This window comes from Salvelinus namaycush, chromosome 3, assembly GCF_016432855.1.
Source record: "Salvelinus namaycush isolate Seneca chromosome 3, SaNama_1.0, whole genome shotgun sequence".
NCBI classification, from domain to species: Eukaryota; Metazoa; Chordata; class Actinopteri; order Salmoniformes; family Salmonidae; genus Salvelinus; species Salvelinus namaycush.
Window position 1 is genome coordinate 65,077,325 of NC_052309.1, and position 72,089 is coordinate 65,149,413.

General features: G+C 43.3%; 1 protein-coding gene across 1 annotated transcript; it reads right to left on the reverse strand.

The window, feature by feature from the left end:
* Window positions 1–5,022: 5,022 nt before the first annotated feature.
* On the reverse strand, window positions 5,023–20,828 carry LOC120034932 (chromobox protein homolog 1-like). Its single transcript, XM_038981637.1, has 6 exons — window positions 20,640–20,828; window positions 18,348–18,506; window positions 9,225–9,399; window positions 5,526–5,709; window positions 5,307–5,401; window positions 5,023–5,184 (listed from the first exon to the last, which is right to left on the reverse strand). The coding sequence occupies exons 2-6, from the start codon at window positions 18,454–18,456 to the stop codon at window positions 5,040–5,042; spliced, it is 708 nt and encodes a 235-aa protein (XP_038837565.1). The 5' UTR covers window positions 18,457–18,506; window positions 20,640–20,828; the 3' UTR covers window positions 5,023–5,039.
* Window positions 20,829–72,089: the final 51,261 nt, after the last annotated feature.

The following is a 72,089-nucleotide window of genomic DNA, read 5'->3' on the forward strand; positions in this document are numbered from 1 at the left end:
TTCACCCACAGGACTGCCGTTGACTGGATGTTTTTTGTTTGTCGCACCATTCTCGGTAAACCCTAGACACTGCTGTGTGTGAAAAGCTCTGGAGGGTGGGAGTTTGAGATACTGGATCTGGTGAGCCTGGCACCGACGATCATACCACGCTCAGGTCACTCGTTGCCCATTCTAACGTTCAATCAAATAGTAACTGAATGCCTCGATGCCAATCTGCCAGCTTTACAAAGCAAGCCTCAGCCACAAGACTCACTGTCTGTAGGAGTGATCCATTTTCATGAACAGGGTGGTGTACCTGTTCATCCTGTTATAAATTGACCGGTGAGTGTATACCCAAGTAAAAAGGACAGGGGAGCCTGGTTGAGAACAAAAGGGAACCAAAAGATTTGCTCCAGTCTAAAAACTGAACACAAGTTACCATTAACTGGTGCATTATGGCTGTCAGTGAAGAAGTTGGATAGTGCTTTTAGTAAAGCCTTAGTTACCCACACAGCTATCTGTGGTTCTCAGGGGATGTGACTACATGACATGATGCAGACAATGGTACAATGATATTCAGGAAATAGACTGGTTTAAAGTACCTGAATATAATATTTACTCAGGCCGTGCCAACAATATTGTGTTAATGATATGGTTGTGGACTTTTATTTGTAACAAGTTGAAATTGAATGCCTTATCACCGGTATCATACTGGAATATAACTTAATGCTGCATAAAATATCGCAGCATTTTCATAAATGTTAAAAAGTCAAATGTATGAAATGCCACTACAAGTACTGTGATTGTGGCTTCACACTACTTTTATGCTTTGTCAAGTGTCCAATATCATCAACAGAAAAGTATAAAAAACAATTTAAAACCCTGAATTGAGTGCTTTATGGTATTATTGGTTATAAAAGAACAATATTTTGTTTTAGGAGGTTCTCACCTCATTCTGTTTCCTACTTTTGAGTACTTGCTGGCAACCAAGGGATATTACTTTTGGGTGAATAAAACATTTTCAACATACATCTTTTTGATCCCTTTTGCCTTGACGATTGAGTGATATTACTAATAATACTTATACGTACTAAAGAATTACAAGTTAACTTGTTTCATCAAATTATATGAAACACCATTGTTAACAAAAAAGATTTATTGTCCAAAAACATTTAAACAAGTAAAAGTAACCACTGCAAATGGTGACATTGATTGAAAGCAAGAAACATGCAACGAGATGCATCTTCAGTAGACACGAGAAAGAGTCAAAGACAAAATAACTAAAAAGGTTACATATGAGCCTCTTGTCTAGGATATACTGTATATATAGAAATCTTCCAGTCTAGTATATTAGAAAAGATATACAGCCCTCTTAGACTTGTAATGTTAAAATGAGCAGTAAAATGCCAATGCAAAATCAATCCAAGGCAACAGGCTCTATACCAGGGCTGTAAAACCCCTGGTACTGGTGGTTGTCTTCAGTACCTCAACATTTAAAATGTTAGTCACGATTAATCAGTTAAATCGATTAACACTTTCATTCAAGCTATTGTTAGCTGTGATTAATCGATTAAATCAATTACTTAATTTAGGATTTTTTTTAAAAAATGGAGGAATATTCAGACGCAGTAGAGCAGTGAACAATTCTGCAATTAAGCCAGCGGTAGCAAAGCCCCACAAACCAAACTTGAATATAATCCACCCACCTCTGTGAGGGTGTCAGATGTTTAATATAACCCGCTCACCTCTGTGAGGGTGTCAGATGTTTAATTGGCAGCTCATTTTAATATAACAGGTCCAGACTCGGCGAGTATTAACATCAGAGCTCAAAGGTAAAGTCTGAAAGTAGAATTAGCTTAGTTGGAGAGGTCGTCGTGATCTGGTCTTGCCATTTCTTGGGCAGGAGGCCCATAATCTTTTTGTCAGTTGTGTGAGATGGATAAGTTGCTAGATTGATCTATATTCACATGGCTGTCAACACCTTGAATATATTTACTTTACACTATAAACAGATCACCATAAAACCGTTGTATTTACTTTGAGTCACAATATAGACTATACCTAGGGACCAGTCTTTATTTAAAACAGGGGTTTAGTAAAACAGAAGCATGTGCATAGACCAGGGCATTCCAACCCTGTTCCTGGAGAGCTACTCTCCAGTAGGTTCTCTTCAACCCGTTTTTAATTTACCTGATTCAGCTTATCAACCAGCTAATTATTAGAATCAGGTGCACTAGATTAGAGTTGGAGCAAAAATATAAAGGACTGTAGCTCTCCAGGTACAGGGTTGGAGAGCCCTGGCATAGACACTACATTTACCTCTGTGTATACCTCTTGGGAGAGAATTGACACTTGAATTACTGGCTTATGTTGGTTGCATTGCAAGAAAACACTTTTTTTTGTCCATCCCTCATCTTCACAACCACAGCCAACCATAGGCCTTGACTGGGCCCAACCCTTCCCACCCCCTTAATCCAAATCCATGTATTTACAGTGCAGTTTGATGGCAATACCAAACCTTCTAAAAGCCCCAATCACCTCAAGGAAGCCTGTGAATGGTGAGCATGTACTGCACATGGGAAGAGCTCGACAAGAAAGCGGGACAGACTATGTGGACGTTATAGTAAATCAAGCTTTCCACCAAAGATGAATCTGAGTGAAAGCCCATCTTTCGCATCTTCGTCTGTAGCTTCTTACTTATTGCCGGTTTTCTGAGGGTATGTTATCTGACAGGAAAGTGGATCACACCAATCAAGTTTTATTAGCCATGGGTACGAGCTTACAAACAACTCAGGTTACATAGGTCATACTGGTGCTCTACAACAAAGTGAGTTGCTCCATACCAGGGTTTCTGTTGGCTAGTAATAGCTGGCTTTTGGCCGATTAAAAAAAAAAGGTGAAAAGCCGATAAATAAAATTGCTGCCGGCCAATTTTCTGCGAGAAAAAAAAAAATCCCTTAGGAAAAAAATGCCTTTTCACCTATTCATTGATGGAAATACCAGTCGATGCAAATACATCTGACCGGTCAAGATTATCGGTATATAGGTTAATTTGCTGTTTGTGTATTTTCGTTAGTCTTTATGCATCTTATCACATGCACACAGCATACAGATGCAGATCATAATTTGAGTGGAAAATCTGTCAGAACGGAGGAGCTGCTGGTACAGCTTCTCAAACAGCGTGTTCCTTGCTGCTGGAGTCAAACGTGCTTTTACAAGCCCAATCATTGCACAACTAAATGCAATCGTGTGTTAAAATAAGATGAGGCCATCATTAAAAATAGCTACTATTTTATTTATTAACTGGCAATTGAAGCGCCCTTATTTTAAGTGCCTAGGCAACGATATGCAGGCTTCAGCGCATCACACACCACTTAGCAATGAAATGGAGGCAGTATGCGTTTAAAAAAACATTCATTGTTTGAAACCTGAATGTTTTACTTCATATTATGGAGGCATGTCTTCCCTCGCTTCAAAGTAGCCTAGCCAACATCCGACCGTAGAAACGTAAAGGCAATTGTTTTAGAGTTCCATATGCCATTGAAACCAGCAGCCTATTTCTCTCATGTTCTAGTGGTTGTCAAAGGCACAATCCTAGTCATATTAGCAACCCATGCTAGTTGTTGCATCTTTAGATTAAGAGGGGAGATCAAATGGATATTTTCATCTCATGAAACCACTCGCATGTGCATTGCGCATTTCACAAGTGTTTTCTTGCCAATTGCATTACGGAACAAACATTCGCGAAGGGTGAAGAAATAATAGTTTATCAACATTTTAAGCTAAACGTTCTGATCGGTAGCATCAGCCTCATTGCTTTAACGTTTCTGTTTTGTTTTACGTAGCCTAGGCCTACTGGCTGTATGAATTTGGGAGTCCGTTTGGAGTAGACCATTTCTTTATCGCACAGAACGACAAGCTGACCAATAAATAGGTTTATTGTTCCACTATGGGGGATAGTAGACTGACATAGGCAGGTGATTTTGCTGTTCGTTACTCGTCTTGTTGGCTGAGGAAAAGTACATGTGGACAGTTGTTCTAACATCTTCAAAGTGCGCATTGGAATACGGTAGGGACGCACGCCGTTGTATCCTCGATTTGCATGTTCTTTTTAGATGAATTACCATAATGTAAAAGTCATTTCTGTCATACGGAGCACCATGGCTGTACGCCCTAATCAGGTCACGCACACAATGTATATGGGTCGGGAAAATGTCTCAAATGTCCGGTAAATTAAAATGCTGCCAGTCAAATGTCCAGCACCACATTTTCCTGACGGAAACCCTGCTCCACACCATTGTTCACAACTCTATACACCTATGCGTAACACTTAAAGACCAGAATCTAGGTTAACTCCAGTCTGAACAGCCAAAACACTTCTTAGATCGCTCTCATAACCAAATAAAACCACAACTATTTACACATTATATGATAATGATATGGCAAGGGAGGGCAGGTGCCAACACTTAAAACAGAGTTTCTGGAAAAAGTCAAAAGAGAAACAAAAAGCACTGCAAGTTGCTCGATGAGGGATGTGTCGGTACAAGATAATGTTCTGACTAGAAATCAACTTCGACATTTCACGCAGGAAAACTGGAAATTAAGATTGGCTATTTCAACTGAATTAGCTGAGAACGTTTGCTGGATCATGTTTTGGAATCTGACCCTTCTATTTTGTAAACTCAGCTGCTGTAGTGATACCTCGCTCACTCAAAAGTGTATCATCTCGACAAAAGCTTTTCTGAGGCGAAGCTACAGTAAGAGGAGCTGGTGATTTTAAAGCAATTCAGTGCTCAGGGACTGAAAACTACATATCCCATGGTCCTAGCTGGTGAGGCCTGATAAAGTGATCTTGAGACTTACGAGTTCTATTTACCCATGCCCCCCAACCCACCTCCTTGACAAGTCTTCCCATCATCCCTACCCATCTGTCAACCTCTGAGTTTCAACAGTCCAGGTTTGCAGAATGAAGTTTTTGAAACAAATCAGCTTCTCTGTCCCTCCCCACCACTCTAAACCCCACCCTCTGTACCCCCTTCCCCTTCATCCTGGACCTGTGGCTAGTTCTTATCATCCTTCTTCTCTTCCTCCTCGGTGGGGTAGGAGTGCCATGTCAGACGCTCCTCGTAGAAGGATATGACCACCTGTGGACATTTAATGTTTGCCTCCTTGGCCGGCACCAGGTCCGCCTCATCACTGTTCTTCCTGTGGAGACAGAATTTAAGGGTGAAGCCACTTTAACCAGTTTTATGTCCCACAAACATTTTCCACTCTCCCAGTAATGTATAGCGAAAAGTGTCAAAATCCCAATGCTGCCCAGAACTCACCATTTCATGAGGAACATCAGCTCTCCACTGGAGTCTGTGGCTCCAATGATCCGTTCGGGGTCAAGTCCACGAGCAAAGCCTCTGGGCTTCTCTGCCTGGAAGAATGATAGATAAGGAGAGTGAAGAAGAGAAGGGGGAATAGGTTCAGTACAGGACTACGTTCACGGTCTATAGTATCAGGCATGTTCTTTAATATTGAAGCGAAGTATAGGCTCTCACCTCATCTTTCCTCTTCTTGGGCCTGCCTTCTTCACCCCCTGCCTCTGTATCAGACTCACCAGCTTTCCTCTTGCCACCAGACTCTTTCTTGTAACTTTCTTTTTTGTTATGATGATTCTGCATGTACTCAGCAATCAGGTCAGGGCAATCCAGGTTGTCCTGCGGTTCCCATGTATTGTCCTCACTGTGGTAAACAAATAGTGTAAAAAAGGTCCATTTATACCTGGGCTACAACCATCAGATTCCATTTCAACCCCCCCCCAGAACCAACTCATCGAAAATGCCCCAGCCCATGGCCCAACTAACAATTGAGGTCAGTCCGATGTTATAATACCGCATGAAAAAAGGGGCAGGGCCCAGGGTGGCAGGACTACCACCGCAACACTGGAAGACGAAGTAGTAAAACAGACCGATGCCAAATATACAGCAGCTGAAGACCAACCAAGCAAGTCACTGTGTCACCATGGACCAGAAAAAGATGGAAGTGTTTGAGATGGCTATTGACTTTTGTAGAACGATGAGAGCAACCAACAAGAGCAAAAACAACCAACCAAAAGGAAAGGAGATTAGGTAGCAGGCTTTGGCTTATGCAGTGCCAAGCCCAAAGAGTAGGGTCCTATAAAAATCTACGATATGGAGAACCCGGACAGAATCCAGACATTAAAATGGAATTCAACATTCAAACATGTATTGAACTTAGGACATCAACTAAATGTATTGTATTTATTGGAAAATGTATTTACCCAAGATTATAATAAAGACCTGAACAAATAGCATAAGGGATTCATATTTTCCTTTAACTTAGAACAGGCAACGGTGCGGGAAAGCCCCTGTGTGCGCGCGTTTGTCTACCACAAAGCCATTAGCGATGATGTGAATTACAACCGTCTTCTGGTAGATGGAAAGGCTTTCCCAAAAACCTTCTCATTGAAATGTTAACTGCAAAAGTAGTCTATGCCTACCTGGCAGAATTATATTATTATTTGCATGAATCCAGCAGTGATTTGTTTAACAAATCTGAAATAATGTGTGCTATAGGTCTCTTGCTGGTGCCAGACTGCACACTTGAATTTAAAGGGTATCTACACCCAAAAATGTAAATGTCTTAGATTTTTCCCAGACCTCAAAAGTGGTCTCCTGGTATGGTTTAAGCATTGTTGTGTACATACAACATCCAATTTTGTTGTTGTTTTATATTTTAAAAAAGTATTTTCGGAGCGAAAAATTGAAGAAAAAAACAGGGAAAATATAAAACGGAATTAGCTAAAGATTTTTTATTTTTATTTTTTATTTTTAGAAGGCCCTAAAGGAGCCTATGCAAACTTGTGTAGCGAGCTGGAGTTGGATGATGTAGCCCAGCTCCATAATCTTTCCCAGCTGGTGGAGTTGGTGGCCCCTCTAATCGGGAAGCAAGACACTCATTTCAAAGACAGCATCTCTGCGATTCCTGGCAACTGGCGAGCGATAGCTGTCCTAATGTTTAAATGTTTGATGTTGATATTAGATAGGCATCGTGACAAAGAGACAACTATGAAGACAAGTAAAAACTAGCCAGCTGACTTTGTATGCTCATTTGCTAACCACACAAAACATGTAAACAATACATTAGCTAGCATTATTTAAAATGTTTCTTGCAGCTATATATCAAATGTTTGGAGTTGGCTAGCATGTGGGCATACATAGCCAGCTGGCTTCATGGTTGTCTTTTTCTCACGATGCCCATATAATGTTCTGAGCTGTGTATCTGTTAGCTAGTTAAGTTTGCAGCTAGCTGGGTTGACTTGTTGTCTTGGTTTTTAACCCTTATTTGGTAATCAGTGTCTTTGTGCAGGTGAGACCTACAAGAGCCTGTCCTTCCAATTTTGTATTGGGCCTGCAACCGTCTCTAAAATCATTCCAGAGACTTGCAATGCCATTTATAAGGTGTTGAAATACCAATATCTGAAAGTAAGTTTTGGCTGAGGGGAATTCCTGTGTAATTCATTATGCATGAGGTTGTAGTCCTTTAATATTTATGTGATATAGTCCTGGGGACCCAAAAATGTTAACCCCTTTGATTCCAACTTTATTTACATAAGTATTCAGACCCTTTGCTATGAAACTTAAATTGAGCTCAGGTGCATCCTGTTTCCATTTATCATCCTGGAGATGTTACTACAACTTGATTGGAGTCCACCGGTGGTAAATTCAATTGATTGGGCATGATTTGGAAAGGCACACACACCTGTCTATATAAAAAAAGTCCCACAGTTGACAGTGCATGTCAGAGCAAAAACCAAGACATGAGGTCGAAGGAATTGTGCTTAGAGCTCCAGAGACCGGATTGTGTCGAGGCACAGATCTGGTGAAGGGTATCAAAAAAAATCTGCAGCATTGAAGGTTCTCAAGAACACAGTGGCCTCCATCATTCTTAAAATGGAAGAAGTTTGGAACCACAAAGACTCTTCCTAGAGCTGGCCGCCTAGCCAAACTGAGCCATCGGGGGAGAAGGACCTTGGTCAGGGAGGTGACCAAGAGAACCCAATGGTCACTCTGACAGAGCTCTAGAGTTACTCTGTGGAGATGGGAGAATTTTCCAGAAGGACAACCATCTCTGCAGCACTCCACCAATCAGACCTTTATGGTAGAGTGGCCAGATGGAAGCCACTCTGCAATAAAAGACTTGGCAAACTCCCAAGCTGGCTGTCATAAGGCAACTAAAGACTCAGACCATGAGAAACAAGATCCTCTGGTCTGATGAAACCAAGATTGAACTTTTTGGCCTGAATGCCAAGCGTCACATCTGGAGGAAACCTGGCACAATCCCTACGGTGAAGCATGGTGGTGGCAGCATCATGCTGTGGGGATGTTTATCAGCGGCAGGGACTGGGAGACTAGTCAGGATCGAGGTAAAGATGAACGGAGCAAAGTACAGAGAAATTCTTGATAAACCTGCTACAGAGTGATCAGGACCTCAGACTGGAGTGAAGGTTCACCTTCCAACAGGACAACAACCCTAAGCACACAGCGAAAACAACACAGGAGTGGCTTCTGAATGTCCTTGAGTGGCCCAGCAGGAGCTCGGACTTGAACTCAATCTAACATCTCTGGAGAGACTTGAAAATAGCTGTGCAGCAACGCTTACCATCCAACCTGACAGAGCTTGAGAGGATCTGCAGGGAGGAATGGGAGACACTCACCAAATACAGGTGTGCCAAGCTTGTAGTGTCATACCCAAGAAGACTCAAGGCTGTAATTGCAGCCAAAGGTCTGAATACTTAAGTAAATGTGATATCCGTTTTTTATTTTGTATACATTTAAAAAAAACGTGTTTTTGCTTCGTCAATTTTAGAACAAGGCTGTAAAGTAACAAAACGTGGAAAAGGGGGTCTGAATACGTTCCCGAACGCACTGTACTTGCCAACCGCTGACAAGTGTTCCACACGACCACTTGTCTCAAGCCAGAGACAGTGGAGACCATTGTTGACCTTGCACAACATGCTCTGTGAGGAAAACGGCAACCAATATGCCCAACCTGTTGAGGGCCCAGGGGGTATGACAAATCCTGTTGCATGGTGACAAGACCCCCAGCTACACTACCCCATGGGTACCAATAAAGAGAAGCAAAATTATAAATCAATAAATGTATACAGGATTGTATGTAATGTATGCCAATATAATTTATGTGACTAGCATTACAAGCATTAAATCTTCACTCACTCTGAGAAGCCTTTCCATTTGAGCAGAAACTCAACGCGTCCCTTTACCACCCGTCGGTCCAGCACCTTCTCCACCACGTATTCCTCCTCCTCTTCCTCTACCACCTCTTCCACCTTCTTCTTGGTCTGCTTCTTGCCTGCTGTTGCCACCAACTTGACCTCTTCCTTGGGCGGCTCTGGTGAAGGGGTAGAGTGCAGAACAGTTTGGTTAGACTTCATAGACTTTGTTCACAGCTATAAGTCCCAATGATTATGGGCACACTTCACTATGGTCAGGTTGAGTCAGATTACACAGATTGGAGTCATCCCAAAAACATTTGTTGGACTTGCTTTGCCAATCAAAATACAAATTGTGTCTTTTCTGCAATTAAGCAGCAGTGCCAGCATGGCAACTACAGGGATGCAAACTAACGAGGGCCCAAAAAGGTAACACGTTTTTTTTTTTACATTGAAACATGAAACAAACAAAAAACCCTGCTAGGAGGAAATGCAGGTTTTAACTAATTAAACAAACAACATGATCTACATGATCAGTCTCTGTGCGTAGAATAAAGTGGTTAATGTGAATATAACTCACAGCAAAAAAAAATTATAGAAAGCAATCCAATGTTATTTGTTGCCTAGACTTTACTGCAAATGACACGAAAATCGTGAGAAAAAAACAATACACTAATATTGCAGTTAGCCATGACAGCCTTTATAATAGAACGCTTGTGACCACACACCTAAATACTGCACTTTGGAAAAAAACATCTTAAAGTAGAACTAGAATGAAACAGGCATTCTATTTTTGCTCTATTATAGTGGCCAATATAGACGCCGATCAAGTGCGCAAGGCTACATGTGTGCAAAAATAACGTTCACTAAGTTAAAAATATATATTATCCCCCCTCACACGTTACTGTCAAGTTCAACACAACAAAAACAATATATTTGGGCTACATTGCACATGATAAACTTTCCACATGTGGACACCTGTCCTACAATATGCCAGAAAAAGTGAGAAAGAGGTAAAGTGTGTGGTGTTCCTTTCACCTCTATAGTGGCATCCAGCTTAAACCAGGCCCAGCTACACTTGATCCCTGAATCCACTTGTTTAACGAGCAATGCCTCACTTTCACCTAATTCTCTCATTCTGAAAATTAACCACATACTGTAGAGGGAAAACATTCGTTAACAGATAGTGGTTAGTTCGTTAGCTAGTTAACATTTCACAGATTACCAGGGTCCAGTAAGCAACTTTAACACATTATAACTTGAGGAACGGCAAGGAGTCGTAAACCAGTTAATACTATAGCGAATTAGTTAGGTTACTAATGTTAGCTCATCTGATGTTGCTGACTTTATTAGCCAGCTCATTTTCACACATTAAACTCAATTATTTGATCAGTTAACTTGGCTAATGTGGCTCAACATTTCTCAGTCAAGCTAACGGAGAATTTGATCCAGCTAGCAAGGTACTTAACGCTTGTTCCACCCCACTTTCTCCCTCACCTCAAACTTTCCAAATGCCAGTTGTTTTTCGGTTAATGTAAACTCACTCACTTTTGTACATCGCCTTGGTCCGTACAATTGACCTTATTTTAGCGCCCCAAAAACGTAATACTTCCAGATCAACTGTAATGTCAATACCATTGTAAAGCACAATTTCTCCCCTGTCCAACAAAATTAATGACATGACCTCCACGCTGCCCGTTTCTGCATAATTCAAGAAGGCAATGAGCTCCTTCGGGTCTTTTTAAAAATGGCGGGTGGGGAAGCGAAACTAATGCGTGATAGTGAGAAGGAGAGGAGATGTGTGGAAAAACTAGCTTTTTTTCACTCGATCTGTCCAACTTATCGCCTCTAAAATGTAAATAAAACACTATAAAGAGTTTATATAATGTGTCATTACATACCTATTTGAAGGTTTGTGTTGAATTTGTGTCGGTTTTTAGGGCGGTGCTAAAGTGATCTTCAGAAGTAAACAGTCATGATCGCTTACAGTGATGACGCAAAAAATGACTAGGTATCCCCCTTACCCCTGTCCATTTCTTGTTTTTAAACGATGAGAGAAGTGCTACACCTGGTGGAGAGAGATTGTAAGACAGAAATAGTTGCTTTATGCGTGCTGTACGTTACGGCATGACACGTCATGATGTAACGGAGGGTCAATTTTTTCTATTTTTCTCCAATACTATAGAGCGATTACCATGTCGATCAACGCTTGAATAGAAACGTAGTTCACACCCCAGATTATGAAGTCAACACAGTCGCTACAGTTCCATTAGTTTTCTTTGTAGCCTCGTTTGAATGTCGCGGTTATGGACATTTGTACGGAATGGGGTGAGTTTACGTTACAGGTTACAGCTCATGAAGTACGCTTCTTCACCTTCTCACCCCCGTCTCCGTGGTCAGGCTGCTCACCTAACGTTACCTCTTCATTATCGTTCAGGGGACGAGCTGCTGTAACTGCCTTTTTACTCTATGCTGTCTTTCCAGATCGCGCACTGATGTTGTAACTAGCAAATTGGTTGTCTCTGCAGTCGCTTGCTGCGCTGCATTCTGTTATGTAAACCATTGGCTGAGCCTTTGATACAGCCAGTATTGCTCCAAACGCACATCACTCGTAGGCTTACAGCCAGTAGTGATCCAACCCCCCCCTTTCGCCGAAAGGTGACTAGTTTGCGTCCCTGCAAACTTCGTACCTTTTTATTATCAACCCTGTTTGCCAACCCGTTCTTCATTACAGTTCATGGAATTGTAGAGGACTATCTGATGTAGGCTTCAGTGTGCCTCAAGATCTCTGGCTCTGAATCACTAACATCTGACTGATCCACTTTCAATTGGGTTTTTGTAACTCTGTAAATATAACCAAATCATGGCAATGGGTTTCTGTATTCAAAGAGAGATCCTCCAACTGACCCTCGTAGATTTGTTTTTAGAGGGAGTTAAATTAGTTTGGTATGCTCCTGGGGTAGTTTTAAGGTGTCCGGTATGGGGACTTGACCCAAGGATTTAACATTTCAAGGACATATAGTTAGACATACAGGTTGGACAAAGGATAAGAAAAAAAAAACAATGAAAGGTTTCAGTCACTTTATTTGGATAGACCATCTGTAGATGCTCCACAGATTCTATCAACAAACTGTTCATCTGTTGATAAGCAACTGCATGCTAAGGTTAGGTTTAGAATAAGGGTTAGGGTAAAGGTTAAGGTTAGGCTTAGCAGATAATTCGTTTAAATGTTACTGATAGAGCATCTACAGATAGTCTGTAGTAGAGGTCGACCGATTAATCGGAATGGCCGATTAATTAGGGCCGATTTCAAGTTTTCATAACAATCGGTATTTTTGGACACCGATTTGCCGATTTAACTAGGCAAGTCAGGTAAGAACACATTATTTTCAATGACGGCCTTGGAACGGTGGGTTAACTGCCTTGATCAGGGGCAGAACGACAGATTTGTACCTTGTCAGCTCGGGGATTCGTTTTTGCAACCTTCCGGTTACTAGTCCAATGCTCTAACCACCTGCCTTACATTGCACTCCATGAGGAGCCTGCGTGGCAGGCTGACTACCTGTTACGCGAGGGCAGCAAGAAGCCAAGGTAAGTTGCTAGCTAGCATTAAACTTATCTTATGAAAAACAATCAATCTTAACATAATCACTAGTTAACTACACATGGTTGATGATATTACTAGTTTATCTAGCGTGTCCTGCGTTGCATATAAATCGATGCAGTGCCTGTTAATTTCTCATCGAATCACAGCCTACTTTGACAAACGGGTGATGATTTAACAAGTGCATTTGCGAAAAAAGCACTGTCGTTGCACCAATGTACCTAACCATAAACATCCAAGCCTTTCTTTTAAATCAATACACAAGTATATATTTTTAAACCTGCATATTTAGTTAATATTGCCTGCTAACATTAATTTCTTATAACTAGGGAAATTGTGTCACCTCTTTTGTGTTCCGTGCAAGCAGTCAGGGTATATGCAGCAGTTTGGGCCACCTGGCTCATTGCGAACTGTGTGAAGTCCATTTATTCCTAACAAAGGCCGTAATTAATTTGCCAGATTGGTACATAATTATGACATAACATTGAAGGTTGTGCAATGTACCAGCAATATTTAGACTTTGGGTTGCCACCCGTTAGATAAAATACGTAACGGTTCCGTATTTCACTGAAAGAATAAACGTTTTTGTATTCGAAATGATAGTTTCCGGATTCGACCATATTAATGACCAAAGGCTCGTATTTCTGTGTGTTATTATGTTATAATTAAGTCTATGATTTGATAGAGCAGTCTGACTGAGCGATGGTAGGCAGCAGCATGCTCGTAAGCATTCATTCAAACAGCACTTTCGTGCGTTTTGCCAGCAGCTCTACGCAATTCTTCAAGCTTTGCGCTGTTTATGACTTCAAGCCTATCAACTCCCGAGATTAGGCCGGTGTAACCGATGTGAAATGGCTAGCTAGTTAGCGGGGTGCGCACTAATAGCGTTTCAAACATCACTCGCTCTGAGACTTGGAGTGGTTGTTCCCCTTGCTCTGCATGGGTAACGCTGCTTCGAGGGTGGCTGTTGTCGATGTGTTCCTGGTTCAAGCCCAGGTAGGGGCGAGGAGAGGGACGGAAGCTATACTGTTACACTGGCAATACTAAAGTGTCTATAAGAACATCCAATAGTCAAAGGTATATGAAATACAAATTGTATAGAGAGAAATAGTCCTGTAATTTCTATAATAACTACAACCTAAAACTTCTCACCTGGGAATATTTAAGACGCATGTTAAAAGGAACCACTCTATGTTCTCATATTCTGAGCAAGGAACTTAAACGTTAGCTTTTTTACATGGCACATATTGCACTTTTACTTTCTTCTCCAACAACATGTTTCATTATTTATTTGAGGCTAAATTGATATTATTGATGTATTATATTAAGTTAAAATAAGTGTTCATTCAGTATTGTTGTAATTGTCATTATTACAAATCAAAAATAAATGTAAAACATTTTTTAAATTATTATTATTTTTTAATCAGCCGATTAATCGGTATCAGCTTTTTTGGTCCTCCAATAATCGGTATCGGCGTTGAAAAATCATAATCGGTCGACCTCTAGTCTGTAGTCTATCCCAAAAAAGAGTAACCAAGGTTTCTGAAACTATGGTCCACCTCTAGCTTGGACCATAACATTAAAGAGCTGGACTGCACCCTTGAAAAAGTAAATGGCACAACGTAAACTTAGCAAAAAAAGAAACGTCCCTTGTTCAGGACCCTGTCTTTCAAAGATAATTTGTAAAAATTCAAATAACTTCACAGATCTTCATTGTAAAGGGTTTAAACACTCTTTCCCATGCTTGTTCAACAAACCACAAATAATTAATGAACATGCACCTGTGGAACGGTGGTTAAGACACTAACAGCTTACAGACGGTAGGCAATTAAGGTCACAGTTATGAAAACTTGGGACACTATAGAAGCATTTCTACTGACTCTGAAAAACACCAAAATAACGATGTCCCTGCTCATCCGTGTGAACGTGCCTTAGGCATGCTACAAGGAGGCATGAGGACTGCAGATGTGGCCAGGGCAATAAATTGCAATGGCCATACAGTGAGACGCATAAGACAGCGCTACAGGGAGACAGGATGGACAGCTGATCGTCCTCGCAGTGGCAGATCACGTGTAACGACACCTGCACAGGATCGGTACATCCGAACATCACACCTGCGGGACAGGTACAGGATGGCAACAACAACTGCCCGAGTTACACCAGGAATGCACAATCCCTCCATCAGTGCTCAGACTGTCTGCAATAGGCTGAGAGAGGCTGGACTGAGGGCTTGTAGGCCTGTTGTAAAGGCAGGTCCTCACCAGACATCACCGGCAACAACGTCGCCCATGGGCACAAACCCACCGTCGCTGGACCAGACAGGACTGGCAAAAAGTGCTCTTCACTGACGAGTCGCGGTTTTGTCTCACCGGGGGTGATGGTCGGATTCACGTTTATCGCCGAAGGATGGAGCGTTACACCGAGGCCTGTACTCTGGAGCGGGATCGAGGTGGAGGGTCTGTCATGGTCTGGGGCGGTGTGTCACAGGATCATCAGACTGGGCTTGTTGTCATTGCAGGCAATCGTAACGCTATGCGTTACAGGGAAGACATCCTCCTCCCTCATGTGGTACCCTTCCTGCAGGCTCATCCCGACATGAGCCTCCAGCGTGACAATGCCACCAGCCATACTGCTCATTCTGTGCGTGATTTCCTGCAAGACAGGAATGTCAGTGTTCTGCCATGGCCAGCGAAGAGCCCGGATCTCAATCCCATTAAGCACGTTTGGGACCTGTTGGATCGGAGGGTGAGGGGTAGGGCCATTCCCCCCAGAAGTGTCCGGGAACTTGCAGATGCCTTGGTGGAAGAGTGGGGTAACATCTCACAGCAAGAACTGGCAAATCTGGTGCAGTCCATGAGGAGGAGATGCACTGCAGTACTTAATGCAGCTGGTGGCCACACCAGATACTGACTGTTACTTTTGATCTCAGTTGTTGAATCTTGTTATGTTCATACAAATATTTACACATGTTAAGTTTGCTGAAAATAAACGCAGTTAACAGCGAGGACGTTTTTTTTGTTGCTGAGTTTATATGATTCATGGATATCTGAAATCTGAGGACAGACGAGATCGTGTAAAGGATGATGATCAAAGCAAACAGTAACAGATGAGTGCATAGTTGACAAATGTGTGTGGAGGGTGGACACAATGCAGTACATATTAGGCTTGGGCGCTATACCGTATACCGGGGTATTAGTAAAAAGCTACGGAATGGTTTTTCAATACCATTTAAGCTAGTGATGCACCGATATTACATTATTTATTACAAAATAACCCTAATTTATAAGACAGTTCTTATTTGATTAATGGTAGTCGGACCCATCTATGTGAAGCTAGCCACAATAAGGATTAGCCACAATAGTGGACTTTGTGGTTTGCCTTCAAAATAAAAGTATGATATTGACAGTGATGCAAATGCATACAATTAGTAGAATTATGCCATAATTGAATAGATCATGCTAAACGAGGTTGGAATGTTGTTATATAAAAACAAAAAGACAATTTGTTAATTTGACAAATCTGTTGAAATCACACAATGTATTATACTTTAGAATGGCATTGGGGGCATACTTATTTCACTGTACAGCCTTACCTATGGATTGTGGATCAATGACATGAGGTATCAGTCTACTCAGTGACACCGAGAGAGCATTAGCATCGTAGTTCTTATTGCAGGACTCTGAAAAAACTGAATTGAGCCACATTCCTGGTCAACCTATGTGTATTGAACACTATTCCAGAGGAAAAACAATACTGTGTGGATGTCTTGGAGTCTGATAACTGAGGAGGACGTTGGGAAAAAATATATTGGGTATTGAGTAGCCGGTTACCCCATTTCATTGATCCCCAATTCTTAAGTAAAGCTGTACAGTGCAGTATGAATGTCAATACACACAATAGGTTGACTGGGGAGGTGATTTCACACAGTCACAGTCACGCAATAAGAGCTACAACGCTAATATTTGCGTAAACCCTTCACAGTTGTGTTGTGTGGGTGTCAGCGAGTACACTGATATTTCAGTGCTTCACATTCCAACCTTGTTTAACATTATCTAGTCTAAATATGGCATGAATCCACCAACTGTAACCATCTGCATCACTTTCAAATAGGTACTTTTACTTTGAAGGCAAACGGCAAATTCCACCATTGTGCCTAATCCTTATTGTGGCTAACTTTACAACACATAACCCGGTTAGGTCGAGCCTCACTAGCCAGTTGAAGCTAGCTGGCTGCTTATAACATTAGCTTTGGGCAACAGGGTTAAGCAGCTGGCAAGCTATTATTTATTTTCATGAACTGAAGTTCAATTTCAATAAGCGAACAACAATACTTACTCACAAGGATGCTGTGTTGCAGGTTCTGCGCAAAATTCTACGTGGCGTCATTACGTCATGTACCTACGTTATATAAATATGCACGTTAGCTTTGACATCAGTTTTTCACATCGGTATTGAACTAGACATTGGGCCGATACCGATGTCTATTTTAGCTAATATCAGCCGATTCCGATATGTTCACCGATATAATCGTGCATCCCTAACTTAAACTATTTATTTGAAAATGTTTTAATACATTTTAATATTTGTAGCTACTTAAGTAAACACCGGCAGCCAACTCGTGCTCATGGTTCTCACAGAGGAAGTGAAATGAGACTTCTATGACTTTGCTCATGATGCGCAATGCAAATTAAATGCAACCACACCCTTAGCGCATCGGACACGAAACACCAATACAAATGGAACAGCACAACAAAATATATAACAAGTTCCTTGAATTTTCTTTCGTGGGTGCATTTTCAATATAGGATATTGTGGTTTCTAGCTGCACCAATCAAAGCAGTGGAGTGTGTTGTGAAGCAATGGGAAAGTTCGTCTTGCCGCAGGTGGGCAGAGAATTCTTCTTAGGACCAATGGAATGGTCAAAAAAGAGCAAACCCCGCACACCTGGGGCACCGTGCCTTGCAAAACGAATTCACCCAAAACTTTAGTGGTGAAAACCATTCATCTTGGGGCGACAGGGGAATCAGGGTTCCAAAATGTTTTAGTTTTTTTTTACAGACTAGCTAAAAAAAATAAGTGAAACTTCACAAATTCTCCAATAGATGATGATAATTTGCTGGTAAAAATGTGGAGGTGCAAAAACAACAACTAACTTTGCAGGTTTATCTTATTATTAAACTAGCTAGTTGATTGTAACATTCAAATAAAACCCAGCCCTGAAAAAAAATTGTAGACTGAAAAGTATTAGCACGTCATCTCATAGGGGAAAACACACAGCAATGACACGGAAAATAGTTACCACTTCGGATTTACCACTTCAAGCCCAAATATATCATACATTGACTAAGGCGATCAACTTACATCCTTGTGCAACATCACGGGTAAGCTATGGGCATTGTCTTTTACCCCCCCCCCCCCCCAAACAAAATTTGAATTTCCACTTGTGTGCGTTTAAGTTCGGCCGAAGCTGGCCAGTCCAACACCCAACCCTATGGCATTCATAAAACAGAAACAATGGATTACCGTTTGCATTAGTAGAAAGTTGATCTACACCTTCAGTGGTAACACCAGTAGTAACACTGGGGATCACATCGCTAGGGGCTTCTGTAGCGGTAGCAGTAGGCTCACTCATTTTCAGACTGGGAGAAGGCAGTGGAACCAGTGGGTTCCTTGTCAACAGAGCTAAACAGGGTGAGAAGGGGGGGGGGGGGGGGTCATGGATCAGAGGCATAAGGGAGAAATCACAGTAGGAAGTAGAGACTGGCATTGGTAATAAGAACACACGGTATCGTCTCTCACAGTCAATCGACTACTAACGTGTAATGCATGCATACCACTACAGCCCAGATTGAAACATCTGTCTCATTGTTCTATCGGATGTATAAATGTGAAGCATCCAGCTGGCATTTCCGCTCACCACCAAATATGGTGATGAGAGGAAGACCAGTGGTCGGCAGTGGGAGAAGATGGAGCGAGATGGATTTTGGCAGTCATCCTGCTAATTTTCTCATCTATAAAACATTTGATCTCAATAGAGTTGTGACCAAAACTACAATCTGTTACAAACAGAATGGACTAAGTTATGTAAACTTTATCCTTTGCTAGGCTCTCCCTAACAGAAATATGTAAATACGTGCTAGAAAGCGCCAATAAGATCTCGCTAGCTCATGCTTGGCTCTACCAAACTCCTTGCTTGTTCTGCCTACTATGATTCATTTGTGCCTATTGGAAAACAGGCTGTGGTCTATCTTGGGTCAGTTATTTAAAAATCAAAATCTTTGACTACAGTTCCTACTACGTGGTCAGTACTAAAACAATGGAGCGGCGATATGTTTCTATTAAAAGAGCTGGCATGCATTGATTGTACTGCAAGTCTGCAACTAATGCAAACAAATACATAGAGAAACACATTTGACGAGAATCACTCTCGGTTTGTCATCACTATTTCCAGACATATTTATGACTACAGTCTAAATGATGGTACACTGTTGGTGTGATTCCCAGAGGAGAGCCCTAGGAGTTGGTACCTGTCTCGAATACATGATCTAGGCAGGGGGTAGGGACTACACGAGTTATTGAACATTCCATTGGGCTGTAGCCTTGATGTGGTGTCGACTAATGCACACCTACCAATATCGTAGGAAAGTTTAAAATGTCAGAAGCACAATCATTTCAATCAGACCAGCAATCATGCAGTCATACACATAATATTACATGAGATTCAGCAGGTGAAGGGGTCAAGCTTCGAATCTGGACATCAATGCACAGTAATGCCACATACAGTCGAATCAACTAAAGCACACAATCACTACAACCCACTGGCTGAAAACAACATGGTGAGAACAAGAATGTCTGGAGGGAAAAAAAGGGGGGGGGCACACACATCCTGGTTCTTATCCTATAGAATACATAACACCAAGAAAACGCGTACCCCCACCCCCTCTTAACTGAACATTCGGGTAAGCTGGGGTAAAACATCACTATCATACAAACACTGACAACGCAAATGTGTTAAAAACATAATTAAATAGGACATCGTTTTTCAGTGTCATCATATATTTTGTAGGCTAAACAACGCATTTGAGTGGCAGCTTTGATGTGCATTTAAAAATGTAAGTAATTTCAAGAAGGTGATGATTTCTGATTCCATTGCCCTATTTGGGTAGAATTGAGTTTAGGTGCACGCTGCAGTTCGCTGGTGGCTATAACGTTCTTAACAGACAATGCCAATAAATGATGCAAATTTAACCACTTGTAAATCGATGCAAATATATTTGTATCATAAGCAGTCCTTTCTTTGCAACAGCACGTTTCCTCTCTTTTATGAGTAGCCAATTCGATGAGGCACATTCCTGCTTGAAAGAATGCAATGAAATGTAGCAACCTAATCGTTTTCCTACATCAATAATAACGGGCAATCAACACAGTGCAACAAAATAACAACATGGTCAAATACACGTTAACTGTAAAGGGCTACACACAATTGCAATTTATTAACCAACCCGTTCCCTCGGCCGTTTCACATTGTGGTGCTAGGTTTTTTTTCCCCCAGAGCTCTCGAGACGGAATGACTAGTCGTCCATGTTGACCTGAATCATAGCACGAGCAATCTACACGAACTCGCGCGAAAACAATGCAATTGAATACTCAAAACAGAATCCGCATGCAACAATGTAGCAAGATGCACATTGCAGGGTCAATATATTGGCCTATTGAAATGTGCTTATCACGCATTGTGCATAATAGAAGGTTAACGCCGGGGATGAGAAAACCGCTAAAGAGCAGAAGGCTATGGTGAAGTAACTAGCCACTTACCTTTACAGAGAATTGACTCGAATGAATGAATGGTCGGAAATGTAGTAAATGTTATTAAATGGATACCAATGGTTTATCTAAACAATTTTAGTGCTTATCTTATATAAATATCAGCTTGTAAAATCTATTTTAAAAAATACTCTCTTCTCATTTAAGCGTAAAGCTACAGACAAAAGCCATCCAGTGCCTCCTTCGTACCCGCCAACTCCGGCCAAGCGTGGCTACGCAGCGTGTTATTGTATGGCACCATGGGAGATGCAGTCTTTAAACATTTTATTTTTCTATCTTTCTTTTCTCGATTATAAACATATTATTCAGAGATGTTTGATGATCTTCATTTTCAATGTTTAGCTATTGGTCCAGCATGTCAATGGGTAGAGCAATTACTTTACTTTCAATGTCTTGTACTTGGTTCTATTCTCTAGAATTGCAGGATTGATTGATGAATTTACCATAAAAAAGTCACATTTTAGAAAGCAGTAGTAATTCAATAACCTATGACACCAACAGTTGTGGAAGCCTGAACACGTCTCCCCCCACCTTGCTCTCCATGTTTCTCTCTCTATTCCTGTTGGCTGGTTAGCTTTCACTGACTTCAGCCAGTGAAAAGCGACTGGCAGACTTTCTCTTCTCCATCTCCATTGCCAGATTTATTTTTAACTGACTGCACCAACATTTATATCATACATATTCTGAAGGTATAGCATCTTCGATATCCCGACTGACAAACTGCTGTATGTGAAAACACTCAGACCTCTGATGAAGATGTCACCCATGAGAGGTGCCATCTTCACCCTCTCTGTGTCCTTTGGGATATCATTAGAAGCCATCCTGTTAATTGTTTGATTAATTATAATACTTAACAGTCAATAGCCCAGACAAACAGTGCTTCCAGAGATAGACAACAAAATGTGCACTCATTATGTTTTCATGTAAATCAGAAGGAACAGATGAAAAAACACAGAATTAATGTGTAAATGATTTAGAGCTGGGCAGTGATGCATACTAACAAAATATCAGTAAAAGCTTGCATTACCTGCACACGCACTAGTCAAAGTTTTGTTAAAAACAAGACTACACTGCTGCAGAGCTTGGTCTTGCGGCTGACACTGTATCCAACGTGTATGTGTGTGTGTGTTTGTGTGAATGATGATGATATGTGTGATCTTATTATTATTTTTATTATTATTTGTATCTGGAATGCACAAACAAAAGCCATTAAACAGGATCTCTTCTGCATGCTCTTCCACATCTACAGTATGTGATCTTGTCAACACACATAGGGTCATATCCTCTTTGTTCCTTTGACACACAAAAAAAGAGCTGTACTTTTGGAATGGAAATGCAAATGCCTCTTCATATCAATCAATCACATTTATTTATATAGCCCTTTGTACATCAGCTGATATCTCAAAGTGCTGTACAGAAACCCAGCCTAAAACCCCAAACAGCAAGCAATGCAGGTGTAGAAGCACGGTGGCTACGAAAAACTCCCTAGAAAGGCCAAAACCTAGGAAGAAACCTAGAGAGGAACCAGGCTATGAGGGGTGGCCAGTCCTCTTCTGGCTGTGCCGGGTGGAGATTATAGCAGAACATGGCCAAGATGTTCAAATGTTCATAAATGACCAGCATGGTCAAATAATAATAATCACAGTTGTTGTCGAGAGTGCAGCAAGTCAGCACCTCAGGAGTAAATGTCAGTTGGCTTTTCATAGCCGATCATTAAGAGTATCTCTACCGCTCCTGCGGTCTCTAGAGAGTTGAAAACAGCAGGTCTGGGACAGGTAGCACGTCCGGTGAACAGGTCAGGGTTCCATAGCCGCAGGCAGAACAGTTGAAACTGGAGCAGCAGCACGGCCAGGTGGACTGGGGACAGCAAGGAGTCATCATGCCAGGTAGTCCTGACGCATGGTCCTAGGGCTCAGGTCCTCTGAGAGAGAGGGAGAAAGAGAGAATTAGAGAGAGCATACTTAAATTCACACAGGACACCGGATAAGACAGGAGAAGTACTCCAGATATAACAAACTGACCCTAGCCCCCCGACACATAAACTACTGCAGTATAAATACTGGAGGCTGAGACAGGAGGGGTCAGGAGACACTGTGGCCCCATCCGATGATACCCCCGGACAGGGCCAAACAGGAAGGATATAACCCCACCCACTTTGCCAAGGCACAGCCCCCACACCACTAGAGGGATATCTTCAACCACCAACTTACCATCCTGAGACAAGGCCGAGTATAGCCCACAAAGATCTCCGCCACGGCACAAACCAAGGGGGGGCGCCAACCCAGACAGGAAGATCACGTCAGTGACTCAACCCACTCAAGTGACGCACCCCTCCTAGGGACGGCATGAAAGAGCACCAGTAAGCCAGTGACTCAGCCCCTGTAATAGGGTTAGAGGCAGAGAATCCCAGTGGAGAGAGTGGAACCGGCCAGGCAGAGACAGCAAGGGCGGTTCGTTGCTCTTTCCGTTCACCTTCACACTCCTGGGCCAGACTACACTCAATCATATGACCCACTGAAGAGATAAGTCTTCAGTAAAGACTTAAAGGTTGAGACCGAGTCTGCGTCTCTCACATGGGTAGGCAGACCATTCCATAAAAATGGAGATCTATAGGAGAAAGCCCTGCCTCCAGCTGTTTGCTTAGAAATTCTAGGGACAATTAGGCCTGCGTCTTGTGACCGTAGCGTACGTGTAGGTATGTACGGCAGGACCAAATCGGAAAGATAGGTAGGAGCTAGCCCATGTAACGCTTTGTAGGTTAACAGTAAAACCTTGAAATCAGCCCTTGCCTTAACAGGAAGCCAGTGTAGGGAGGCTAGCACTGGAGTAATATGATCAAATATTTTGGTTCTAGTCAGGATTCTAGCAGCCATATTTAGCACTAACTGAAGTTTATTTAGTGCTTTATCCGGTTAGCCGGAAAGTAGAGCATTGCAGTAGTCTAACCTAGAAGTAACAAAAACATGGATTAATTTTTCTGCATCATTTTTGGACAGAAAATCTCAGATTTTTGCAATGTTACGTAGATGGAAAAAAAGCTGTCCTTGAAACAGTCTTGATATGTTCGTCAAAAGAGAGATCAGGGTCCAGAGTAACGCCGAGGTCCTTCACAGTTTTATTTGAGACGACTTTACAACCATCAAGATTAATTTTCAGATTCAACAGAAGATCTCTTTGTTTCTTGGGACCTAGAACAAGCATCTCTGTTTTGTCCGAGTTTAAAAGTAGAAAGTTTTCCCATCAAAACCATGAATTGAATCAATTGGATAGGATTAAAATAGAGGAAAAGGGATTAACTCATAGGTCTATATGAGCAGGTGTCAGGTTTTGGCCAGGACTATTCAGGTTTTAGTCACTAGATGTCCCCATTACGCCTTTTTGAACCTTTTGTTTTTTCCCTTCTAGTTATTGTTTTCACCTGTGCCTCATTTTCTTGTAGGTATTTAAACCATTAGTGTCCCTCAGTTCTTTTCTCTGTGTTTGTATGTTAGCACCCAGCCCCAGCCATGCTGTGAACATATTTCTCTTGTTGGATTTTCCAGAGGTTCTCTGGTTTTGTTCTTGTTTATTTTTTGATTAGTCTTTTGAGGTTAGTTTTTTTCCCTGCTGTTCTTACCACTTTGTGGATTTTCTTTGTATTTTGGAGGATATCCATTTTTTCTCTTGGCTTTACTTTTGACGTTGTGGATTTATATTTTTGCCTGAAGATCTTTTACCTTGATTAAACCACCGTCTCTAGTACTGCTGTGTCTGCCTCATCTTCTGGGTTCTGCCGACTATTAGTGACTGTTTCTCACACCGGGTCCTGACAGCAGGTGGACAGTATAATGTATATTTGTTTATGTAGATCCCTAATTGATTTGACTGTGTGGCGAAGCGTTAAGGGTCAGGCAGGATGACAAGTGGTGTGATAATGTCCCCTGTCTCCTGAGGCTAGGTAACGCATGTGTTCTTCAAATGCATGAATACATCCCACACACACACGCGCATGTATGCACATACACACGCATGCAAACACACATATTCCCCCTCCAAACACACACTGCACCCCTACCCCCTTTTGCATGTACACAAACACATGCACACATATGGTGTCTGCATTAGAAGTATGAGTAAGTGGGTAGAGGAAGGAAATGCAGAGGGGGAGAGGAGGGAGATGGGTAGAGGGAGGAGGACAAACAACACGTTCAGCTTCATTAGCGAATAGCAACCCCTTTTAACAGGAAGCCCATTATTCACCCAGGACCCCAAGTCAATTACAAGTAGGAAGGAGGTGACTTTGGTGGGAACTTTCAACAAACCCTAACTCTCATGGTATATGAAGAAAGAAAACTCATATATATCGATTATACAGTGGCCAAAGAACTGCTCCGATTGTCTGGTCCAAGTCCTTAGTCTATATAGCTGATGATTGTGTTTTAGTTAGTGTTGACAATTTTTATATTCAAATGTAAGTTGTACTCACAAATCAGCATGTTGCTGCCACTTGCCACAATGTTCTGTTGAAAACAGTAAAGAAAACAGCAATCTCAGTTCACGAGGACAAGGAAAAGTTTAAGATCTTACTGAAGGAGGAGAGGATAACCGAGGTTGAGAGGGGTGAAGTCTACCTCAGGAGGATGAAAGCGGGTATAGAGAGAGATGGGGTGAAGGGAGAGGTGGGGAATGAGGGAGGGGGATAAGGGGTGATAGGGTCTCTCTCAGGTAATGTTGAGGAAAGAAACCTGATTGGGTTTTAGCAGAGAACAAAAGAGGAGAGCACACAGAATTCATCTTGTGTCTGCAGCATGATAGGTCTAATTACCCCATTACTCACTAGGACCAGTGGCCCTGTGTATGAGAGAGAGAGAGAGAGAGTGAGAGAGAGGGGTGGGGGGGAGTGAGAGAGAGAGAGACAAAGAGGGGTAGATATAGAGAAACAGAGTAATAGAAAAAGAGAGAGTCCGATGAAGAGAGAAAAATAAAGAGGGAGAAAGTAATGTGTTGTCGAAAAAAGTGTCTACAAATCTACATACAGTGATAACAGCACGAGATCAACCTATCAAGAGATGATGTGCTGCCATTGGAATGACTATTATAATTAAGCAGTAAGGCCCGGGGGGGGGGGTGAAATATGACCAATATACCACAGCTAAGTTCTTATGCGCTAAGTGGAGTGCCTGGATACTTCAAGATAAGAAAAATATATAATTTTTAAATATTGAAATAGCAACACGAGGAATAACTACACAGTGAATAATGAATAATGATTAACAATAACGAGTAAAAATAACATTGCTAATACAGGGAGTACCGAGTCGATGTGCAGGGGTAGCGACACCATACATGCATATTCGCAAATTAAACTTGAGAGCTTGCGAGTGTAAACCTTGAGCGACCACAACTGCATTTCTGCATGCAGTAAATTAATAACAGAGCAGAGATTTTTGTTCGCCTGAAGAAATACCTACTTCATGTCAAGACTCAGAAAGGACTGCGTCCCTACACGGATGTCTTTTCTCCCTCTCACACCAATTTTCCAGTTTGCTCTCCAAAATAAATGTTGCTTTCGCAACTGCTTATTATAATTTTATAACAGGGAAATTCTAGCCAATGAACATAGCCTGTAGCGGTCTACTGAAATAATGGACCATAGAGATAAAAAGAGTCAGTGAAAGGTGAATGATAGCTGACAATAATAAAGAGGTAAATTCAATAGTTTTTCAATAGAGGTCCTAGCTAATCAACTATGATATCAATATTGAAATTGAAGTAAGTAGTTATTTGGTCTTATTAAAGTTATTAAAGCAGGCTATTGATGAGGCAAGCTAGTTAAACGTTAGCTAACTAATGTTAAAGCTAACGTTTAACCATGTGGTTTAGTTTAATAGACCGTCTCTGGTTAAACTAAGCGCATTGTACCTAAATTGAGGAGGTGTTTAATAAAATAGAAGGACATGGAACACCATGACTGGGTGGCAGAAGAGGGGTGAGAGGCAGGGCAAGGTGAGAACCGACAAGGGAAGAGGGCTCCCGAGTGGCGCAGCGGCATCTCAGTGCTTGATGCATCACTACAGACACCCTGGTTCGAATCCAGTCTGTATCACAACCGGCCGTGATTGGGAGTCCCATATGGAGGCGCACAATTGGCCCAGCGTCTTCCGGGTTTGGACGGTGTAGAAAAAAACATTTTTTTTTAAAAGAGCAGTGATTGAGGAGGGGGAGCCAAGAGAGGTCAGGCTCTTAAACAAATAACAGTCATTATTGTAAACGGCTAACCGCATAATTTGATCTACAATCTGATTGAAATAAAGATGAAAGATTTGTATAACTTTCACTCTGTCAGTTTTTGTGCAGTTACAGTAAATGAGAATGACCTTAAACCATGTTTCTCACTCCGTCCTTCTTTCCACGCAGGTCCACTGTCACCAAAATGTAGTGGTGAAGTTGTTCTCAGTTGACAGAGACAGGAGATACAGGAGTCCATTCTGTTCCAAGTAGGTTACCTTGGCTCTCCTCTATGCACAGCACTCTGGAGACTTCCTGCAGGTAACCATGACATCCACCAATCACCCCCTTAACTTAGTCATCAGTGGTACTGTGACTTCCTCACATTTCTTTGACGCTGTATGAAGGCATTGTGGATAAGACATTTGTCATGTAGAGGGGATGATGACCAGCTGCTGTCTGTTGGTTAGAAAGATGGTTATATAATGAATGTAAGTGATAATCATTGCTAAACGAAAGCTCTCCACAAGGTGGGTTGGGCATGAAATGGCAGCAGGCTGTTCAATACTGAGCCATGCTGACTGACAAGTGGTGTGGATTGGTACAAGGAAATTCCACAGTTACAGAGTATTTGTATTTGTATTTATTATGGACCCCACTCTTCCTGGGGTCCAGCAAAATGAAGGCAGTTTATACAATTTTAAAAACATTACAATACATTTACAGATTTCACAACACACTGTGTGCCCTCAGGCCCTAACTCCACCACTACCACATATCTACAGTACAAAATCCATGTTATCGTGTATGTATGCATGTGTCTGTGCCTAGGTTTGTGTTGCTTCACAGTCCTCGCTGCTCCATAAGGTGTATTTTCATCAGTTTTTCAAAAAAAATCTAATTTTACTGATTGCATCAGTTACTTGATGTGGAATAGAGGTCCATATAGTCATGGCTCTATGTAGTACTGTGCGCCTCCCATAGTCTGTTCTGGACTTGGGGACTGTGAAGAGACCTCTTGTGGCATGTCTTGTGTGGTATGGATGGGTGTCTGAGCTGTACGCCAGTAGTTTAGACAGACAGCTTGGTGCATTCAACATGTCAATACCTCTCATAAATACAAGTAGTGATGAAGTCAATCTCTCTTCCACCTTCAGCCAGGAGAGATTGACATGCACATTATGAATATTAGCTCTCTGTGTACATCAAAGGGCTAGCCGTGCTGCCCTGTTCTGAGCCAATTGTAGTTTTCCTAAGTCCCTTTTTGTGGCACCTGACCACACAACTGAACAGTAGTCCAGGTGTGACAAAACTAGGGCCTGTAGGACCTGCCTTGTTGATAGTGCTGTTGAGAAGGTAAAGCAGCACTTTATGGACAGACTTTTCCCCATCTTAGCTACTGTTGTATCAATATGTTTTGATCATGACAGTTTACAGTCCAGGGTTATTCCAAGCAGTTTAGTCACGTCAACTTGCTCAATTTCCACATAATTTATTACAGGATTTAGTAGAGGTTTAGTGTTTAGTGAATGATTTGTCCCAAATACAATGCTTTTAGTTTTAGAAATATTTCGGACTAACTTTGTCCTTGCCACCCACTCTGAAACTAACTGCTACTCTTTGTTAACTGTTGCAGTCATTTCAGTTGCTGTAGTAGCTAGAGGTCGACCGATTATGATTTTTAACTCCGATACCGATTATTGGATGACCAAAAAAAGCCGATACCGATTAATCGGCCGATTTTTATGTATACTTGTAATAATGACAATTACAACCATACTGAATGAACAATGAACCCTTATATTTTAACTTAATATAATATATAAATATAATCTATTTAGTCTCAAATAAATAATGAAACATGTTCAATTTGGTTTAAATAATGCAAAAACACAGTGTTGGAGAAGAAAGTAAAAGTGCAATATGTGCCATGTAAAAAAGCTAACGTTCAAGTTCCTTGCTCAGAACATGAGAACATATGAAAGCTGGTGGTTCCTTTTAACATGAGTCTTCAATATTCCCAGTTAATTAAGAAGTTTTAGGTTGTAGTTATTATAGGATTTTATAGGACTATTTCTCTCTATACCATTTGTATTTCATATACCTTTGACTATTGGATGTTCTTATCGGCACTTTAGTATTGCCAGCCTAATCTCAGAAGTTGATAGGCTTGAAGTCATAAACAGCGCTGTGCTTCAAGCATTGCGAAGAGCTGCTGGCAAATGCAGGAAAGTGCTGTTTGAATGAATGCTTACGAGCCTGCTGCTGCTTACCACCGCTCAGTCAGACTGCTCTATCAAATATTAAATCAAAGACTTAATTATGATATAATTAACACACAGAAATACGAGCCTTAGGTCATTAACATGGTAAAATCCGGAAACTATCATTTCAAAAACAAAACATTTATTTTCAGTGAAATACAGAACCATCAACCTTAAGTCTAAATATTGCTGTTACATTGCACAACCTTCAATGTTATGTCATAATTATGGAAAATTCTGGAAAATTAATTAAGGTCTTTGTTAGGAAGAAACACAGTTCGCAACGAGCCAGGCGGCCCAAACTGTTGCATATACCCTGACTATGCTGCACTGAACGCAAGAGAAGTGACACAATTTCCTTAGTTAATATTCCCTGCTAACATGCATTTATTTCAACTAAATATGCAGGTTTAGAAAATATACTTCTGTGTATTGATTTTAAGAAAGGCATTGATGTTTATGGCTAGGTACATTTGTGTAACGAATGTGCTTTTTTCATGAATGTGCTTTTGTTAAATCATCACCTGTTTGGCGAAGTTCAATTAGGCTGTGATTTGATGATAAATTAACAGGCACCGCATTGATTATATGCAACACAGGACAAGCTAGTTAACCTAGTAATATCATCAACCATGTGTAGTTAACTACTGATTATGTGAAGATTGATTGTTTTTTATAAGATAAGTTAAATGCTAGCTAGCAACTTACCATGGCTCATTGCAGCAACAGGGTCCTTTTGACGCTGCAGTCGCGTAACAGGTGGTCAGCCTGCCACGCAGTTTCCTCATGGATTGCAGTGTAATCAGCCATAATCGACGTCCAAAAAGGCCGATTACCGATTGTTTTGAAAACTTGAAATTGGCCCAAATTTATTGGCCATGCCGATTAATCGGTCGACCTCTAGTAGTAGCTGACTTGTATAATGTTGAGTCATCCGCATACATAGACACACTGGCTGATGCTTAAAGTTAGTGAGGGAGATATAATTCTCCAACTTCAGCAATTTGTGCAATTCGTTCCAGTCATTGGCAGCAGAGAACTGGAAGGAAAGGCGGCCAAAGGAGGTGTTGGCTTTGGGGATGACCAGTGACATATACCTGCTGGAGCGCGTGTTACGGGTGGGTGTTGTTATCGTGACCAGTGAGTTGAGATAAGGCGGAACTTTACCTGCGCCCGCTTTGAGGATAACACAGTGCCATCGACGCTGCCCGCTACCAAGTACTGTGGGCTCTCGTTCTCCGTGGCTGACGTGAGTAAGACGTTTAAGTGTGTTAAGCCTTGCAAAGCCGCCGACGCAGACGGCATCCCTAGCCACGCCCTCAGAGCATTGGCAGACCAGCTGGCTGGAGTGTTTACGGACATATTCAATCTCTCCCTATCCCAGTCTGCTATCCCCACTCGCTTCAAGGTGTCCACCATTGTTCCTCTGCCCAAGATAGCAAAGGTAACTGAACTAAATGACTATCGCCCCGTAGCATTCACTTCTGTCATCATGAAGTACTTTGAGAGTCTAGTTAAGGATCATATCACCTTTACTTTACCTGACACCCTAAAACCACTTCAATTTGCTTACCGCCCCAACAGATCCATAGACGATGCAATCGCCGTCACACTGCACACTGACCTATCTCATCTGGACATGAGGAATACCTACATAAGAATGCTTTTTATTGACTATAGCTCAGCCTTTAACTCCTCAGTAAGCTTGGGGCCCTGGGTCGGGGCCCTGGGTCTGAACCCCTCCCTGTGCAACTGGGTCCTGGACTTCCTGACGGTACGCCCCCAAGGTGGTGAAGGTAGGAAACAACACCTCCACTTCGCTGATCCTCAACACGGGCCGCACAAGGGTGCATGCTCAGCCATCTCTTGTACTCCCTGTTCATCCATGACTATGTGGCCACGCACACCTCCAACTCAATCATCAAGTTTGCAGATGACACAGTGGTAGGCCTGATTACCAACATTGACTAGACAGCCTACAGGGATAAGGTGAGGGCCCTGGTGGAGTGGTGCCAGGAAAACAACCTAACCCCTCAACGTCAATAAAACGAATGAGCTGATTGTGGACTTCAGGAAACAGCAGAGGGAGTACGCCCCTATCCACATCGATGGGACCACAGTGGAGAAGATGGAAAGCTTCAAGTTCCTAGGCATACACATCACTGACAATCTGAAATGGTCCACCCACCCAGACAGTGTGGTGAAGGCGCAACAGCGCCTCTTCAACCTCAGGAGGCTGAAGGAAGAAATTCTGCTTGGACCTAAGACCCTCACAAACTTTTACAGATGCACAATTGAGAGCATCCTGTCGGGCTGTATCACTGCCTGGTACGGCAACTGCACCATCCGCAACCACAGGGCTTTCCAGAGGGTGGTGCAGTCTGCCCAACGCATCACCGGGGTCACACTGCCTGCCCTCCAGGACACCTAAAGCACCTGATGTCACAGGAAGGCCAAAAAGATCATCAAGGACATCAACCACCCGAGCCATGGCCTGTTCACCCTGCTATCATCCGAAAGGCGAGGTCAGTACAGGTGCATCAAAGCTTGGACCGAGAGACTGAAAAACAGCTTCTATCTCAAGGCCATCAGACTGTTAAATAGCCATCACTAGCTGGCTAGCACCCGGTTACGCAACCCTGTACCTTAGAGGCTGCTGCCCTATATAACATAGACATGGAATCACTAGCCTCTTTAGTAATGGAACACTAGTCACTTTAATAATGTTTACATACTGCTTTACACATCTCATAGGTGTATACAGTATTCTGTGCTATTGTATTTTAGTCAATGCCACTCCGACATTGCTCGTCCTAATATTTATTTATATATTTCTTAATTCCATTCTTTTACTTTTAGATTTGTGTGTATTGTTGTGTATTGTTAGATACTACTGCATTGTTGGAGCATTGTTGACACAATGTCACGCCCTGACCTGAGATATCTCTGTTTTCTTTATATTTTGGGTAGGTCAGTCAGGGTGTGACTAGGGTGGATACGCTAGTTTTTGTATTGTCTAGGAGTTTTGTATTGTCTAGGGGTTTTGTATGTCTAGGGGTTTTGTATGTCTAGGGTTTTGTAGGTCTAGGTAGTTGTATGTTTATGGTGGCCTGATATGGTTCCCAATCAGAGGCAGCTGTTTATCGCTGTCTCTGATTGGGGATCATATTTAGGTAGCCATTTCCCTTTGGTGTTTGTGGGTTCTTATTCTATGTTTAGTTGCCTGTCTGCACTATTTCATAAAACTTCACGTTTTGTTCGTTTTGTTGTTTTGTTAGTTTGTTCAGTGTTCTTTCTTTAATAAAGAAGAATGTACGCATACCACGCTGCACCTTGGTCCGATTCATACGACAAACGTGACACACAAGCACTTCGCTATACCTGTAATAACATCTGCTAAATATGTGTATGTGACCTGTAAAATTTGATTTGATTTACACTGAACAAAAATATAAACGTAACATGTAACAATTTTACAGTTCATATAGGGAAATCAGTCAATTGAAATAAATTCATTAGGTCCTAATCTATGGATTTCACATGACTGGGATTACAGTTATGCAACTGTTGGTCACAGATACCTTTAAAAAAAAAGCAGAGGCCTGGATCAGAAAACCAGTTAGTATCTGGTGTGACCACCATTATGCATCGTGACACATCTCCTTTACATAGAGTTGATCAGGCTGTGGACTGTGGCCTTTGGAATGTTGTCCCACTCCTCTTCAATGGCTGTGCAAAGTTGCTGGATATTGGCGGTAACTGCATACTGTCGTACAAGTCGATCCAGAGCATCCTAAAAATGCTCAATGAAAGACATGCCTGGTGAGTATGCAGGCCATGGAAGAACTGGGACATGTTCAGCTTCCAGGAATTGTGTACAGATCCTTTCGACACGGGGCTGTGCATTATCATGCTGAAACATGAAGTGATGGCGGCGGATGAATGGGCCTTAGGATCTCATCAAGGCATCTCTGTGCATTTAAATTGCCATCGATAAAATTCAATTATGTTCATTGTCCGTAGCTTATGCCTGCCCATACTATAACCCCACCACCACCATGGGGCACTCTGTTCACAGTGTTGATGTCAGAAAACCGCTCGCACACACAATGCTGTCTGCCAACTGCCTGGTACAGTTGAAACCAGGATTCATCCATAAAGAGCACACAATGAGCATTTGCCCATTGAAGTCGGTCACGACGCCAAACTGCAGTCAGGTCAAGACCCTGGTGAGGATGACGAGCATGCAGATGATCTTCCCTGAGACGGTTTCTTATAGTTTGTGCAGAAATACTTTGGTTGTGCAAACCCACAGTTTCATCAGCAGAAGCCGGATGTGGAGTTCCTGGACTGGCATGGCTACACATGGTCTACGGTTGTGAGGCCGGTTGGACGTACTGCCAAATTCTCTACCATAAGAGACAGCTTATGGTAGAGAAATTAACATTAAATATCTGGCAACAGATCGGATGGACATTCCTGCAGTCAGCATGCCAATTCCACACTCCCTCATAACTTGAGACATCTGTGTGTTGTGTGACAAAACTGCACATTTTAGTGTTCTTTTATTGTACCCATCGCAAGGTGCACCTGTGTAATGATCATGCTGTTTAATCAGCTTCTTGATATGCCACACCTGTCAGGTGGATGGATTATTTTGGCAAAGGAGACATGCTCACTAACAGGGATGGAAATAAATGTGTGCACAAAATTTGAGAGAAATAAGCTTTTTGTGCATATCGAACATTTCTGGGATCTTTTATTTCAGCTCAATGAAACATGGGACCAACACTTTACATGTTGCGTTTATATTTTTGTTCAGTATACATACAGCTAGAGGTAAAGTGACCTAGGCAAGAGGATAGATAGATACAGTGGCGATTTTAGCATGTAGATGTTGGTGGGGCAAACAAAACAAAAGTGGGATGCATGCCAGCAAAGCAAAAAAAACTAAACAATACATTAATTGCACTATAACAGTGACAAATGGTCCCCACAAACTGTTAGGGCCTACATAAAGCTGTCCCAACACCTTCCCACTGCTACAGTTCATTCAGCCTCATTTACTGCCTTTAAAAAAAAACTTGGCTGATATGGCTGACTTGCTTAAACAAATGTGGTTTCTACTGACAATTGAGCTGTACAAACTTTGGCATAAGGGGACGACAAGCGGATAAGAGGCAATCTGTAATTTCGATTAAGACATTAATGAGCGAGAGATGATAGATGTAGTCAATATAACTATTTGTTCAGCACTTTTGAAATGTACAGCGACAGAATTCAGAACATGGGCCGTTTCGATGACTACATTTCTCTAAAACAGGTCATTGGCAAACAAGCACACTGGCCACGAACAATGTGTTTACAATACTGCGTTGGTGAAAATAGACCAAATTATTATCAGTCCAATCAAAGCTACTGATTTGATGGCATTCTATCTGTGGCCAATGACCTTGAGCCTTCTTGGATGGGCACTTCTAATATAACTCTATGACAGAACCCAAGGGGCTATAATTTTTGAGCTCTAACCTTAGAATTGGGGATGACGTACTGTCCCATGAGTGACAGAAAACTGAGCCAATCATGACAGAAAACTGAGCCAATCAGGCTCAACGCTCTGTATTTTCTGCTGCCTAGCCCCATCACCACAGAATGCACTGAGCTAGGCTGAAACACCTGCATTTTGGAGCTGCCTTACTCAAAGCAAAAAAGAGACCGTGTTTGTATGCGGCTTCATTAACTCAATGATTTTTTTTTAACATTGTTTGCAAACTGATATGTGACACGTATTAATGCCAAACTAACAAGCAAAACAGGCAAGCCCCCCCCAAAAAACAAAACTTTTACCTAAAAGTGTGGGGCACAACCCACCTGCCCTGAATGACGGGTCGCCACTGGATAGATAGTAGACTGAGCTGTAGCAGCAGCGCGTGTGTGTTTGACGTCAGTATGCATGTGTCCACGTGTTTTGTATGTGTGTGTGTTGGACCAGCGTGTGTGCAGAGTCAATGCAGGTAGTCCGGGTAGCCATTTGATTATTAGCAATTTAGCAGCCTTGTTTAGCAGTCCTATGGCTTGGGGGTAGAAGCTGTTCAGGGTCCTGTTGGTTCAAGACATGGTGCACTGGTACCGCTTGCCGTGCGGTATCAGAGAGAACAGTCTATGGCTAGGGTGACTGGAGTCTTTGATATAGAGCTCCTGGATGGCAGGGAGCTCAAGACCGCATTTGCCCCAGTACTTTTCCATCTGGTGTGACGGCAGAGCAGCAGCAGCACCGACCGGGACAGTTCTCAGTGCATTTTTGCGTTCCAGTTGAACATTTACCTGCTCTGTCGCAGTCTACCATCGAAAAGTCCTGCTATTTGTAATTTAGCAATATGATTGGCCGTTCATTCAAGCACCACGACACTCCCGCGAGTCACTCACAACTTCTCGAGCACTGGAGTCGAGCAGTACAGAAGCTGGTAGTACAGAAGTTGATAGCTTCGCTCACAGCACATGCAAGCGGTCCTGAACAAAAAGAAGCGCCCATCAATCTACTCGCTGAGCTTATTTATTTGAGGGTACGTAATTTACTTTCATGAGATCAGGAAAAACTCCAGGCCCCAGAAAAGACACGTACTCATTTTGCCAAACCACTTTGAACCTGTGGTGCCACCTCTGCCAAGCGGTGATGCAGCCAGTCAATATGCTCTCAATGGTGCAGCTGTAGAACTTGTTGATTATCTGTGTACTCTTTTCAGCCTCCTGCGGGGGAAGAGGCACTGTCAAGCCCTTTTCACAACTGTGTGTGTGAGGAACTTGAAGCTCTCGACCCGCTCCACTACAGCCCCTCGTTTCCTGTAGTCCACAATCAGCTCCTTTGTCTTGCTGATGTAGAGGGAGAGGTTGTTGTCCTGGCACCACACTGCCAGATCTCTGACCTCCTCCCTATAGGCTGCATCATTGTCGGTGATCAGTCCTACCACTGCTGTGACGCCAGAAAACTTGATGATGGTGTTGGACTCATGCACGGCCAGCACTTGTGGGTGAACAGGGAGTACAGGAGAGGACTAAGCACACACCTCTGAGGGGCCCCCGTGTTGATGGTCAGAGTGGCGGATGTGTTGTTGCCTACTCTCACCACCTGGGGGCGGCCCGTCAGGAAGTCCAGGATACAGTTGCAGAGGGAGGTGTTCAGTCCCAGGGTCCTGAGCTTAGTGACGAGCTTGGAGGGGACTATGGTGTTTAATGCTGAGCTGTAGTCAATGAACAGCATTCTTACGTAGGTATTCCCTTTGTCCAGGTGGGTGATGGCAGTGTGGAGTACAATAGAGATTGTGTCATCTGTGGATCTGTTGGAGGTGTATGCAAATTGGAGAGAGTCCAGGGTGTCTGGGATGATGGTGTTGATGTGAACCATGACCATCCTTTCATGGCTATAAATGTGAGTGCTACGGGGTGATAGTAATTTCGGAAGGTTACCTTGGCGTTCCTAGGCACGGGGACTATGGTGGTCTGCTTGAAACAAGTTGGTATTACAGACCGGGTCACGGAGAGGTTGAAAATGTCAGTGAAGACACTTGCCAGCTGGTCAGCGCATGCTCTGAGTATGCATCCTGGTATTCCGTCTGGCCCCACGGCCTTGCAAATGTTAACTGTTTAAAGCATCTGGTAGGCTCGCGTCACTGAGCAGATCACTACTGGGTTTCCCTTTATAATCCATTACAGTTTGCAAGCCCTGAAACATCTGTGAAGCATCAGAGCCGGCTTAGTAGGATTTGATCTTAGCCATGTATTGACACTTTGCCTGTTTGATGGCTCATCGGAGGTCATAGCAAGATTTCTTATAACCGTCCAGATTAGCAGTGGTGTGTATTCATGGATGCCAACGAAAGCCAAGCTTCCCCAAATAATGTACCAAGAAATAAATAGTAAAACATACAAAATAATGTATCTTTGTCTCTCTGTGTTTCATACATTCAGCTTCTTGCGAATTTAAGGAAATGTATCTCACTGGAGAAAGCATCCAAGAAAACAAAACAGCATGTGTGGTATGTGTAGTCAATCTATCTGATGCTATCTGGTCAAAAAGAGTATGCCATTGTTGTCGCCTGTAGCATTGAATGCAAGGGAAGCCAGTGAGCATTTGGCCTCACTTGATAAAAAATATAAATAATAAAAGCCAATCAGCGTTGAGCTAAACTGAATAAGCTCAGCTGTGAATGATCCTGGTGCACCCCAAAAAAGTGTCAAGGGAAGCCAGTTTGAATTTGGCTTCACACCAATCACATCACAACAGAAGCCAAATGTCATTGACAGAAAAAATAAATTAATTGTTGCATCTCGTTGTGTCATTGTCCTCCGGTGGCTAGCTAGCTAGCTAAAATTGGCCCTTTCCTTAATTAGCCATAGATGGAGATAGGGATTTGGACTTGTGGTTTTACTTAATTCTCCGTATTGGCCAATGATTATAACGGTGATTCTAATCCAACCATGAATTAATATACTGTGCCTGAGAGGATGGAAGTTCAACATGTAGCTAGATGTAATACACTAATGTTAACCAACTGGCCTGGCGCAACGTTGCCCATGAAAGGAAGTTAGGCTAGCTAGCAAGCATTTTAGCCAGGTAGCCAAGGACAACAAAACTAAAAGTGTGTACTGTATGACAGTCATAGACCATTTAGGCAACATGACTAAATTGTTTTTGGTATCTTTTAGTTGTCACTGTATTAGATTAAGAAAAGGTGATTCGATGATGTAGAAGTTGAAATGGTGGTGAATAGTGGAGGCAGCGCCTGTTTTCTTTGCGACTTGCAGTAACTCTCCGTGGTTCTAAATCAATAGTTGTTTAGTTGTTCGAAAATGTCGGAAACATTAACTTGCTTGACCATGCTATAGGTCATGTACCTGTTTGTTACATGCAATATGTTTTGTGGACTTTACTAGACAGATGTTGCTCTCTTGTGTTGTGATGAAACAAAGATTAATTCATTCTGCCACTGTCTTTTTATTGTCTTGTCAAGTCATATGAACTAACAGGTTATAGAACAAATAATGCAATTATCCCAACACGTAGTTTGTAATATGGCTTTTTTTCTGACTTGGCTTCCCCAGTGATTTTACCCACTAACCACTACTGCGGATTAGTGGCCCACTCCTTGAAAGCAGAGCGTTAGCTTTTAGCTCAGTGCAGATGTTGCCCGTAATCCATGGTTTCTGGTTGGGATATGTACAGTATGTACGGTCACTGTGGGGGCGATGTCGTCGATGCACTTATTAATGAGGCCGGTGACTGATGTGGTGAACTCTTCAATGTTATTGGATGAATCCCGGAACATATTCCAGTCTGTGCTAGCGAAACCGTCATCAGACCACTTCCGTATCGATACTGGTAAGTCCTGTTTGAGTTTTTGCTTGTAAGCAGGAAGCAGGAGGATATAATTATAGTCAAATTTTCCAACGGGATGGTGAGGGAGGGCTTTGCATGACTTTCTGTGTGTGGAATAAAGATGATCTAGAGTTTTTTCACGTCTAGTTGCACAGGTCAAAATGAGGTAAAATGTATTTCATTTTCCCTGCATTAACATCACCGGCCAAGAGAAATGCCGCCTTTCAATGTGCCTTTTCTTGTTTGCTCGCCAATGTAGTCTCGTCAGGGTACCGGCTTGCCTGCCTCTTTTTTGCCGCCTCTTCCTCTTTCGAGTCCTGGGGATTAGGGCCTGTTCCGGAGTAAACAGAACGTCCAGAGCTGCCGACTCGTAGAAGTATACATTTTTGTCCAAATCAAGGTAAATGATGGCGGATACGTTGGGTGTGTTCGTAAATTCACTCTGGAGTGCCAGAGTGCACTCAGACTGTGCTCTGAGCTTTCGTAAATTCAGAGCGTTGTCGGACAGTCCGTTTGTAAATTGATCGTTTCGCTCTCGGAGCGTTCAGAGCGCACACTGGACGCTCTGGCCGAGGAGTAGGGTTGATCCGAGCGTTCTGACCTCACAACGGCAGTCAAGCGCCCAAGCTAACTGGCTAACATTGGCTAGATACTTCCAGACACAAATGAGAGAACACCTCACTCTGACCATTTTATTCGCCCTAGCAGAGCTGGTTAGGCTGTTTTCATGTTATCTATAGCATTGGTGACTAACTGTGCTGCTGGAAACAATTTAATTATGTTTTTTTTGCAGAGGTTTACTGACACCGGCTATATTCAACAGGTGTTGAGCGTTGATAAATTCATCAGTTATTCTACACTCGGAAAGGCTGGTCACTGGAGTGCTCTGAAATCGGAATAGATAGCCAGAGTCAATTTACGAACGCACCCATTATGTACAAAAAATAAGTTAAGATCATTGTTAAAAAAAACACACAAAAGAGCAGAATTGGTCTGGGGCCCGTAAGACGGCTGCTATTCACTGCAGCCCCATCTAGCACCCAAACTATCCAGTTTATAATACTGTATAATGTAGTCACTGAAGCAGTGGAGGCTGAGAGTGAGGCTCATCTCCCTAAGGCCTTTTACAGGCCTGCTGAAATCCAGGGGCGAGGGCCTTTTGATGGCACGCTCAACCTGGTCGAACTCTGAGGTCACTTCCTGGCTCTTTGGCCAATCAGTGGTGTTGACGGGATGGAGGTCCCAGACCGATGAGTTGTGCGCTGAAGGCTCCTCCAGGGCCGAGCTCAACCACGTTCCACACAGGGACTTGTCAAAGGCAGAGAGAGGACCCCAAAGCTGATAGGACATATATGAATCCATCCTTTGACAGACGAAGGCACACACAACATTACCTGTCAGCTATGGTAGTTTACAGACTGGAGCTAAAGTTATGGATAAATGGCAAATCTGTTGAAGCTCTAATTTATGATCAAAATAGACTAACTCAATATCTGTTTCCTTGAAATTAGACTGAAATCCTTCAAATGGTTTCCACAAAATTGCAGTGAGTCTTTTGTCTTTGGTAGCAAAGTAGAACTGTTGGATATCTGTAGAATGTAGTTTTTGGTCCACTCTTAGAATGTAGAATGTTTAGTTTTGGGATACGATGTTTGTGACAACACGTTCTAGGATGATTTTAGTTTGAATTCAAATTCTCTGTTTTCTTTTGATTACTGCATGTTGTCATGATGTTGGGATACCTTTATGACATCACCACACTGTCTCCGTTTTGTGCTCCAAACCCCTGCTTTGTATGCATCAAGGGGCAAGAGGCACTGCAGGACATGAGGAAAGTACCACATGAATTATTATTGGAATACAGCGCACATCTTCTTAACATTCCATTGCATTAGTGGCACCGCTGCTACTCTCTGTCACCACTGCTAATCTCTGTTGTTATAATCTAGACATAACTCTACCTACATGTACATATTACCTCAATTACCTCGACTAACCGGTGCCCCCGCACATTGACTCTGTACCGGTACCCCCTGTATACAGTCTCACTAGTGTTATTTTACTGCTGCTCTTTAATTACTTGTTACTTTTATTTCTTCATCTTATTCGTTCATTCTTAATTATTAAACTCCGTTGTTGGTTAGGGGCTCGTAAGTAAGCATTTCACTGTAAGGTCAACACCTGTTCTATTCGGCGCATGTGACTAATAAAATGTGATTCGATTTGATTGTCCACACGGGTTAATGTGGAAGGATGAGTTCCAAAGGTTATTCAATGCTGCCACCGTGTGGATAAAAGGGTTGAGTGCTCTCTGTCAACAAATACTGAGAGTGGTCACTGACACAATACAATACACATGTAGAACAATTGCAATTAAAATTATACTGATTTTTTTCACCTAACATTATACTGAAGTAAAGGGTTCTGGCACACTACAGCCCAAGGGAAGCCGTGGCACCATTGTCATAGGCAAAGCAGACTATAGGGTTTTCTATCATCCCCCAGGGATGCTGGCTCATGTCGACTCCAATGCTTCCCATAGTTGTGTCAAGTTGGCTGGATGTCCTTTGGGTGGTGGACCATTCTTGACACGCAAAGGAAACTGTTTAGCGTGAAAACCCCAGCAGCGTTGCAGTTCTTGACACAAACTGGTGGCACCTACTACCATACCCTGTTCAAAGGCACTTACATCTTTTGTCTTGGCCATTCACCCTCTGAATGTCACACATACACAATCCATGTCACAATTGTCTCAAGGCTTAAAAATTCTTCTTTAACCTGTCTCCTTACATGGAAAAGAATGATCTGATTACAGCCAATCAGCATGCTTATCGCAAAAACCATTCCACTACCACTGCATTGGTTGACATGACTGACCAGTGGCTCAATGCTATGGATAATGGCACGTTTGTGGGTGTACTATTTTTAGCTTTTAGTGCAGCATTTGATTTAGTGGATCATGAAATAATTTTGACAAAATGAATGCATTATGGTTTTAAGGAGGTAGCATTGAATTGGGTACAGTCATATCTAACTGACAGGAAACAGTCCACCTATATCAATGGTTCATTTTCTTCCCCTCATGTGTTAAACTGTGGAATACCGCAGGGCAGCTGCCTTGGGCCACTTCTTTATTTAATATATACCAACGATCTTCCCTATGCCTTAGCTGAAACTCAAGCTACTATATTTTCAGATGATACTACAATTTATGCAGCAAGACAATCGGTTCAACAGGTACAGCACGCTTTACAAGGAGATTTAGAGAATATCAGGGAGTGGGTTTGCCAAAACAAACTTGTTTTAAACACCAAGAAAACCAAAGTTATGTTGGTCTGTTCAACTAGGAAAAGGCCAAAACAGCATGGGAGACAATTAAGTATAGGAGGAGTGCAAATTGAAGAAGTGGCAGAAACCAAACTATTGGGAGTGCAGCTAGACAACTGCTTATCATGGTCGTCTCAAATAACTAATCTATGTAAAAAAAATATTAAAACAGCATGCATAATCAGAAGGATAGCTAAATATTTACCAGGAAAAATTATTCAGCAAATAACACAAGCATTAATTAAGAGTCAGGTGAACTACTGTTCTGTGGTCTGGGGAAATGCATCATCAAGTGAAGTTAGGAGGCTGCAGAATGCACAGAACAAAGCAGCAAGGAATGTTTTTTAAGGTGGAGATATGGTTATTCTGTTGCAGTCATGCGCAGTATTCTTGGTTGGTCATCAATCTACAAGATAATTGAAAAAAACATGCTTATTTTATTTCATAATATACATCATTTAAAACGGCCAAGTTCTATTCACAACGGTATTCAGTTGGTAAGAGACAGACATTCCGTAAATACTAGGAATAGATTGTCCACCATCTATGCGTTATCTAGACAGAAAAGAGAAATAGGCAAAAGAACATTTCGATTTAGAGCAATAAAAAAATTGAATAAATTAACTGAGCAAACTAGAAACCTTTCAATATATAAATTTAAACATTATTTTAAAACGATTTAAATATAATACATAGACATGTTGTGGAACTATAGTAGATGAAGAATCAACATTTTTTAGATTGAGTATTTATTGGGTCATTATGTTAGTATATTATGTATATTTGTATTATATGTGAAAATGTGTTCGTATTATAAATTGTATTTTAATGTTTAAGGACTCTTGGGAGATTAGTCCAAATGGGGACTAAAAGAGATCCAAATAAAATCAATCAAAAAATCAATCAAAAAATCAATCCTCCCCTTCATCTACACTGATTGAAGTGGATTTAACAAGTGGCATCAATAAGGGATCATAGCTTTCACCTGGACTCACCTGGTCAGTCTGTCATGGAAAGAGCAGGTGTTCTTAATGTTTTGTACACTCAGTGTGTGTAATCATGTATATCAATTGATATAAAGGGGTATTTCAATTGCATATCATGACTGCTTGTGAGAACTGTTATCCCATGTTAATAAGGAAGCTTTATGAGATTGGGTTCATGTAAAATGTTGCTGTAGCATTAGGTAGTATCGGATGATTTACTTGTGTCTAAGTGGCAGTTAAAGTACAAGTTGAAACAGATAAAAACTGTCCTGTGGGTGAGATGTTAAAACGAGGTGCTGACTCTCTCACTACAGACCCCATGGAAAGGACATTTCCGCATTTAACCCAACCCCTCTGAATCAGGCATTGGTCACAAGAGCAGTAATGGTGAATGAGAATGTGTCCACACACACAATCAATTTACTGAATGTTTCTGCCCTCTTTGGGTGTAGTTACAGCACTATTACATAAACATTTCCCAAACATAAAAATATTTACAAGCAGAGCACTACCAGAGCAGAGTGCATACTCAGCCTATGTGCCCTTGGGAGTGTATATCACATTGTACCCCACTCCCCCTATCCTGTAGTATACTATCTAGTCTAGTGTGTCAAGGGCTTGCACTGTCGTACAGTGAGGAGGAAAAATCAATACATTATTATCTCAGCTGGCTTGTCTAAGCGATAAACCGAGCCACTACTTACAGCAGGCTTTAATACGAATCTTCCACCCCAGGCGTTAATGGCACCATAATATACCTCCTCTGTCCGACACTGAATGCTTTACAGCTATATGCTTTGCTGCTTGTGACCACCAGGTGGTGCTTCAGAGCAAGGTTGATTAAAGCTGCATTGATACCATAAGGTAGGGATCATCAACTATATGTAGATTGAGCCGCGGGTCGATTTCGTCTTGAGCTGATGGTCGGGGGGCCAGAACATAATTACAGACAATTTTATAGATTGAAAATTGACCGCAAGAAGTCCAAACAAATATAATATTTGACAAAAACATTATCATTTCAAACCATGCTTACGTTTGTATACAATCAAGTATATATTATGCGTGGGAATACTTGGAACAGATCGACAAAACTGTTATCAGTGTTTTTACAGTATTTTATGTACAACAATTAAAAATGAATTTTCCTCATAAAACTTGGTGGGCCAAATAAAATAAACAGACATGCAGACACACAGTAGCAGATCTAATTAAAAGATGCTTCCTCACCATCTTCCTCTGCTTCAGTCCTCTCTCTCCCTCTCTCACCTCTCTCCCTCTCTCCCTCTCTCTTTCTACTCCAAATGCTGTAATGACTTGGTTCCCAGTTCTTTCAAGAGCTGTGTTTTACGAGTGGCGACCATTCTGGTGGAGGGAGGGAGACACCCTCTGTCTAATGTTACCATGGTCACAGAGTTCTTTTGTCAGCTGCTAGGAGCCATGTCATCTACCCTGAAACATTTCAGACAGTGCTGATTATTAAGACGTGTGTAGCTTGAGCACATAACCTCAAAATATAGTAATGTCAGCTTGTCCCCAACAATTTTTGGACTCCACCACCCTTATGGGATAAGGTTAAGACTTAGGGAGGGAAAGCTGTTTCCCAATGTCTTCTATTTCGGCACATAGCTACAAATCCCAGCATCCCAGTGCAGCAAACAGAACACGGACTCTGGTTGTAATGACAGAGACATACACCAGAGGGCGCCCCAACTCTCACATCCCAAACCATTGATCCTGCCCTCCTGTTCTGCTGGAGGGAAGGAGGAGAAGAGATGTAGCAGGAGGATGGCTAATTAAACAAGTGCAGCCAAGAGAGGGACTGGTAGAGCAGAAAAGATGATGAGCCACACACACACACACACGCACACACACACACACACACACACACACACACACACACACACACACACACACACACACACACACACACACACACACACACACAGTCTTGTACAGCTAACCTTGTGGGGACATACAATTCAGTCCCATTCAAAATCCTATTTTCCCTAACCCCTAACCATAAACCTAACCCTAATCCTAACCCGTACTCTTACCCTAACCCTAACCTTAACCCTAACCCTAACCCTAACCCTAACCCAAAAACCTAAACTTTATCCTAACTCTAAACCTAACCCTAGCTCCTAACCCTAACCCTACAACTAACCCTAGCTCCTAACCTTAATATTTAACTTAATTCTAACCCTAACACTAATTCTAACTTTAACCCTAAACCCCCTAGAAATAGCATTTGACCTTGTGGGGACTAACAAAATGTCCCCAGCTGGTCAACTTTTTGTTCGTTTACTATTCTTGTAGGGACTTCTGGTCCCCACAAGAATAGTTAAACACGTCCACACACACACACACACACACACACACACACACACACACACACACACACACACACACACACACACACACACACACACACACACACACACACACACACACACACACACACACACACACACACACACACACTTGTATAACTAACCTTCTGGGGACACACAATTCAGTCCCATTCAAAATCCTATTTTACCTAACCCCTAACCCCTAACCCTCAACCTAACCCTAACTTTAACACTAACCTTAACCCTAAACCTATTTCTAGCCCCAACACTAATTCTAACCTTAACCCTAAACCCCCTAGAAATAGCATTTGACCTTTGGGGGGACCAACAAAGTTCTTTTTTTTCATCCCACAAGTAAAGTTAAACACACACACACACACACACACACACACACACACACACACACACACACACACACACACACACACACACACACACACACACACACACACACACACACACACACACACACACACACAGTCCCTTCTTCTCTTTCCTGTTTTCCTACTCCATTCCCTTCTTTCCTCCTCGACTTCTCTCTTTCTCCTTCTCACATCCCCCCTCCTCCTCCGCTCTCTCGCTCCCTCCATCTCTCCTGCAGCGCCCGCTCTCCGCTGTGACAGGCGGTTGTAATATCTCCCCGGCCCATCTGTGCACGGCTCTCTCTACATTCCCCCACTGCTAGAGCAAAGGGCTTTCTGATGATCAACCCTGCCTTTTTAATATGCTTCTTCATCACCAGCTGCACCGAGCCAACGCACCCAGGCACTGATGTATGCCCTCTCTCTATCCCTCTCTCTATCCCTCTCTCCTTTTCTCGCTCCCTATTTCACACTCTCCCTCTCGCTCCCTCACTCTCCCTTTCACCCTCTCCTGCTCTTTTTCACTGAGACCGAGAGAGTTCACGCAGAGTACATACATTGACAACGTTAGTTTGGGAGCATACGGTTTGCACTTCGTGACTACTAGTCACCCCTTCCCAACGCCCCCACACACACACTCTCCCCTGCTGCACTTAAAACTACTCCATCTGGCCCCTATGGTCCCTCACTTCCTCTTCTCTTCACCCCCCTTCTCCTCTTTCCCTATCCTCCATGTTAACCCCCCACTGTGTTCCAGCCCAAGCCAGCCCATTCCAGGGGGAGTACCGTGGCCCCATGCCTCATCCTAACCCATTACCCATCATCCCCGCTCAATTGAACTTATTTTGACTCCGTCGCTATGGTCAATACTTCTGATCGGCGTGACGTTTAAACTACCATCTGTAAGCCGCGCCGTGACGGGCCTGGCGGCGGAGAGAACCATGTTGATTTGGTTAAGGGGGCAGCGGGGGGGGGGGGGGGGGGGGGGGGGGGGGGGGGGTGACGGAGGAGGAGGAGTTCAAGGAATGTCAAGGGGGAGGTGGGGATGGCGTTAGGAAACAACACAACAAGAGGAGAAGGCAAGGAATATTGACGTGTGGAGATGTTATGTCGTATGTTAGAGGGTTAATGTTCTGTGATGATGATGATGATGAATATGGCTGGAGTTCGAAGCTGGGAGCAGTCAGAGGGAGTGAACCACTATAAATGAATGTAAATGGATGCATCATCTGAAGAGCAAGAAAACATAAACCTCCTTAGAAATTCCCTAGCTTCTCTTTATTTAAAGGGCTTTAGGGGAGGTTAAGCAAAAGTATGTTTTTGGATGAACTTTGGTTCGTCTTCTTCATTCAAGCTTCATGTTGATCATGTAACTGAATTCTGACCTTGGACTCTTGACCTATAGGGCTGTATGGGGTATCAGTGAGGCTTTGGGGTGAATGGGATTCTGGCTTTACGTACATTTCCTCTTTCTCTGGTGTTTCTCAAACTGAGCCGTGTGGCTTAGCACAGCATGGCATGACAAGAATGGCTTTCAACTCAAACACAGACTGACACACACTTGAATACTCTCAAATACAGTTACAGTGCCTTCCGAAAGTATTCAGACCCTTTTACTTTTGACATATTTTGTTAAGTTACAGCCTTATTCTAAAATGGATTAAATAAAACATTTTCCTCAGCAATCTACACACGATACCACTTAATGACAAAGTGAAAACAGGTTCTTAGAATTTTTTTCAAATGTATTACAAATTAAAAACAGAAATACCTTATTCACATAAGTATTCAGACCCTTTTCTATGAGACTCGAAATTGAGCTCAGATGCATCCTGTTTCTATTGATCATCCTTTAGATGTTTCTACAACTTGACTGAAATCCACCTTTGGTAAAGGTTTCAATTGATTGGACATGATTTGAAAAGGCACACACCTGTCTATATAAGATCCCACAGTTGACAGTGTATGTCAGAGCAAAAACCAAGACATGAGGTCGAAGAAATTGTCTGTAGAGCTCCGAGACAGGATTTTGTAGAGGTACAGATCTGGGGAAGGGTACCAAAACATTTATGCAGCATTGAAGGTCCTAAAGAACACAGTGGCCTCCATCATTCTTAAATGGAAGAAGTTTCGAACCACCAAGACTCTTCCTAGAGCTGGCCGCCGGCCAAACAGAGCAATCGGGGGAGAAGGGCCTTGTTCAGGGAGGTGACCAAGAACCCGATGGTCACTCTGACAGAGCTCTAGAGTTCCTCTGTGGAGATGGGAGAACCTTCCAGAAGGACAACCATCTCTGCAGCACTCCACCAATGAGGCCTTTATGGTAGAGTGGCCAGACGGAAGCCACTCCTCAGTAAAAGGCACATGACAGCCCTCTTGGAGTTTGCCAAAATGCATCTAAAGACTCTCAGACCATGAGAAACAAGATTCTCTGGTCTGATGAAACCAAGATTGAACTTTTTGGCCTGAATGCCAAGCATTACGTCTGGAGGAAACCTGGCATTATCCCATGGTGAAGCATGGTGGTGGCAGCATCATGCTGTGGGGATGTTTTTCAGCGACAGGAACTGGGAGGCTAGTCAGGATTGAGGCAAAGATGAACGGAGCAAAGTTCAGAGAAGTCCTTGATGAAAACCTGCTCCAGAATACTCAGGACCTCAGACTGGAGTGAAGGTTCACCTTCCAACAGGACAATGACCCTAAGCACACACCCAATACAACGCAGGAGTGGCTTTGGGACAAGTCTCTGAATGTCCTTGAGTGGCCCAGCCAGATCCCGGACTTGAACCCAAACATCTCTGGAGAGATCTGAAAATAGCTGTGCAGCAACACTCCCCATCCAACCTGACAGTGCTTGAGAGGATCTGCAGAGAAGAATGGGAGAAACTCCCCAAATACAGGTGTGCCAAGCTTGTAGTGTCATAACAAAGAAGACTCAAGGCTGTAATCACTGCCAAAGGTGCTTCAACAAAGTACTGAGTAAAGGGTCTGAATACTTATGTAAATGTGATATTTCAGTTGTTTATTTTTTATACACTTGCTAAAATAAAAATAAAAATTGTTTTTCCTTTGTCATTATGAGGTATTGTGTGTAGATTGATAAGGGAAAAAATCATTTTAATCCATTTTAGAATAAAGTTGTAATGTAACAAAATGTGGGAAAAGTAAAGCGGTCGGACTAGTTTCTGAATGCACTGTATAAACAGTGTGCTATATATACGTAGATCATCATTACATACAAACATACCCTTTATTACACACAGTCACACAATGTACCCATAAGCAACCAAATTCAAATCAATCTTAACATTCACTCTGCTCTCCCACTGAACTAGCCCAGACTACAAAGGTCTTATTCTGATGTGATCGAGACAGATCCATCCCATCAACCAGCCCTCACATCTCCCAGCACCATACATCAGGGTGAGAACCACTGCCATGGCATGTCAGACCGTGGTAAATCACCTCTCTCTCAGTGTAAATCAGGGTAAATATGTGGGAATCACAGTAAGTCTCCCCAACCCCCCCCCCCTCCCCTCCCCCGCTATGGCAGAACACTCTCTCTTAGAACAGTGAGGGGCTCTCCATCTCCCAGACGCCACGGGAACCAACACGTATCACTAGCGTGACTCCATTTTGGGGTGGATGGAGGGAGAGGGGGAAGGAGAGAGGGAGGGTAGTGGGGATGAGGAATGTGGAAGGGGGAATAATGTATGGAGGAGATAAGAGGAGAATGAGAACAAGTGGAGCGAGGGGAGAGCGAGAGCAAGGGAGGGAGGTTGGGCATTTGTTTCATCAGCGGAGGGAGTAGAGAGCAGTGCAGCGCAGAACCACAAGGGAGCCTCATTTTTCTTGCCGACCTCGCAGCGACCCCACCGCTGATGGGGTGAAAGGCAGGTGGAAAGACAGGGAGAGATGGAATGGGATGTAGAAAGAGAGAAAGAGGGAAAGATCCATACATGTATCGAAGAAATCAAGGGATGGGTGGGGGGGGCAGAAGGAGGGGGAGGTTTGGGGTACTGGTCGCCTAGACAACGCCTATAGTGGTGGACCTGTGATGTCATGTGTTTACCGCCGAGGGGGTGCGTTGGCACTGGCAGTGTAAGCGCTGTGATTCGGTAACCAATGGTGTGTTTGTGTGTGTGTGTGTGAGGTTGAAGAGGTGGATGATGGTGAGGGATGATGTCACTTATCACAGGGCGACTGTCACCCTCCATAATTTCTCTCTAATGTCACTCATCTCTCTCATCTTTCTTTCTCTCTCCTTTCTTTTGCCTGTCTTTACTCAGTCCCTTCTGCCCTCATTCATTCTCATTTCCTTTCGTCTTTTGTCCTCTTCTCTTGGCATTCGCTACATTGAGCCTCTTCCCTCTCTCCTATCCTCCATCTTGTTTGATCTCGATCGTTCAGGCTGTTGTACAGTATGGGGGCTCATTTGGTACCGTTTGGTACCTCTGAACACACACACACACATACACACGGAGCAGTTGGTTGCTAACAGTAGCGCCGCGCTGCATTGCGCTGCCTGCCCCCAGGGTTGGGTTGTGATGGAGAATGGAAAGTCTGTCTTTGCCCTGCCGTTGAACCCACAGCCTGCATCTCCCTCCTTTTCCTCTCTCGCTCTCTCTCGCTCTCTCTCGCTCTCTCTCGCTCTCTCTCCCTCTCTCTCTCTCTCTCTCGCTCTCTCTCGCTCTCTCTCGCTTTCTCCCTCTCCCTCTCCCTCTCTCTCTCTCTCTCTCTCTCTCTCTCTCTCTCTCTCTCTCTCTCTCTCTCTCTCTCTCTCTCTCTCTCCCCTTCTCACTCTCTTTCTCACACACACACATACTAGCTTGCTAACAGCCCTTATTTGCACAAAATAACGAAATGCATCCCTTTTTCATGCAAACTCAGTGAGACCTCTAAACATGATCCATGGCCACAATATCCTAACATCTAGGTTTTACAATATCTGTGTTTCCTTGGCTAACAAGGAGGTTGTGTGCTGTCCATGTGATGCTTTCACCTTTGACAACACACCTCAAATAGCTTTCTGGAGGGCTAATTTGATTTGGCACCCTCAACCTTGGTAAGCACAGCAACTTTACTTCCCAAGGAAACGGCGGCGGCCATTTTCAAGCCTCTGTGCGACCGTCTGGTGACCTCTCCGTCGATGCCCCCTGAATGGAGGAGGGGTGAAGGCCGGGTCACGGCACGTTGCCCAGTTCTCTGAGGGGATAGCGCCCTCCTCTGGAGGAGTCTGATCATGATGAGGAACACTCAGGTCAGCAGGTTAGATGGAGACTGAGCCTAATGGCAGTCATGAATACAGTGACAAAACATCACAGGAGAGGACACAGTAATGCCTCAACAAAAGCCTCCCTTTCCCACTCTCATTCTTCCTCCTCCCTCTGGGCATACCCACCCTCCCTCTCTCCTGCCTACTGAGCAGGCATTACGGATGGCCCCTTAGCCCTAATAGCCGTATAAAGTGGACGTGAGTGCGCTGCCGAGTGTCTGTAATGATGTCTGTTTACGCTGCCCCCCCCCCCGCCATTTGTAATGATTAGGCCCTGGATGGATGGGGCCGCATGCCTTCGTGACTGACCAACGCTTCAGGAAGGGAAGAGGAGGGGGAAGTGTACGGGGATGGGAGGGGTGGTGGGTACTATGTCCAGGAGGAGGGGGGGAGGGGATGTTCGGACAATGAGACGCTGTAGTTGACCTGCAGGTGACCCCGGGCTAACCCGACCGGTGGAGGAGCTGACCGTTAGATGATCGCTGTCCCCGCGATGACCCCGCGACCCCAGACTGAAACCCCGTCACCATGGCCAATGGTTGACCCCTCAAAGTGGACGTTTGGAGTTGTGGTCGTCTACTAGGGGACACAAAGGCCACAGGGTGGGTCTCCACTGGACACGGAGATAGAGTAAGAGAAAGGCACAGAAAGAGAGAGTGAAGTTCGAGACAAAGGAGTCAGGCCAGAGGTGAAAGGTCAGAGCATGGTTTTTTACTCTGTCCATTCTTTGAGTCAGTGTGAGGGAGGGAGAGATGGGCTGACCTCCTGCTGGACCATAAGTTGGGGTTGACCTCTGACCCCTGGACTTCCCCTGACTGAGGGCGTCTCATTGGCCCACATTGGCACAATAAGGTAGGCTCTTTCCTGTCAAGGCTATGGCTCCTGAGTGGCGCAGCGGTCTAAGGCACTCCATCTCAGTGCTAGAGGTGTCACTACAGACCCTGGTTCGATGTGACAGTGTTTGATTCTGGCTGTGATTGGGAGTCCCATAGGGCGGCGCACAATTGGCCCAGCATTGTTAGGGTTTGGCCGGATTAGGCTGTCATTGTACATAATCATTTGTTTTTAACTGACTTGCCTGGTTAAAATAAAATAAATAAGAGTCTGTTTCAGAGTTTTTTTTGGAGGAGTGGGCACAAAGACTGGAGCCAGGAGTTTGAACCTCCTGAACCTAATCATGACACTGAAGTGTGTGTGTGTGTGTGTGTGTGTGTGTGTGTGTGTGTGTGTGTGTGTGTGTGTGTGTGTGTGTGTGTGTGTGTGTGTGTGTGTGTGTGTGTGTGTGTGTGTGTGTGTGTGTGTGTGTGTGTGTGTCACGGTAAACTGATTAATGCCAATGCAATGCACACCATAATAATATCACCATGGAGTGTAGCCTCATATAAAATCAGCATACCGTTACAGTGAAAGATCAGTGAGCAGCACTGCATGCTATACACACTGAGCCCCACGTCACATACTACTGCTGCTAAAACAGAGCCAGCATGATGCGCCATCAGGGAAAGGCATTGCATGGGCACTGAAGAACGGCTGACAGGCTACAGTAGTGTTGCATGATAATTGGAACAAAGAACAGTTACATAGCAACAAGGACATGCCAGAGTGAAAGAGACATAAGTCAATGTGAGGTTTCCTGTCTTGTCATTTTGCATTCAGTCATGATGGGCTCAGTGTTCCTTTGTCCATTTGGACCATTTGACCTCACAAGGGGTCAGACTATGTATAAAGACCAGAGAAAATAATGACTAGCGAAACGAAGCAGTCACAGTTCAGATGAACCCACTTCTGTTTCCTAAAGGACCTAGAGTATACGCGTGTAGCGATGGAAGGCAGTGCCTGGGTTTGGCCCCTAGGTGTCAGCAGTGACTGTTAGAGACAATGGAGTTGGAGTGTTGTTCCTGACTCTCTTTCTCAGTACCACATATATGACTCACATAGAAGCCCACTTTCATTCACTCTCAATCTGATTTAATCCAACAATGATCCTCTCATACGCTTCCACAGGAACCATTCTTAGTCACTTCGTCATTTCTCTACATGAATAAGAATATAGACTGTTTTGAATTGTTTTGCTGTTGTTTTCTTCCAAAAGAAAAAGGAAAATATCAAAGCTTTTCTCAACATGTTCTGTGTTTGTTGACCTTCACCGTAGTGGTCCCTAACCTCACCACCTCCATTTTGACTTCACCCTGCTGCAACCAACCAATGAGGAGTGGCCGGGGGCCTGGGCTCTGCCTGTGGCACCGTTGCCCGGGCAACCTGTCGCCGAGCGACCGAGGGGCAGTTGGCCAGGCATCTAATGAGCGGAGCAACGTCCTGCCAGGAGAGATTTACTGTCTATTACACACCAGCTAGCACACAGCTAATATCTGCTGTTACACTCCTTGCTCACTTGTGGCAGCCATTTTAATCAGAATGTCCAACACACATCAGAGGTAGTGACTCGACAACAGAAAAGTATAACATTTATTCTTGATCAGTATCACATATGTCTATTCTGAAGATCACACTGACGTTAAGTGGGATCTTCAGAGGGTGTGTATATTTTAGTGTGCTGGTCTCGCCTCAGCCAGTACCTCAGCCAATAGACACAGCTAAAAGACGGGATCTTCCCTACGGTAAATGCAGAGCAGCGTGAAACACACTGTAAATGATGTGTGTATGTGGGGACTTCCAGTAACTGAGTTAAAGCCTGAGGGATCCAACATGGCAGCTTTATCTGGATCGATGGGCCTGATGGATCGACTCACAGGACAGCCACTGAAGGGACACCCAATCCTGCTGGGAGAAAGGGAGAATAGAGATGGCAAAGAGAGGGAGGAGAGGAGAGAGGGAGAAAAGAGGAAGGCATGGGGGAGAAGAGAGGTTTTAATGGCAACACAGCTTCTGCCATGTCCCTTGAATGTGTATTTATCTGAAATTGGCGTATTCGCCCAACGTTGGTAGCTTTCAAAATGGTGGTGGGGAGGGTGGGTAGAGAGAATAGAGGGGCCAACCAGGGAGCCGTTTCAGGGGGAAAGAAAGGCAGTCTTATGGGGACCTCTGTAAAATCTGCACCTGGGAAGGCCAAGATCCCTCCGCTCGTAAATCTGGCCCGTGGGAACGCTGGAATGCGGACTGTCGGTTGGCCTGCCCCTCTGAGGAGAAACCTTTCAGTCCCACATGCATAAATTAGAACCCTGACACCTTAGAGGTGCCAATGGCGTGGCAGGGGGAACTTGTGTATGAAAGAAGAGTTCTTCAGTTCCGCCTTCTTCACGGAGGTGACCTGCCAGTCAAATGTGGAGCTACTGTAGATGCTCATTGGTGGAAAGAGAGGCTTGGCTTTTCTCACAGAATTCTGATTAGCTGGTGTGTTGTAGATCTGTGTATCCAGGGAATGCAATGTGCTTTTAAAAGTTGTTACATTTCGATTGTATTGAGAAGGGACAACCTTTTTGTCAAATGTAACTTGAATTTATGACAGGGAGTCTACACACCGTAAGACAACTTTCCCCTTCTATCCCATGGAGCCAGAGGAGATGAGAAGCTATTCTACTTCACCACCTGAGAACTCGCTCCTTACTTCTAATTAGAAATGGAAATCATAAACATCCCTCCTCCCCCTGCCCCCTCTCTCAAAATGTCAGAGGGAGGGCGAGGCAGGGGTGGCAGGGTTGCGGAGCGGGGCGGGTGTAAAGATGCCAGATGGATGGTGGCATTAGACACTATTTCATGTTTCACTGTGCTGGGTGCTGGAGGAGAGGGGGAGTGTGAGGGTGGTGTGTGTGTGTGTGAGAGAGAGAGAGAGAGAGAGAGAGAGAGAGAGAGAGCTGTGTGTGTGTGTGTGTGTGTGTGTGTGTGTGTGTGTGTGTGTGTGTGTGTGTGTGTGTGTGTGTGTGTGTGTGTGTGTGTGTGTGTGTGTGTGTGTGTGTGTGTGTGTGCGCGTGCGTGTGCGTGCTGTAGCAGCGGTGTCTGCACGCAGCGTGAGATTAATTCAGCCAAATTAATTGGGCCGAGATTGAAAATGAGAACGAGTCGCAGCTGAGCCCCAGCATCCCTCCCTCCCCTCCTTTTTACACTTATTTGTTCTGTTATTTATTTAGCTGTAAGTGAAAATCTCGCACGCGCTCTCACATGCACACAAAAACAATTATAGACATACTACACATACGTCAAGCATGCTTATGTACAGAGGAATGCCTCCACCCACCACAGCTCAGTGCTGGAGCTGAATTCGTTTTTTCCTTCTAAACGTGCTTTTGGAGGATTCTGTGCTGTTGCTGAGAGGGGAAGAGAACATGCCATCTGGAGAGAGAGAGAAATGGAGAGAGGGAGAGAGGGAGAGGTGGGAAGAGAGCAAGAGAAGCAGAGAAAGAGAGAGAAGGAGAGGGAGAGAAAGAGAGAGACAGGGGTGGGGAGAAAGGCAGGGAGAGAGGGAGAGAAATAGGAGGTAGGAATCAGTGACAGTCACTCCCACACACATCTCGGTGAACCTGCCTGTGAGACCTGACATGACACGTCTTTAGCCACCTGCCAGCGGTGTAGCGACACAACTTTACCGTTGACACTATCAGTGACCCAGCTGTCAGACAGGGTTTCAGTGGAAACACAATACTTACACGACACCACAGTAATGCTTAGTGACAGAACACTATTTCAGGGGCAGGTGGTAGGGTAGTATGCCTACTTATGTCAGGGCAGTATTTCAGCGATACAGGAGTGGCTTAGTCCTACTAAAAGTCTGGGGAGGAATGGGGGGGGGTAGTAATGGCAGTAAAGTATGTTGACAGGTACTCGGTTTGAGTGGCGTGTGATTGAGTGTTTACTGTGATTGAGAAGGTCATGTGTTAGTGAGAAGACAGTTGCGTATGTGTGTGCGTGTCATTTTTTTGTGAAAAGACAAGGCTTTAGAACCAAGACAGAAATAGAGTGACAGGGTGGGGTTTTAGAGCCATTACTGGACAATGGATAGGTGATAGTAAATAATGTTAAGAGTATATTACCCTAAGGGGTACGAGCAATGCAGTCGGGGGTACGCCAAATAAAAATGTTATTCAGTGAAATAACAACACAATGTCAAATACAGGTGTGCTAGTCAAATAATGAACATCCAATCACATTAACCGTTACTCTCTCGTTGGAATTCCACTAACGGTCTGTATGGAGCCAAACTGTAGCTGCTGCTAAAGTTGGTATCTGTACTGATGGCGCAAAAGCCATGACAGGGAGACATAGTGGAGTGGTAACGCACGTGCAAGCAGTTGCTCCCGACGCCACTTGGGTACACTGCAGCATCCACGAGAGGCTCCTGCTGCCAAGGGAATGCCTGACAGCTTGAAAGATGTTTTGAACACAGTGAAAATGGTTAACTTGGTTCAAGCAAGGCCCCTGAACTCTAGTGTATTTTCTGCAACATACAGAAGTGCGCTGGTTATCAAGGGGCAAAGTATTGACACGTTTTTTTGAATTGAGAGACGAGCTTAACCTGATGAGGACAGAGGGCGCTGTTGTCACTTTGGGGGAAAAACGTGCCCAATTTAACTGGCCTCGTACTCAATTCTTGCTCGTACAATATGCATATTATTATTACTATTGGATAGAAAACACTCTCTAGTTTCTAAAACCGTTTGAATTATATCTGTGAGTGAAACAGAACTCATTTGGCACAAACTTCCTGACCAGGAAGTGGAAAATCTGAAATCGATGCTCTCTTCTGGGTCCTGCCTATAAATGGGCATGAGACCTATTCGTATACATGCACGTCATACACCTTCCCCTGGATGTCAAGATGCAGTGAGAGAAGAAATTGAGTGTTTATCTTGGTCTGAGATGGAATACGTCCTCTTGGAATGACGTGTCACCGATTTCTGGTTTTCAGGAAGGCGCGAGGAGGACAGTGGGATTGCCTTTTGAAAAGCTGTCGTTATAGGCGACTACTATCTCCGGCTTTGATTTTATTTGATACATGTGACCATATCATCGTAAAGTATGTTTTTTCAATATAGTTTTATTAGATTTTTGAAATTTATTCGGGACGTTAGGCGTGTTGCGTTGTGTGCCTTTGTTCAGAAAGGAGAGCTTCGCGCCACTTGGCCAGTGTGCTTGCTAATTCAAGAGGGAAAAACGATGTTCTAAATCCAAACAACGACTGTTCTGGACAAAGGACCCCTTGTCCAACATTCTGATGGAAGATCACCAAAAGTAGGACCCATTTTGTGATGCTATTTCATATATCTGTCGAACTGTTTACTAGTAGTTTTGCGCCCAGGTTTTGGCCACTCTCTCGCTATAACATAAGCCTTATGTCGTAATGAAGATATTTTTAGAATTCTAACACTGCGATTGCATTAAGAACTAGTGTATCTATCATTTCCTATACAACATGTATTTTTTTGTAATGTTTATGAATAGCTATTTGGTCAGAATAGGTGAGAGTCTAATAGAAATATCCGCACATTCTGGGAAAAAGAAGCTACGTTAGCATAATGGATAACCACTGATTTCAGCTCTAAATATGCACATTTTCGAACAAAACATAAGTGTATGTATAACCTGATGTTATAGGACTGTCATCTGAGGAAGGTTTATGAAGGTTAGTGAAAATTAATATCTTTTGCTGGTTTATTAGCTAACGCTAACGTGCCTATTGCTATCGCTAACGTGCCTTGATGAATGAATGCGGTAGTGTGGTAGGCTATTGTAGTAAGCTAATATAATGCTATATTGTGTTTTCGCTGTAAAACACTTAAAAAATCGGAAATATTGGCTGGATTCACAAGATGCTTGTCTTTCATTTGCTGTACACGATGCATTTTTCAGAAATGTTTTATGATGAGTATTTAGGTATTCCATGTTGGTCTCTATAATTACTCTGGCTGCTTCGGTGCTATTTTTGACGGTAGCTGTGATGGTAGCTGCAATGTAAAACTGATTTATACCTCAAATATGCACATTTTTCGAACAAAACATAGATTTATTGTGTAACATGTTATAAGACTGTCATCTGATGAAGTTGTTTCTTGGTTAGTTTGGTTGGTTCTTGGTTAGTTAGGTTGGCTTTGTGCATGCTACCTGTGCTGTGAAAAATGTCTGTCCTTTTTTGTATTTGGTGGTGAGCTAACATAAATATACGTGCTGTTTTCGCTGTAAAACATTTTAAAAATCGGACATGTTGGCTGGATTCACAAGATGTGTACCTTTCATTTGCTGTATTGGACTTGTTAATGTGTGAAAGTTAAATATTTAAAAAATATATATTTTGAATTTCGCGCTCTGCCTTTTCAGTGGAATGTGGGAGGAGTTCCGCTGGCGGAACGCTGGAGCAGTAAAGGTTAAAGTTTTCTTTACTGACCATAATTTTCACTTGTCAAATCAAAGTTTATTTGTCACGTGCGCTGAATACAACAGGTGTAGTAGACCTTACAGTGAAATGCTTACTTACAGGCTCTAACCAATAGTGCAAAAAAGGTATTAGGTGAACAATAGGTAGGTAAAGAAATAAAACAACAGTAAAAAGACAGGCTATATACAATAGCGAGGCTATAAAAGTAGCGAGGCTACATACAGACACTGGTTAGTCAGGCTGATTGAGGTAGTATGTACATGTAGATATGGTTGAAGTGACCATGCATAGATGATGAACAGAGAGTAGCAGTAGCGTAAAAGAGGGGTTGGTGGGTGGGACACAATGCAGATAGCCCGGTTAGCCAATGTGCGGGAGCACTGGTTGGTCGGAACCAATTGAGGTAGTATGTACATGAATGTATAGTTAAAGTGACTATACATATATGATAAACAGAGAGTAGCAGCAGCGTAAAATGAGGGGTTGGGGTGGGGGGGCACACAATGCAAATAGTCCGGGTAACCATTTGATTACCTGTTCAGGAGTCTTATGGCTTGGGGGTAAAAACTGTTGAGAAGCATTTTTGTCCTAGACTGGGCACTCCGGTACCACTCGCCATGCGGTAGTAGAGAGAACAGTCTATGACTGGGGTGGCTGGGGTCTTTGACAATTTTTTGGGCCTTCCTCTGACACCGCCTGGTGTAGAGGTCCTGGATGGCAGGCAGCTTAGCCCCGGTGATGTACTGGGCCGTACGCATTACCCTCTGTAGTGCCTTGCGGTCAGAGGCCGAGCAGTTGCCGTACCAGGCAGTGATGCAACCAGTCAGGATGCTCTCGATGTTGCAGCTGTAGAACCTTGTCTGACCGCTTGCATGATGACGAGTTTCTCACATGACTGGCCTATATGGGTGATGTTTTTTCTCGCCTGAATGATCTGAATCTAGGATTACAGGGACTCTCCGCAACTGTATTCAATGTGCGGGACAAAATCGAGGCTATGATTAAGAAGTTGGAGCTCTTCTCTGTCTGCATTAACAAGGACAACACACAGGTCTTTCCATCATTGTTGATTTTTTGTGTGCAAATGAACTCAAGCTTACGGACAATGTCAAATGTGATATAGCAAAGCACCTGAGTGAGTTGGGTGCGCAATTACGCAGGTACTTTCCCGAAACAGATGACAAAAACAACTGGATTCGTTATCCCTTTCATGCCCTGCCTCCAGTCTACTTACCGATATCTGAACAAGAGAGCCTCATAGAAATTGCACCAAGCGGTTCTGTGAAAATTGAATTGAATCAGAAGCCACTGCCAGATTTCTGGATTCTAGCATGAAAACTAAATACAGGCACAGACTGTGTGTGGGGAATGATATAAGACTGAGACTCTCTCCAATACAACCCTACATTGCAGAGTTATGTGCATCCTTTCAAGGAAACCCTTCTCATTAACCTGTGGTGAGTTATTCAGAATTTTTTTTATTAAAAAAAATATATATATTTTAAATTTTACCCCCTTTTCTCCCCAATTTTCATGGTATCCAATCGCTAGTAATTACTATCTTGTCTCATCGCTACAACTCCCGTACGGGCTCGGGAGAGACGAAGGTCCTCCGAAGCACAACCCAACCAAGCCGCACTGCTTCTTAACACAGCGCGCCTCCAACCCGGACGCCAGCCGCACCAATGTGTCGGAGAAAACACCGTGCACCCGCCCCCATTGGTTAGCGCGCACTGCGCCCGGCCCGCCACAGGAGTCGCTGGAGCGCGATGAGGCAAGGATATCCCTACCGGCCAAACCCTCCCTAACCCGGACGACGCTAGGCCAATTGTGCGTCGCCCCACGGACCCCCCCGGTCGCGGCCGGCTGCGACAGAGCCTGGGCGCGAACCCAGAGACTCTGGTGGCACAGCTAGCGCTGCGATGCAGTGCCCTAGACCACTGCGCCACCCGGGAGGCTATTTAGAAATTTTGATGAACAAATAAGGTTTTATATGTAAGATGGTTAAATAAAGAGCAAAATTATTGATTATTGTTATATTATTATTTGTGACCTGGTCCTATAAGAGCTCTTTGTCACCTGCCACGAGCCAGGTTGTGACAAACTCACACTCATTCTTATAAATGTATCGTATAGTGTGTGTGGCAGGATTACAATGATGGCAAAAAACAACATTTGAGAGTGCGCTGACCCTGGTGCTAGAGGGGGTACGCAGCTGGAGGTTGAATGTTTGAAGGGGTACGGGACTATAAAAAGTTTGGGAACCACTGCCCTAAACAATATCTGGGACATAATTTGACTCATGTTTGAGTGACATGGTTAGGGTCTGCAACAAGTGACCAGACTATGTTTTACAGAGTATGTTCGGTCACATGGTCACGTCAGAGGAATGAATAGGCAAATTGTAGAACTGTGCACTTCACAATATCTGTGTGTATGTGTGTGAGAGCGGGAGAGAAAGAGAGAGAGAGAAAGACAGAGGGTGTGTGTGTGTGTGTGTGTGTGTTCATTGGAGGGTGCTTTCTGAGAGAGGGGGAGGGAGGAGATGAGTAGAGTTACGAGCTCTCTTTCTCTCATTCTCTGGTTCTGTACCTTTAGTACAAAGTGACACACTGGGTCTCGGTCTCGCCTGAGTGAGCAACTCAATTATCTCCTTTAATACAGCCTTAGCCTCGTACACCGATCCCATTATGCCACAGCACTTCCCCGCCGGCGACCACACCGCGCCGTCTCTTAGCGACAAGTCACCAGACAACGCTCTCTCTCTCTTTCTTGTGTAGTTTCTCTTCAGAAGCACCGGGCGCATTCTGCTCATTTTAATGTGAAAAATGAACGGGCCTCATAGGCGTGCTGTACATGTACATACCATCTCAACAGGGGGAGAAAAATGCTACGTTCCATTTTGCCTTGATTGGAAGGAAAATCTCTATTCGGGGGTTTCACAGATTAGATCTAAGATTTTTTTAAAGTACATAAATGAAAACAATAATCCTTCAGATACATGTTTAATGGCCAATCCAACGCCAAACAAAGGATATACATTTAAGTGATAATGCCCTCGAAGCCGGTGTTTGGAGGATATATTGGCACGGATGTTGTAAATATATCCTCCAAACACCGGCTTCGAGGGAATTATCACTTTTATACAACGGGTTACCAACATATTCAAATAAGGATTGACATATTTTCATTAAAAACTTTATTTTGATACATTTATTCATACTATTTCATCTTTCCACAAGATACCGTCTCGACACAAATCTAGGGTTGCTACGCAAGCCGGCTGGTTGTTCGTTCTGTCGGATCAGTTGCCAGAGACAGAGACAGTCTTTTTGTTCATTATCTATGGTCGTCCGTTCTAAATGATCCATTACCATACTGGCTGGCAACAGTCTTAACCCTTGCATGCTAGCTAGCCAACTCTGGCTAACTTACAGTCACATCAAACAGTGGAGCCAGACTAACAGAATAGCTGCATTTGCTTATTTAACTAGGCAAGTCAGTTAAGAACAATGACAGCCTACCGGAGAGCAGTGGGTTAACTGCCTTGTTCAGAGGCAGAACAACATATTTTTTCCTTGTTAGCTCAGGGATTCGATCCAGCAACCTTTTGGTTACTGACCCAACGCTCTAACCACTAGGCCACCTAGCTGTTTTCTAGTGACATTTATTTGGACACATCCATAACAATGAGCAAATGGGTTGCGATTTTGCCTGACATAGAAAATGTGCTCTCTCGTCAGGACACTGTTGTTCAGAAGAGCTAGACAACAACACAGCTAACACAATCACTTCAAACTGAAGCTGGAAAGACTGCAAACTACAGTAGCTGCACTTGGTTTGGTTTTACCTTTTTTCAATTGACATTTCTTTGTGTAAATCCATGAAAATGATGCCAGCTGATTCATGATTTTGACTGGCTGAGAAATGCTGCCTGCCTGTTGTCTCGTCCCGACTCCCAACACGTTCATTACTATGGGACAGAAGGAGATTTGAATATTGAAACAATGTTGCAAATGTCGTAGAGACCGACAGCAAGGTTTATACAAAGAACACTGTTGAAAACAAAAGTTAGTCTAAAAGAAATGTTAGTCTAAAAGATAAGTGAGATAATGTCTAGATGCTTTTTATAGTGGAGATCAAGTTTATAAAGTGCCTGGCTGGGCTGATGACACAGTCAGATGGAACAGAGTAAATAAACATTTTAACTTCATAGATTTAGCCGGTGGTAATTTGTGGAATAGACACCGGCTGGAATGCGGTTTTAACCAATCAGCATTCAGGATTAGACCCGCCCGTTGTATATTCTTTTATTCTTCTATTCTTATTCTTATTTCTTAGGGTCAACAATGACTTCTTTTTTTTTCTTTTTACCCCCTTTTCTCCCCAATTTTTGTGGTATCCAATTGCTAGTAATTACTATCTTGTCTCATTGCTACAACTCCCGTACGGGCTCGGGGGAGACGAAGGTCGAAAGCCATGCGTCCTCCGAAACACAACCCAACCAAGCCGCACTGCTTCTTAACACAGCGCGCCTCCAACCCGGACGCCAGCCGCACCAATGTGTCGGAGGAAACACCGTGCATCCGGCTCCCTTGGTTAGCGCGCACTGCGCCCGGCCCACCACAGGAGTCGCTGGTGCACGATGAGACAAGGATATCCATACCGGCCAAACCCTCCCTAACACGGACGACGCTAGGCCAATTGTGCGTTGCCCCACGGACCTCCCAGTCGCGGCCGGCTGCGACAGAGCCTGGGCGCGTTCGCCACCAGAGTCTCTGGTGGCGCAGCTAGCGCTGCGATGCAGTGCCATAGACCACTGCGCCACCCAGGAGGCCCAACAATGACTTCTACCATAGAACCAATTAGAGTGTCTTATGACACTGGGGGGGGGGGGGGGGTAAATCCATATATAATTTGTTGTGATTCTGTTGTGATCTAAAATAACACCAATATATAAAAAGTATTTTTAAAAAGATGGAAGGTTAAATGGAAATCTGAGTTTTTTCTTCTTAAAACACAAACCAATAAACTAACACAAGGTGGTAGTCTACCTCTACCGTGTGGTTGTGCAGTCTAAGATGCTGGGATGTGTGGAACAGCCTGGCTGGGTTGATCAGCTTCTGAGAGCCAACTGGTAAATCACCACAGGTTTACAGTCTCGCCCTTACCAGCCATGACACACTTGGGGATTTCCGTCTGATATTTTTCCATGGCTGCAGCTGACTTTTGAATCCCCCCCATTCTCCCTCTCTTTGTTTCCGCTTCTCAGAGGGCATATCACCATTTTTTCTACCTGTGCCTGGTTGTCAGAGGACAGGTATCTCTCTCTCCTAACCCCCCCCCCCTACCTCTCTTTCAGTCAGGCATCCATCACTCACTCACTATAATTATCTGTTTATCAAAGGACATAGCACTGCCCTTTTCAGGGCACTAATCTTTGACTCACTCTCCTTCAGTCCTTCTCTCTCCCTATCGCACTCTCTCCATCGACCTCTCTCTTTCACTTCCCATCTCCTCATGTTTTGCCTCCACCTCATCTCATCTCTCTGTCTCTCTCATCCCCCGCTCTCCCTGCATCTTTCTCTACCCCCTCTCTACCTCCTTTACCTTTCTCTCTCTCTTTCTCAGTGTGTACCGGTACGCAGCGCTGTCACACAGAAAACAAATCAAAGTCTGTCAGCGTGGACAGATTGATGTGTCTCTCATCCCTGAGCCGACTGCACATAGCTCATCATTACTGTCTGCACTGCAGCTGAAGAGGAGAGGAGATATGGAGAGGAAGGGAGAGCCAATAAGGTGGGAGGAAGGGAGAGAGCAGGATATGTGGTGAGAGCAGCGGAAAAGAGGAGAGGATAAGGGAGGAGAGGGAAAAGAAGACGGGAGAGGGAGAAGGAGAAGCAATATGGAGAAAACAAGGAAAGGGACAAAGAAAACATATGGGGAGAGACAGTCGAAAAGAGGAAGAGTCTGCACACTTCAACCAAACCATAAGGCCGTAGCCCAGCATGACTTCTCATGCATGTGTTTGCTTGCATAACTGCCATGTGTGCAAATGCCGGCCTACCTGCAGAGTGCGCATAAATCAAACTAGGCTGAGCATGTGTGCATATCTCTGTGACTGTGTGTGTGTGTGTACGTGTATGTGTGTTTCTGGGTACGCACATGTGAGCTGATGTGTCTCTATTCAAGACTCTTTACTTCATACGTGATAAGGGCCAACAGTTTGGCATGTGCCTGTCAACATAGACATGGTTTTTATCTTATTGGAGGGTCAGACTGCCATCTTCATCTGATAGGCTGTCCAATCATGTCAAATGGAGTCCTCTGCTTATATAAAACCTGCCCCCTCAAAACAAAATGAAAACTAGACAATAACATTAATGTAACTTTAATATTTCCTGTTAGCAAGGTAGCTAGTCTCCAACCAGTGTGTGTCTGTCTGTGTGCGGGACGCTCCAAATTGGGCAATTCTCATAATGTCATGAAGATTTTTTTTATTTTATTTCATTTTCATTGGCAGGTGGGTGAGCCAAACTCTGCGGGTCCGAGAAACAAATGACAATTACAGGAGCAGGACAGGAGAGTCTCCTGGTTGATTTATGCAGACAATAACTGCAAATGAAAGTGGTTGAATAAGAGAGGAGAAAGGAGAAATGTAGAGGGGGAAGAAAGGAGAGTATAAAAGATGATAGAGGATGTACACTGAGCTGGCTATCACTCTTCTAAGGTTGTGTGTTTAATGGATAGTACAGTGTTCTGTGTTGGTTATTTATTTAAGTGCATAATTGTTGGTTGATCTTTGAATGCCATGTTTCATTTTCATGACGCCTACTCAGAACTCTATGACACAAACTCTATCCCTCTCTCTCTCTCATTTACTTACCAGTGGCTCGCTGGCTCGCTCCAGTCGCTCAGTCTGTCTGTCTACGCCGGTGGCAGACGATGCGACTGGGCCCCATGCCAGACAGAGTCAGAGCCAGAGCCCAGAGCTGGGAGCCACAGTTCCCCGGTACCTCGCCATCTTCCATCCCTGCACTTCAGTAAATGAGCCCACAGCTAGACAGGAAGCTACAGGCTGAGCCATCGGCATTGATCCCTCTTCCTCTACTCCAGCCAATCAGGGGAGGGTTAGGAGACAGTGGTGGAGGTGGCGTAGGTGGTGTGTCGGTTTGTATGTGTGTGTGTGTGTGTGTGTGTGGAAGGGGGTGTGGGTTAGCCTACATTGTGGAGGCACGCTTCTTAAGTGTCTTGGAGTCAGCCTGGCTTAGGTAAGAAAGGGGGAGTCTGTAAGGTTAGTGTACCATTATGTTTGAGTGTTTTTCTATACCACTAACCACCCAACATATCAGACTGATAAGTCTGCAGACAGCTGGGATTCCAGTGAACTGGCATTATTGACCTGTCTGGTATAATGGAGCAGTAATGTATCAGGACTTTTAAAAAGTACACATGGGTTCAAAATCTGTCTCCTGTTGGGTCATGTTCTGGGTCTTTCCTTTGAGATTTGAAGTAGAAATTGTGCATCAATATTGAATATTAAAATCCTGTTATGTTAAACAAAGTACCCCTTAATAAAGACAACATGGATAATTCAATAAATTAGATTTTCTATGAGTGAAGAGTTGCTGAAGTGACAAAATGCAGCACTTTGACACGTCCCTCTGTCCCCCTCTGTGACTTCTAGGAAGATTTTAAGATCTTAACCCCAAAATGTATCCACGTTTTCACCTTCATTGTAAAGCCCGAGTTATTTTGTTGCTCTGACAGTCATTTCTGAAGATCACTCATTTTTATAATATATATATATTTTTAAGATTTCTTTCAAAATGAACATCTAATGGTCAAATCATCGTCTAAAAGCAGGTGAGCTGGTCCTACGCTTTAGGCCATTATCTGGTGTTTTGTGGTGTAAAACTGAAATCAAGAAATCAACACTGTTACGCATAGATAGACAGGCTAGAAATGTTTTAATATTAAATGATTTTGGTAAAACTTCAATTGCCCCTTCCTGTTGCACTCAACAAGCTTCCATTCCCCCTGTCACAGGGGGATTTATGGCTGATTGAAGATGAAATCGTCAACCATATTACGGAGTACACTGTTACTTTATTTGGCCCTTGCTATAGTCATTTTTTATTTTTATTTAACCTGTTTATATGGGAAAATGTTATCTTTTTATAAAGTTGAACATGTGCTCTTTATGACAGAATTTTAAAATGGGTGAAATCATTATCTTATTTTTACCAAGTTACAATTCTCAAAAGGCACTGAAATGGTGGAACAACCTTTCTCTCCACATTCTATAGTTTGGCTAAGCTGCTGTCCGAAATGTTTCCCAACTTGGGCTAAATACTACACACACTTTCCTAGATGTCAGTGAACATTTTGGTTGCAAGCGCATAGTCCCTAGCCCCTAGCTCAGAGTCTATGGATGTATCCCAAATGGCACCCTATTCTCTATAGTGTACTACTTCAAAAGTAATGCATACAGGATGCATCTCTGGGCAGAGTGTGGCCCACCTGGGCCCTTTGTCAGGACAGGCAGGCGCTCCACTGGGGGCTCTGGCCAGGGGGCCTAGAGGCAGGGGCCTGACCAGGCATTGTGCCAGCGTGGCACTGAGAACAGACATCGGGGTAATGGGGTGTGGTACCAAGCCCAGCGGGCCCAAAAAGGGGCAGAGAAGGGGTAGAGGGAGAAAGAGAGAGAAAAAGAGAGAAAGAGAGAGAGAGAGTAAGAAAGAGGGAGAGAGAAGGAAAGATAGGGAATGAGAGAGAGATAAAGAGCGAGAGATCAAAAGGAAGAAAAAGAGAGAGGAAGAAAGAGAGGGAGAGGGGTGCGGGGGAGTGAAAACAAAGAGAGAGAAAAAGAGAGAGAAAACAGGATGGATGGAGCGCGGTATGAACTGTAGTGTACAGGGAAGCCCAGGATAGAACTGACATCGTAGTCACATGGAACCAGCAGCGTTCCTGCTGTGTCCTTCAGCTCTCTCAGTTGTGGTGTTGTCTTGGGTTTAAAACAGTGGAGAGACACCCACCTTGGGAGAGAGGATGCTTGGGTCTGCTGCCTAAATGGGAGGCTCACACGCTATGGAGGGGAGGCGGGGGAGGGAGGGGGGCAAAGGGAGACGGTGTGTTCAGAAAAAACAACATCCGCAGAGTTTTACGACCTGGGAACCGGGTGACCCCCCCACCGCCCCCTGCTGTAACTCTGCAGGTGAGAGTGAGGAAAGACCATCAGCCACAGCCCCTCCTATGGCCTTGCTGTCTGCCTGACTGCCTGCTCCACTTTTAGCGTATGTGGCCAGTGTATGTGTGTGCATGTTGTTGTGATGATTTGAATTGTAGGGATTGTAGTGTGAGTGTCGGTGCGCTGTGTGTTTGAATGCATACTGGTTTGTGTGCTCCTCTCGTGGGTACAATTATTATCCAGGAAGCGACCCCTCTGACGTGGCAAGGCAACCCCAGCGTTGACCCCAGTGCTCCTCTCAACCAATAAAAGCAGGAGGCGCTTGTCGGAAGGGCACTGGGAGACTTCCCTCGAACTGGGCCCTGACACGGCTGTCCATCTGCCAGGCTCTCCCTGAGAGCCCATTATCACTACGGGGAGCAGGAACCGAGCGGAAGGGAATGGAAACGCCACGGAATTCCAGACATTCCTCCCAGTTCCTCCAACTCCTCCAGCATCTCCGTGAACGCTGGGAACGTTTCTGCACAAACAAATAATAATAACTGAAGATTCTAAGATTCTGGGATTGAGATTAGTGGAACAGAAGTAAGTGAAATTACACAAACTGTATTCTTATTGGATCCCTATTATTGTAATTGTATAAAACTAATTGTTTGCCTATTCCATACGGGCATGGTATATCATATATTGGCTTTAGTATATTTAAATATATTAGTGTACTGGCATGTACATCAGACATCATCATATGTCTGTGACCTCACTTCCCGTCCCAGTGGAGGACAGCTTCTGTTTCCTCTCAGACAGGAGAGAGAGCCGGTGTTTCCTCCCTCAGTGGCTTCCTACACCACACAAACTCTCTCACACAGACACATATCCACACACATTAATATATACTCACACACACCCATTTATATATACTGTACACGCAGAGCCACATTCTCACAAACCCTACTCAAACGCAAAAAGTAGCAGCATGTTAACACACAGCCATGACCACCGTCACCAACCAACCCCATACACGTCCCCTTACACAGGGACACCAGTACAATCACACACTCACAGACACTCAGTAGAAAAGTTTCAGTGGACGTCAACACTCCCTCATAACCAAATGGACCCTGAGGACCCAGCGAGGGAATTAGCAACGATACAGATACTTCTTCCACCAACCAGGCTTCAGGCCCCTGTCCTCCCCCACATGTCCCCCCTCTACTGCCCCCCCCCCCCCCCCCCCCCCCCCCCCCCCCCCCCCCCTCCAACCCAAATGCTACTCCCCCGCTGGCCAGCTCAGGGCGGACGAGGGCATGGGGGGTCCAAACGAGGGGGGAAGAGGAGCTGGTCCAGAATGTCTCTCCTCTAAATTACCCTCATTAATTGTCATCAGCTCCTCAGGATGTTGGAGTGGATGATCTTAATAGCAGCAACTAGAGCTTCTTCTTTAAGAACGGAAAGAATAACAAAAAGTCATTAAAGGACAGAGGCTTTGTTTTTTTTTAGGGAAACTTTACATGATTCCGTCAGTCCGGTCTAACTGAGTTTTATGATGTCACTATTAAAAAGTTGTGTGGGTGAACAACAAGAGTATACAAAATACAGGACAGCGTCAATGTAGCATATTCTGCAAAGATGTTTTTCCACGGGGGGGTGGCGATTCTCATGAAACCATTTTTAAACATGTCTGTAGCAAATTGAGTAACAAAACCATGATGCATCTGCAAAAATGTACTATCTGAAATACTCCAAATTCTCATTACCGGGTCATTTTATTTAATTTTTTAATTTTTTATTTAACCAGGTAGGCAAGTTGAGAACAAGTTCTCATTTACAATTGCGACCTGGCCAAGATAAAGCAAAGCAGTTCGACACATACAACAACACAGAGTTACACATGGAGTAAAACAAACATACAGTCAATAATACAGTAGAAAAATAAGTCTATATACAATGTGAGCAAATGAGGTGAGATAAGGGAGGTAAAGGCAAAAAAAAGGCCATGGTGGTGAAGTAAATACAATATAGCAAGTAAAACTCTGGAATGGTAGATTTGCAGTGGAAGAATGTGCAAAGTAGAAATAGAAATTATGGATAGATAGAAATAGTGCAAAGGAGCAAAATAAATAAATAAATAAATACAGTAGGGGGAGAGGAAGTTGTTTGGGCTAAATTATAGATGGGCTATGTACAGGTGCAGTAATCTGTGAGCTGCTCTGACAGCTGGTGCTTAAAGCTAGTGAGAGAGATAAGTGTTTCCAGTTTCAGAGATTTTTGTAGTTCATTCCAGTCAATGGCAGCAGAGAACTGGAAGGAGGGGCGGCCAAAGGAAGAATTCGTTTTGGGGGTGACCAGAGAGATATACCTGCTGGAGCGCGTGCCACAGGTGGGTGCTGCTATGGTGACCAGCGAGCTGAGATAAGGGGGGACTTTACCTAGCAGGGTCTTGTAGATGACCTGGAGCCAGTGGGTTTGGCGACGAGTATGAAGCGAGGGCCAGCCAACGAGAGCGTACAGGTCGCAGTGGTGGGTAGTATATGGGGCTTTGGTGACATTTATTTGAATTAAACACAAGATATTTAGCTGTAGTTTGTCCATAAATCCTAAGAATTGTATACTAGTTGAAGTTAACATTAAGCTTAAATATGTATTATGTGAATGTCTCTTGTGTCTCATTACCATAAAACATTTTCAAGTTCCTGTAAAAACTCCAGACAGTTTTTAAATAAAGTTTTATTCACCCATGATGTATCATCTTGAAGAGTAGTCCATAGATGAGCACAACTTAAGTTAATTTATTCGCTTCTGCCTTCTGAATTAGATTCTCAAACATCCCCCTTTACCCCACTTGGCCTTCTCATTACCGAAACGGCTATAAAGCTCAAATTGGGAAAGAGTCAGAGAACCATTATCTTACCAACACGGAGGCATGAATGGGCTTTAGTGATGGGGTCAAGTGTTTGCTGACTCATAATGTCTCCTATTATTTGCATATTGAGCTAAGGTCATCTTATTACGAAACACAAATGTCTCATTACCATGTACTTTTTAGGTCCGTTTCTGTAATGAGAACCTTAATGTCGGTAATGATAATAAGCTAATTCTAATGTATAGTCAATTGCTGTGCTTTCCTGGTAACTTTATTTATTTACTAGGACCTATTGTATGGATGAACAGTTTGATTAAGTGGGGTTTGTCAAGAAATATGGGGTGTATAAACCTAATTTAACTTACTTTAGGCCACAATCAGCAGTTTGTGTTTCAGCAAAGAGCAACCCCACCACTTAAAGGAGGATAACCCCCGTTTTGATGTGTACTTGTTTTGACACTTGCCTATACTCTTGTTTGATAGCCCAACACAGTTTTTGGTCCATATCTCACGTATTTTGAAACTTTATAGGCATATCGTATTATGCCTTTTTCCCATTCAATCCAGAAATGCATCTAAAATACATTACAACCACAAATATCCACATCCTAATACATCAATATTACCTGTAAAGACCTTGTATAAAAAAAAGCCACTTTGTTATGTTTAAGTCCACTTTTGACTTTTGAAAATACATTAATGTAACTACAGTGCTGAAATAAGGGGTATTTTAGTCCATTAATTAAGATCAGGGATTTTAGTATTATACAAGTCATTTGGGATTAACAAATGACACACTTTGAGGATTTGTTGGGTTCTTGAATCTTTGATAGAGATCAGTACAGTTTGTCAATGGCAAACTATGCATCACTCATTACCGAAATATGCAGTCTCATCTCTGAAATATATATTTAGGAAATATTATGAAAAGTCAAACGTATACTTTAGCAATTTTGGATTAATCTGATAGTGTCTGATAGTTTTGTACTTTATCCAAATATGTGTACATAAATAAAATACAAGTGATTATGACAAAAAAAATCAAAAAAGGTTATGTGTAACTGTAATGAGATAAATTACGAAATATATTTTAATAATTGCTTTTTAAATAGTTTTATTTTCAGTGTTCGGCCTTTTCATTAGGGGAGCAATGTAAAAAAATATATATATAAATTGATTTGTTGATAACTTTTTTGAACTTTGAAAATTTTAAATGACCCAAAATGTTGGTCAAATGCCAGTTTTGTGAGAATGACCTAAGTAGGGGTGCAAAATTCTTTCCCAAAATTTCAATGTTTTCCAGAAATCCTGTTTGGAGGATTCCGGGTTCCCTGCTTATTCCCTTCTAATTCTTGGAATCTTCCAACCAGGATTTCCAGAAAAACCTGGACATTTTGGGAAAGTTTGGGGAAAATGTTTCAACTGTATCCACAGGTAAGCAGTGTAAAGAGAAGAGGGATAATGATGAAAAGCACAAGTCAAAAATTCTGCCCTCCTGTCCTGAAAAGTGGAAGTTAGCACTTTATCGTTAGCTAGACTCTCCATTCAATCATTCAACACAGCTCCAGTAAGTCTCAGAGCAGGTGCTCGTAGTACAGTATATAAACGTCAACAACAGTTCAAACATTACGGTAAGCATAGAGACCTTGGTTAAATCATGAGCGATGGGATGTCAGTCTGTCCAAAGGTGGTGGTGGAAGGGACTGAGGCGCTAGCCCCTGCCTGCCTGTCTGTCGCTAGCGTTGGTTTACGGGCTCAGGGAATTCAGGCAATTTTCTGTATCGATCTCTAGCTAATTAGCCTCAGATTAAGAGGCGCAAACGAATTTGTGCCAAACAAACATGAGTGGCGTGCTCTATAGCATTGATTTCTTGTAATGTCCTAATGATTGGCTCAGTCAGCAGGGCCGTTATTTCCCA

Excerpts from the sequence above, each read along its gene's own strand:
- LOC120034932 (XM_038981637.1), bottom strand. The coding sequence starts at position 18,456 with ATGAGTGAGCCTACTGCTACCGCTACAGAAGCCCCTAGCGATGTGATC. Across the intron at positions 9,400-18,347 it reads ACTTTCTACTAATGCAAACG|AGCCGCCCAAGGAAGAGGTC; the intron begins GTAATCCATTGT and ends CCCCTTCACCAG. Across the intron at positions 5,185-5,306 it reads CTGATGTTCCTCATGAAATG|GAAGAACAGTGATGAGGCGG; the intron begins GTGAGTTCTGGG and ends CTGTCTCCACAG.